Source organism: Oncorhynchus masou, chromosome 24 (assembly GCF_036934945.1).
Source record: "Oncorhynchus masou masou isolate Uvic2021 chromosome 24, UVic_Omas_1.1, whole genome shotgun sequence".
NCBI classification, from domain to species: Eukaryota; Metazoa; Chordata; class Actinopteri; order Salmoniformes; family Salmonidae; genus Oncorhynchus; species Oncorhynchus masou.
This window is the reverse complement of record NC_088235.1, coordinates 97,443,737-97,511,197: the sequence shown is the minus strand read 5'-3', so window position 1 is coordinate 97,511,197 and position 67,461 is coordinate 97,443,737. Positions and strand designations below refer to the sequence as shown.

Here is a 67,461-nt window from a genome sequence, read left to right as displayed (position 1 = left end):
CGGAACAGTAATGGTACAGGGTAACCCCAAACAGTTTCAGCTGGACTTCCACCAAATTAAAAAATTAGCCCAGCAGGAGAAGCTCTCCCTTGATAAAGATACCCCCACCCCGAGCAAGTCAGACCAGACCTCTTCATTATATAACCCCACATACGAGCAACCCCCAGCGGAAAGTCAACCTCCCAGCACAGAGTACTACTCCCTCATTGAAATGAAGGATAAATTCACCCAGCTGGAGGTAAGGCAGGTGGAGCTGGAACAGCAGGTGATTACACTTCAGTCAGCACAGACCCAGACAACAGTCCAGCACAACAACACCCCCTTAACCAGACCCCTGAGTGCGGAGAGGTGGAGAGAGACATATCTGCACTCAGGACAGTGGTGAGACAACTTCAACAGGATAAAGAGCAGGAGCAGGAGAAGAACAGAGCACACGAGGAGAGGATCAGACTGCTGGAGGAGAGGTTGAGGGGGATGATGTGTGACAGAGAACAACCCACTAGAGAGGTGGCCACCCCCACAGAGAAGCAAGCAGAACAGCCCACCTCAGCACCCGACAAAAGTCTCGACACCACAGCAGCACAGTCCACACCAGACGCTGACCATAGAGTCAACATCACAGCAGAACAGACAAATGAAGAACCTCAAGCCCAGAGGCTCTCACCGCCTCTGAGCATCCCTCCTGTCAGCCACCCTGATAGCCCTTCTGACAATCCCCCAAAACCCACTGAGGACAAACACAAACAGATTGTTCTCCTTATCGACTCAAATGGGAAATATATAGAAGAAAAAAAACTTTTTCCCAAACACAGTGTGTCTAAACTCTGGTGTCCAAACACCCAGCGCGCCCTAGACCTTCTGTCTGAGGACCAACTAGGCTAACCTAGCCACATAATAATACACACATGCACAAACGACCTAAGAGCACAGCAGGAAAGGGTGGCCACAGCACTGAAGGGAGTGATTGATAAGGCTTCTTCTACTTTCCCCAACGCACATGTGGTTATCTCCACCCTGCTAACATGAAATGACTTCCACCCTGCTACAATACATTATATATATATATTTCCCGTGACTGTGCCTCAAACCAAATGTTTTCCTGGCCCACCACTCCACCCTGGACTTGAACAGCCTCTATGACCAGGTCCACCTCTACAAGGCAGCAGTGCCCACCTTTGCCCGGACCCTAAAGGATATCGCTCTCAAACGTATCCCCAACACTTCACACAGGAGCAACAGATCAATAGACACCCAACCCAGACCAGCGAGACACCCTCCCAGACCTGCAGGACCCCCCCCTGGACCTACACATAGAGGAACCACGCCAAGAGGACTTACATCCAGACCACAGCACCCCCAGACACACCCCCACCCCAACCAATCAACACCCCCCCCCATGTCAACCATTCCCACACCCTATTTAGACACACTCAGATCATACTGATGCCCCTCTTGCCCACCCCATGCACCCCCCACCGCAAATAGGGCCTCAACATGGAAGTCACACATACGCCCAGGTAGTGAGCAGGCAAACAGGCCCAAACCCCACTTTTACACTCGCCCAAGCCAATGGCATGTACCAGATGCTCAGCAGGCTCTGCTCACACTTACTGGCCTGAGGCCAAACCACAACCAACGATATTGGACACTTTATGGAACAAAAAGCCTTCACTACATCATCCTGGAAAATACCAAGGTCTGAGGTCATCTGCCTTTGGCCTAAAGAGCAGGAACCCGGACTTCACCAAAGAAATCGGTAATACAGACATTGTCATCCTGCAAGAAAACTGGTATAGAGGAGACGGACCCACTGGTTGCCCTCTAGGTAACAGAGAGCTGGTAGTCCCATCCACCAAACTAGCAGGTGTGAAACAGGGAAGAGACTCAGGGGGTATGCTAATTTGGAATAGAGCAGACCTAACTCACTCCATTAAATTAATCAAAACAGGAACATTTTACATTTGGCTAGAAATTCAAAATGAAATGATCTTAACAGAGACAAATGTTCTCCTGTGTGCTACCTATATCCCCCCACTAGAATCCCCATACTTTAATGAAGACAGCTTCTCCATCCTGGAGGGGGAAATCAATAATTTTCAGGCCCAGGGACATGTACTAGTCTGTGGCGACCTAAATGCCAGAACCGGACAAGAACCTGACACCCTCAGCACACAGGGGGACAAACACCTACCTGGAGGTGACAGCATTCCCTCCCACATATGCCCCTCTAGACACAACTATGACAACATAACCAACAAAAACGGGTCACAACTCCTGCAGCTCTGTCGCACGCTGGGCATGTACACAGTCAATGGTTTCGGGGGGACTCCTATGGTAGGTACACCTATAGCTCATCTCTTGGCAGGAGTACTGTAGACTAATTTATCACTGACCTCAACCCAGAGTCTCTCAGAGCGTTCACAGTCAGCCCACTGACACCCCTATCAGACCACAGTCTACTTGAACAGAGCAATACTCAATCATGAGGCATCAAAGCCAAAGGAACTGAGTAACATTAATAAATGCTATAGATGGAAGGAATGCAGTTTGGAAACCTACCAAAAAACAATTAGGCAACAACAAATCCAATCCCTTTTAGACAATTTCCTGGGTAAAACATTCCACTGTAATAGTGAAGGTATAAACTTGGCAGTAGAAAATCTTAACAGTATATTTGACCTCTCAGCTTCCCTATCAAATCTAAAAATCTCAAATAGAAAACCAAAGAAAATGAACAGCAATGACAAATGGTTTGATGAATAATGGACAGCGGAGGACAGCGGAGTCAATCACCACCTTCCGGAGACACCTGAAACCCCACCTCTTCAAGGAATACCTAGGATAGGATAAGTAATCCTTCTCACCCCCCCCCCCTCCCCCTTAATGATTTAGATGCACTATTGTAAAGTGGCTGTTCCACTGGATGTCAGAAGGTGAATTCACCAATTTGTAAGTCGCTCTGGATAAGAGCGTCTGCTAAATGACTTAAATGTAAATGTAAATGTAATGCAAAAATCTAAGAAAGAAATTGAGAAACCTTTCTAGACCCGGAAAACCTGAGTCTACGCCTTCACTATGGTGAATAACTAAAACAATTCAGAAATACACTACGGAAAAAGAAGGAACAGCACGTCAGAAATCAGCTAAATGTAATTGAAGAATCCATAGACTCTAACCACTTCTGGGAAAATTGGAAAACACTAAACAAACAACAACACAAAGAATTATCTATCCAAAATGGAGATGTATGGGTAAACCACTTCTCCAATCTTTTTGGCTCTATAACAAAGAATAAAGAGCAAAAACATATACATGATCAAATACAAATCTTAGAATCAACTATTAAAGACTACCAAAACCCACTGGATTCTCCAATTACCTTGAATGACTTACAGGACAAAATAAAACCCTCCAACCCAAAAAGGCCTGTAGTGTTGGTGGTATCCTTAATGAAATTATCAAATATACAGACAACAAGTTCCAATTGGCTATACTAAAATTCTTTAACATCATACTTAGCTCTGGCATCTTCCCCAATATTTGGAACCAAGGACTGATCACCCCAATCCACAAAAGTGGAGACAAATTTGACCCCAATAACTACCGTGGAATATGCGTCAACAGTAACCTTGGGAAAATCCTCTGCATTATCATTAACAGCAGACTCGTACATTTCCTCAATGAAAACAATGTACTGAGCAAATGTCAAATTAGCTTTTTACCAAATTACCATACAACAGACCATGTATTCACCCTGCACACCCTAATTGACAACCAAACAAACCAAAACAAAGGCAAAGTCTTCTCATGCTTTGTTGATTTCAAAAAAGCCTTCAACTCAATTTGGCAAGAGGGTCTGCAATACAAATTGATGGAAAGTGGTGTTGGGGGTAAAACATACGACATTATAAAATCCATGTACACAAACAACAAGTGTGCGGTTAAAATTGGCAAAAAACACACACATTTCTTCACGCAGGCTCGTGGGGTGAGACAGGGATGCAGTTTAAGCCCCACCCTCTTCAACATATATATCAACGAATTGGCGCGGGCACTAGAAAGGTCTGCAGCACCCGGCCTCACCCTACTAGAATCCGAAGTCAAATGTCTACTGTTTGCTGATGATCTGGTGCTTCTGTCACCAACCAAGGAGGGCCTACAGCAGCAACTAGGTCTTCTGCACAGATTCTGTCAGACCTGGGCCCTGACAGTAAATCTCAGTAAGACAAAACAATGGTGTTCCAAAAAAGGTCCAGTCGCCAGGACCACAAATACAAATTCCGTCTAGACACTGTTGCCCTAGAGCACAACAAAAATCTATACATACCTTGGCCTAAACATCAGTGCCACAGGTAACTTCCACAAAGCTGTGAACAATTTGAGAGACAAGACAAGAAGGGCCTTCTATGCCATCAAAAGGAACATAAAATTCAACATACCAATTAGGATCTGGCTAAAAATACTTGAATCAGTCATAGAGCCCATTACCCTTTATGGTTGTGAGGTCTGGGGTCCGCTCACCAACCAAGACTTCACAAAATGGGACAAACACCAAATTGAGACTCTGCATGCAGAATTCTGCAAAAATATCCTCTGTGTACAACGTAGAACACCAAATAATGCATGCAGAGCAGAATTAGGCCGATACCCACTAATTATCAAAATCCAGAAAAGAGCCGTTAAATTCTACAACCACCTAAAAGGAAGCGATTCCCAAACCTTCCATAACAGAGCCATCGCCTACAGAGAGATGAACCTGGAGAAGAATCCCCTAAGCAATCTGGTCCTGGGGCTCTGTTCACAAACACAAACACACCCCACAGAACCCCAGGACAGCAGCACAATTAGACCCAACCAAATCATGAGAAAACAAAAAGATAATTACTTGACACATTGGAAAGAATTAACAAAAAAACTGAGCAAACTAGAATGCTATTTGGCCCTAAACAGAGAGTACACAGTGGCAGAATACCTGACCACTGTGACTGACCCAAACTTTTAAAAAAAAGCTTTGACTATGTACAGACTCAGTGAGCATAGCCTTGCTATTGAGAAAGGCCGCCGTAGGCAGACATGGCTCTCAAGAGAAGACAGGCTATGTGCACACTGCCCACAAAATGAGGTGGAAACTGAGCTGCACTTCCTAACCTCCTGCCCAATGTATGACCATATTAGAGAGACATGTTTCCCTCAGATTATACAGATCCACAAAGAATTTGAAAACAAATCCAATTTTGATAAACTCTCATATCTACTGGGTGAAATTCCACAGTGTGCCATCACAGCAGCAATATTTGTGACCTGTTGCCACGAGAAAAGGGCACCCAGTGAAGAACAAACAGCATTGTAAATACAACCCATATTTATGCTTATTTATTTTCCCTTGTGTACTTTAACCATTTGCACATTGTTACAACACTGTATATATATAATATGACATTTGTAATGTCTTTATTTTTTCGAAACTTCTGTATGTGTAATGTTTACTCTTTTTTTATTTAACTTTTGTATATAATCTACCTCACTTGCTTTGGCAATGTTAACACATGTTTCACATGCCAATAAAGCCCCTTGAATTGAATTGAATTGAATTGAGAGAGAGAGAGAGAGAGAGAGAGAGAGAGAGAGAGAGAGAGAGAGAGAGAGAGAGGGAGAGAGAGAGCTAGACACCATGTCCTTAGAGATATGCTGCCACTGGCTCAATACATGGGCTGAATATATGAATATCTGCTCATCACACAAACACACTCTTTCTCTCAAATGTTGTTGCACTTTATACCAAAATGTCTATACTTTTGCGATACCAGTACATGAAAAAAAGGTTTGGTAGTAGAATTCTTTGAACTTTCGTTACTACTGTCAAATTAGTCTATCAGCGCAGCCGATGTCCCCTCATAGCAGGAGAGCCCCGTGCCTGCTCCACTCTGCTCTGGTCTGCCATGAGGAACCACTCTACTCACTGAGAGTCTGGGCTGCATCACCACATGCTGCACATAAGTTAACACACCTGAATAATGCAACATGACATGTAGAAATGTTGAAATTGTTCATTACTGTTCGCAAAACAATGTCCATACAGGCTAGAATAACTTTACAATGCAATGAGATACCGGTAGCTTCCAGCTATGTAGGCTAACTTTCCTACAGCTGAATCTAACATCAATTCACTACAGCAACCCAAAACGCAATGCTGATTACCACCAAAAACATTAGTCATTCACTTAATCAATTTCCCTCACGTCTCTCCCTCAGCGAACTGAGGGCTCCAACATGCCACACCCCTCAGCGAACTGAGGGCTCCAACATGCCACACCCCTCAGCGAACTGAGGGTTCCAACATGCCACACCCCTTAGCGAACTGAGGGCTCCAACATGCCACACCCCTCAGGGAACTGAGGGCTCCAACATGCCACACCCCTCAGTGAACAGAGGGCTCCAACATGCCACACCCCTCAGGGAACTGAGGGCTCCAACATGCCACACCCCTCAGTGAACAGAGGGCTCCAACATGCCACACCCCTCAGCGAACTGAGGGCTCCAACATGCCACACCCCTCAGCGAACTGAGGGCTCCAACATGCCACACCCCTCAGCGAACTGAGGGCTCCAACATGCCACACCCCTCAGCGAACTGAGGGCTCCAACATGCCACACCCCTCAGCGAACTGAGGGCTCCAACATGCCACACCCCTCAGCGAACTGAGGGCTCCAACATGCCACACCCCTCAGCGAACTGAGGGCTCCAACATGGCACACCCCTCAGTGAACTGAGGGCTCCAACATGCCACACCCCTCTTGGCTCGTGAATGTCATTACTGGTTAAAGAGGCAGCGCACACTTTTATAAAAGAAGTTATTCAAATAAATTATTACCATTATGTTGTTATGTGGGGCGGCAGGGTAGCCTAGTGGTTAGAGCGTTGGACTTGTAACCGGAAGGTTGCAAGTTCAAACCCCCGAGCTGACAAGGTACAAATCTGTCGTTCTGCCCCTGAACAGGCAGTTAACCCACTGTTCCTAGGCCGTTGTAAATAGGCCATTGTAAATAAGAATAAGAGTTCTTAACTGACTTGCCTAGTAAAATAAAGGAAAAATATAAAAAATAAAAATAAAATGTAGTTAGATTGGTAAAAACTAAATCAAATTGATTATAGGATTGTATAATTGGTTAATTAATGCATACATAGCTGTTTGAAAAATTCTGAAAAACAATTCAAATGTAATGATATGGAACTCAAAAGATGTCCAACGATTGAACAAAGCAGTAGTTGAGTTTCAGTTTGGATCAAGTGCCATTCTGTGACTTTGTTTCGGTATTGAGTATCATGATGGCATCGAGTATTGTGATGCTAAACCTGGTATCGTGATGCTAAATCTGGTATCGTGATGCTAAATCTGGTATCGTGATAATAAACCTAGTATCGTGATGCTAAACCTGGTATCGAAGTCAAAATACTGGTGTGGTGACAGCACTACTCTCTAACTCAGATCCAGTTCTCTGACCCTAGCCCTCTCCTCTCCATAAATGCATCATCAGCCATTCTGAAGCAGAACGAGAGAAAAAGAGGGGGAAGATGGAAAAGGAGGAGGGAGAGGAAAGCGATGAAGCAGGCTGATGATTGACAGATGGTGTCACCAAGGTGTCACGACCAACATTTCACTTCCTGTCTCTCCCATCCCATAGCACTGCCCCCGATGTGACCCCCCCACCCCCACACACATAGACATGCATACACACACACACACACACACACACACTGTGAACCCAGTCGCCCCTGTTCTTGTTCTATAACCCTGTCCCCCGTCACTTTCTATGTTCCTCTCTGTCTTTCTCATTCCCTCAGTTTCCTCTGTCTACGCTCATCAGTCCGTTGTTCTTTCTTTCCCCCGCTCTCCTTCCCTCCATTCCTCCCTCTGTCACTCCTTCCCTCCATTCCTCCCTCTGTCTCTCCTTCCCTCCATTCCTCCCTCTGTGTCTCCTTCCCTCCATTCCTCCCTCTGTCACTCCTTCCCTCCATTCCTCCCTCTATCTCATCTTCCCTCCATTCCTCCCTCTGTCACTCCTTCCCTCCATTCCTCCCTCTGTCACGCCTTCCCTCCATTCCTCCCTCTGTCTCTCCTTCCCTCCATTCCTCCCTCTGTCACTCCTTCCCTCAATTCCTCCCTCTGTCACTCCTTCCCTCCATTCCTCCCTCTGTCACTCCTTCCCTCCATTCCTCCCTCTGTCACTCCTTCCCTCCATTCCTCCCTCTCTCACTCCTTCCCTCCATTCCTCCCTCTGTCACTCCTTCCCTCCATTCCTCCCTCTGTCTCTCTCTCCCTCCCTCCATGTCTCCCTCCCTCCCTTGATTGGCAGGTGAAAGTGAGAGGTGAAAGGCATCAGGATGGGTGTAGGATGGGGCAAGTGTTAAAGGAGAGGTGAAAATGGGAGCTGGTTAATTCTGAACAAATGAAAGTACACCCCTGCCCCATTCCTCAGACCTGCTCCACTGCCCCCGAGCCCCCCTAATGGGGAATGTCTCATTTCCACAGACTGACAGTTTCTCTATCTCTGTGTGTGTGTCACGTTAGACTGATTGGTTCTTAATGGCAGTGTGGCTAATTTAAGAAGCCTTTAGACTCAACCCCCCCACTGTTCACGCCTTCCCCTGTCTTTTTTCTTCCTCTCCCCATCCCTCTCTCTCTCTCCCTGTCTCTCTCTTTAAATGAAACCTGTCACACTCACCTATCAAATAAATGTACATTTTATTTGTGAACATGCAGCTGTTAAAGCAAGTGTAGCAAAATGCTTGTGCTTCTAGTTGCATTAATATCAAACAAGTAATCTAAAAAATCCACAACGACTACCTTATACACACAATGTAAGGAGACGGAATAAGAATATGTACCTATAAATATATGGATGTGCGTTGGCCGTGCGGAATAGGAAAGATGCAATAGATGGTATAAAATATAGTATATACATATGAGATGAGTAATGTAGGATATGTAAACATTATTAAAGTGGAATTATTTAAAGTGACTAGTGAAACCATTACTAAATCCATTTATTAAAGTGGCCAGTGATTTGAGTCTGTATGTTGGCGGCAGCCTCTCTATGTTAGTGATGGCTGTTTATCAGTCTGATGGCCTTGAGATAGAAGCTGTAGCTGGTTCCGACTTTGATGCACCAATACTGACCTCGCCTTTTGGATGATAGTGGGGTGAACAGGCAGTGGCTCGGTTGGTTGTTGTCCTTGATGATCTTTTTGGCCTTCCTGTGACATTGGGTGCTGTGGGGCGGTAGCCTAGTGGTTAGAGCATTGGACTAGTAACCGGAAGGTTGCAAGTTCAAACTCCCGAGCTGACAAGGTACAAATCTGTCGTTCTGCCCCTGAACAGGCAGTTAACCCACTGTTCCTAGGCCGTCATTGAAAATAAGAATTTGTTCTTAACTGACTTGCCTAGTTAAATAAAATTAAAATAAATTTTAAAAAGGTGTACTGGAGGGCAGGTAGTTTGCCCCCGGTGATGCGTTGTGCAGACCTCACTACCCTCTGGAGAGCCTTACGGTAGTGGGTGGAGCAGTTGCCGTACCAGGCGGTGATATAGCCCGACAGGATGCTCTCGATTGTGCATCTGTAGAAGTCTTTGAGGGTTTTAGGTGACAAGCCAAATTTCTTCAGCCTCCCGAGGTTGAAGATGCGCTGTTGCACAGAGAATGTTACAATCTCTGATGTCTCTCTGGAAGGCAACGCGTGCCCAAATTTCATCCATCTTGTTGTCTACAGACTGGACATTGGCAAGTAATATGCTCGGAAGCGGTGGAAGGGGTGCTAGCCTTCTAAGTCTGACTAGGAGGCCACTCCGTCTGCATCTCCTGCGGCGAGGACGTTGTTTGGGGTAGGCCTCTGGGACTAGATCTAATGTCCTGGGTGAAGGTCCGAACTAAGGATCATATTCGGGAAAGTCGTATTCCTGGTTGTAATGTTGGTGAATTGATGTCGCTCTTCGAGTGGGGAGAACAAGTATTTTTATAAAATGCTAATTAATTACTTAAAAAATCATACAATGTGATTTTCTGGATTTTTGTTTTAGATTCCGTCTCTCACAGTTGAAGTGTACCTATGATAAAAATTACAGACCTCTACATGCTTTGTAAGTAGGACAGTAGCTTCACATGCAAGGATATTGCTGCCAGGAAGATTGCACCTAAATCAACCATTTATCGGATCATCAAGAACTTCAAGTAGAGCAGTTCAATTGTTGTGAAGAAGGCTTCAGGGCGCCCAAGAAAGTACAGCAACCCCCGGGACCGTCTCCTAAACTTGATTCAGCTGCAGGATCGGGGCACCACCAGTACAGAGCTTGTTCAGGAATGACGGCAGGCAGGTGTGAGTGCATCTGCATGCACAGTGAGGCAAAGACTTTTGGAGGATGGCCTGGTGTCAAGAAGGGCAGCAAAAAAAACACTTCTCTCAAGGAAAAACATCAGGGACAGACTGCATCCGGAAAAAAGCTTGTCCGGAGAAGACAAGGTGAGCGCTACCATCAGTCCTGTGTCATGCCAACAGTAAAGCATCCTGAGAGCATTCATGTGTGGGGTTGCTTCTCAGCCAAGGGAGTGGCCTCACTCACAATTTGGCTCAAAAACAGAGCCATGAATAAAGAATGGTACCAACACATCCTCCGAGAGCAACTTCGCTCAATCATCCAGGAACAATTTGGCGACAAACAATGCCTTTTCCAGCATGATGGAGCACCTCACCATAAGGTAAAAGTGATAACTAAGTGGCTCAGGGAACAAAACATAGATATTTTGGGTCCATGGCCAGGAAACACCCCAGACCTTAATCCCATTGAGAACTTGTGGTCAATCCTCAAGAGGCGGGTGGACAAACAAAAACTCACAAATTCTGACAAACTCCAAGCATTGATTATGCAAGAATGAGCTGCCATCAGAATGTGGCCCAGAAGTTAATTGACAGCATGCCAGCATGCCAGGGAGAATCATTATAAGACTAAAACAATAGAATGGCATATTTTGAGTTTAATTATGTTACTTCCAAAATTATTAAATCAATAGTTTATTATTATGTTTATTAAACAGACAAGACACACCTACCACCGATCACAGTCAACACACATTAACATTTTTAGCCACTTGTCCTTTGGACAAGCATTACTGATTGGTTTACTTGTCCGAAAGCGCAAGTCACCAAATAAATGCTCTGTAACACCATGGGCCAAAAGGGTGACTGAAAATGTTGTTGTGTGATACAAGGAACCACCACAAAATAACCTTAATTATTATCACTGGTATTGACAATGGAAGGCTGTTGGTCTCTGATCCCATGTATTATATTTCCAGCCTGTGTGGCAAGGCACTTAACCCCCCACAAAGTAAAATATTGCACTGACAGGCTACTGTATAATAATGGAATTCTTTTATAAAGACATAAATAATATTTGGCTGTAATTGTAATGTTGCAGGGAGGCCAACCCTCCTCCTGGAGAGTCCATGAAATTTACTGGGTGTGCAGGCTTTTTATCCAACCCTCCTCCTGGAGAGTCCATGAGAGCTACTGGGTGTGCAGGCTTTTTATCCAACCCTCCTCCTGGAGAGTCCATGAGAGCTACTGGGTGTGCAGGCTTTTTGTCCAACCCTCCTCCTGGAGAGTCCATGAGAGCTATGGTGGAAAGTTATTTTATGACATTGGACATAATGAAATTAATGCATTCTAATAGCTAAATAGTGAACTAGCGAGATAGCCAATTCAAAATATATTGTGTAGTTTGGCTGGTTATCTAGTTAGTATGTTGTGTCATTATTTTACCTGCTGCACAAATGTCTTTCTCTCTCTCTCTCTCTCTCTCTCTCTCTCTCTCTCTCTCTCTCTCTCTCTCTCTCTCTCTCTTCTCCTCTGGTAATGGCCCACTGACACACAAGCAGTGATACACACGCCATGAATTCTCCAGGATTTTCATTGCTAACCAAAAGTGTGCTATAACTGGGGCTAGACAAAGAAGCGCTGTCCAGTAGGTGTACCAAAATATTCCAGGGCCATTTTCTCAAGAGTGGGGTTATAAATTTATCAACTTTCAAAGCAGAATTTTTGTATTTTTTATTTATTTTATTTCACCTTTATTTAACCAGGTAGGCTAGTTGAGAACAAGTTCTCATTTGCAACTGCGACCTGGCCAAGATAAAGCATAGCAGTGTGAACAGAATCACTTGCTTTCCCCCATTGTTCCTCAACCGTAGTGTCCCTACTTTGATCCAATGTAAAAAACACAATTTAAAATGTTGCTACTTAAGACCGAATCGAGCCGGTCGGTCACAAATAGCCTACACAGATGGAGATTCAGTGAAACAAAATCACATTGACTGAGACAGTCAGTGAAGTCACCGGCTTCTGGTCGGGAGTCGTCCCCGGGGCCTCGCTGCGGTGGCGGTCAGCACTTGCCTTCTGCCGCTCCTCAGCCCGTTTAAGGTACCCGTGGGTGGCCTGGTCTCCCTTGAGCACCTCACCCAATTGTCCACCACAGGAGCCTCTGTCTGGCTCTGATGCCATGGTACCAGAACCGGCTGATAGCCCAACACGCACTGGAAGGGCGATAGGTGGCGGAGTGAGTTCTGGCCCATCTCTGCCCAGGGGATATACTTCGCCCACTCCCCTGGCCGGTCCTGGCAATACGACAGCAGAAACCTATCCACATCCTGGTTCACTCTCTCCACCTGCCCATTACTCTCGGGGTGAAAACCTAAGGTAAGGCTGACCGAGACCCCCAAATGTTCCATGAACGCCTTCCACACCCTGGACGTGAACTGGGGACCCCGATCAGAAACAATGTCCTCAGGCACCCCGTAGTGCCGGAAGACGTGTGTAAACATGGTCTCTGCAGTCTGTAGGGCCATAGAGAGACCAGGCAAAGGGAGGAGACGACAGGTCTTAGAAAACCGATCCACAACGACCAGGATCATGGTGTTGCCCTGTGACGGAGGCAGATCGGTCAGGAAGTCAACCGACAGGTGCGACCAAGGCCGCTGTGGAACGGGAAGGGGTTGTAACTTCCCTCTGGGCAGGTGCTTAGGAGCCTTGCACTGATCGCACACCAAGCAGGAGGACACATAAACCCTCACGTCCTTGGCTAAAGTGGACCACCAGTACCTCCCACTAAGAAATCGCACCGTCCTACCGATCCCCGGATGACCAGAGGAAGGTGTGAGCCCACCAAATCAGCCTGTCTTGAACCTCCAGCGGAACGTACACCCATCCAGCTGGACACTGTGGTGGAGTAGGCTCTACACGCGATGCAGTGCGCTCTCTACGACCACAGCTGCTACAGGAAAGGCCCCCTCCTCCGGTCGCCCTCGCTGCAGCACCTCCTAGCTCCATGGGCGTTGGAGTGGAGGAGCTGGTGGATGAAATTGACAGAACTCGATCTGGACGTCCACGGGTCGCCAGCAAGTTGTCCAAACGAATGGACATGTCTATCAGCTCGTCCAAGGAGAGGGTGGTGTCTCTACAGGCTAGCTCCCTACGGACGTCCTCGCGCAAACTGAACCTATAGTAATCGATCAGGGCCCTGTTGTACCATCCCACGCCAGCGGCCAAGGTCCGGAACTCTAGGGCAAAGTCCTGAGCACTCCTCTTCTCCTGCCTCAGATGGAACAGCCGTTCACCCGCCGCTCGGCCCTCAGGTGGGTGATCGAACGCGGCCCAAAAGCGACAGGTGAACTCTGGGTAGTGGTCCCTCGCCGAGTCAGGACCGTTCCATACCGTTCCATACCGCGTTGGCCCACTCCAGGGCTTTACGGTTGCCAGGTATAATAAAACCTATATAAAACACTCCTGAATCTGGAGTAAGATCCCCTGACACTCGGCCGCCGTCCCATCATACTCCCTCGGGAGTACTGGTTGGTGTGTGGCTGATGGAGGTGTGGGAAGGCCACTTCTCTCCCATCTTTCCATCGTCGCCATCACTTGATCCATCACGGTCCCCAGCCGGTGTAACACTGCCGTGTGGTGTTGAACGCGCTCCTCCATAGACACTGGGAGCGCGTCTGCTCCTGCTAACTCCATTGAACTGGTGCGTGATTCTGTGATAAGGTACGTCTAGGTGGTAGGTGTGGAGTCAGGCGCAGGAGAGCAGGGATGTCTGAGAAGAGTGTTTTAATAAGACAGTCCACCAACACAGGAATGGTACAATCGAAAAGTTACAACGCCCTCGACAACAGAGAACCCGTGCAAGCGTACGGAAGAACAAACAAAGTTCCGACACTCATACACTTACGTAACCGTGAAAATAAATAACGGTAATATCCAACCGAGCATATCACAATAAAAGACTAATCCCACACAAACTTAGGCAGGCAACAGGTTACAATTATACACACAGAAATTAACGCAAATGAAACCAGGTGTGAAAAAGAACCAAAGACAAAACAAACAGAAAAGAAAAAGGGATCGGTGATGGCTAGTAGACCGGCGACACCGACCGCTGAGCGCCGCCCGAACAGGGAGAGGAGCCATCTTCGATAGAAGTCGTGACAGTCGTTTCCCAATCCAAAAGGTGCTGAAGTGATCATCTCGTGGAACACACGCGGGTAGGCTATTGCTTTAATTTTATTACAACGCTTGGAAGACTTAGGGACTTTCAGTAAGCAACAATTTGATACACGCCTTCAATTGCATCAGCCTACTTTATTCCAATATTTTCCTTACTCAGTTAAATTTATTCCCACAGTAATTCTTTATGAATCCACCCAGTTGTGGTTAACAAAACAGTGCATGCTTAGTGGTGAGCTATGTGAAGAGACGGGAGAAGTGACATGCCTTGCAAAGTTTAGAACTGACAGGAGAATGGTTAACTGGCGCTGCCTAGCAACCATCAAGACTTGAAGAGTATAGTGCGTACCAATGTCACCTCAGCATTATGGCTACGTCTCTCCTCTCTCTCTCTCTTTCTCAAGACGGCAAGAGTGAGCTCAGGGGGAGCAGGAGGGAGACTGACGGAGACTGAGGGAAGGGAGGGAACAACAAAAAGAGAGCATGAGACAGAGAGAGATGAAAATAATACCAGAAGGTGGTGGAATCAGGGGGGGTCATATTAGCTTTCAGAAATCTGCATTGTCAGACCATTAAAAAAAATCGGTGTTTTAAACCTTTTCACCTGCGTTTTTATTTTGAAAGTCAACGGTAAGGCTTTTGCTTCAAAAGACTATAGTTCTCCTGGAATTAGAGAATGTGGCTAGCAAGCTTCGTTCCCAAATGAACTACCGGTAAAACATCAGTCAGAGCACTGTCTTAAGCGCTGTTCGTGAATGCTAGAATCTTATTGGTCAAGACGACAGCAACGATTTCTCATTCGAGTGCACAAGTGCAATTACGTTCATGATCTGTAGCAAACCGTGAGTGAACCCAAGCAGCAAATAAAATAACAACCATTTTAGATCTGCGTTTACAAAATTTCCTTTAATGTGTGAAAAACAGAATTCTGTGTGATTGCAACCTCTTTAGTATTGATTCTAGTTTAGCTGAGAGAACATTTTAAATTCTAGAGTAACTCCCTCTACTATCATGCAAAGTGGGAAGAATCTTCCTCATCTCAACATGCTGGGCTGCCGCAGAGACCAGAGAATGGGTCTATTATCCTTCTCCCTGTGGTCCCTTTAGTTTCTCTGTCTTTATGGGCCGTTCTGAAGCAGTGGGTGGAGTGGACACTCAGCGGCATCAGGCTGCCTCAATCACCATGCCAGAGCCATAGTAAATCATTCTGTAGTTGACTGGCTGCTCAAGAAGGGGCAGGACTCGGAGAAGGAAGAGGGCTGGTAGAAACTAGTCAGTGGATATATTTTCCCTCACACAGAAAACAACTGGTCGCTACTTACAAAATAAACCTGTATGAAATGACAGGCAAAAATGTTAACTTAACAAACATATTTTATATAAAATAGACTATTTTGGCCTTGGCTCTATGATCATGTATAGCCAACTGTATGGCAAATTCAATATATAGGCCTAGAGTGTACTAGTAAATAGACGGTACACCAATAAAAACCTATATAAAACACTCCTGAAGTGCTACAAATATAACGGATTTGCCCCCCTAATCCTCATTAATTTCAAAAGACACCAACCACAATGTGACAATGGCACACGCACAATGACACAGACCACAGAAACAGGACACAGAGAGAGCAGGAGGAGAAAAACGGGGGTTGGGAGGAGGGAGAGAAGGAGTGAAGTTGGGAAAATGATAAACACAGGGATAAAAAAACAACAGACAAGGGAGAACAAGTAAAGAAAATTATTGAGGGAGATAAAGAGAGAGTGGAAACTAGAGGTCGACCGATAAATCGGAATGGCCAATTAATTAGGATCGATTTCAAGTTTTCATAACAATCGGAAATCGGTATTTTTGGGGCGCTGATTTAAAAATGAAAAATGATACCTTTATTTAACTAGGCAAGTCAGTTTAAGAACAAATTCTTACTTTCAATGACGGCCTAGGAACAGTGGGTTAACTGCCTTGTTCAGGGGCAGAATGACAGATTTTCACCTTTTCAGCTCGGGGGAACCAATCTTGCAACCTTACAGGTAACTAGTCCAATGCTCTAACCACCTGCACTCCACAAGGAGCCTGCCTGTTACACAAATGCAGTAGAAGCCAAGGTAAGTGGCTAGCTAGCATTAAACTTATCTTATAAAAAACAATCAATCATAATCACTAGTTATAACTACACATGGTTGATGATATTACTAGTTTATTACTAGTTTATAATGGATGTAATGCTGGGGGATGATAACAAAAGAGCATGTTTATGTGAAAAAAGCACAATCGTTGGACGACTGTCCCCAACCATAAACACCGAAGCCTTTCTTAAGATCAATACACAGAAGTAGATATTTTTTAACCTGCATATTTAGCTAAAATAAATCCAGGTTAGCAGGCAATATTAACCAGGTGAAATTGTGTCATTTTTCTTGCGTTCATTGCACGCAGAGTCAGGGTATATGCAACATTTTGGGCCGCCTGGCTCATTGCGAACTCATTTGCCAGAATTTTACGTAATTATGACATAACATTGAAGGTTGTGCAATGTTTCAAGAATATTTAGACTTAGGGATGCCACCCGTTAGTTAAATACCGAATTTCCGTATTTCACTGAAATAATAAACGTTTTGTTTTCTAAATTATAGTTTCCGGATTCGACCATATTAATGACCAAAGGCTCGTATTTCTGTGTGTTATTATGTTATAATTAAGTCTATGATTTGATAGAGCAGTCTGATTGAGCGATGGTAGGCAGCAGCAGGCTTGTAAGCATTCATTCAAACAGCACTTTTGTGCGTTTTGCCAGCAGCTTTCGTGCGTTTTGCCAGCAGCTCTTCACAAGCACAGCGCTGTTTGTGACTTCAAGCCTATCAGCCTGATGGCTGGTGTAACCGATGTGAAATGGCTGGCTAGTTAGCGGGGTGAGCGCTAATAGCGATCCAAACGTCACTCGCTCTGAGACTTGGAGTAGTTGTTCCCCTTGCGCTGCAAGGGCCACGGCTTTTGTGGAGCGATGGGTAACGATGCTTCGAGTGTGGCTGTTGTCGATGTGTTCCTGGTTTGAGCCCAGGTAGGGGCGAGGAGAGGGATAGAAGCTTTACTGTTACACTGGCAATACTATAGTGCCTATAAGAACATCCAATAGTCAAAGGTATATGAAATACAAATGGTATAGAGAGAAATAGTCCTATAAATACTATATTAACTACAACCTAAAACCTCTTACCTTGGAATATTGAAGTCTCATGTTAAAAGTAACCACCAACTTTCATATGTTCTCATGTTCTGAGCAAGGACCTTAAACGTTAGCTTTTTTACATGGCACATATTGCACTTTTACTTCTCCAACACTTTCGTTTTGCATTATTTAAACCAAATTGAACATGTTTCATTATTTATTTTAGGCTAAATGGATGTTTATTGATGTATTATATTAAGTTAAAATAAGTGTTCTTTCAGTATTGTTGTAATTGTCATTATTACAAATACATTTTTAAAAATCATCAGATTAATCGATATCGGCTTTTTTTGGTCCTCCAATTATCGGTATCAGTATCGGCGTTGAAAAAGCATTAATCGGTCGACCTCTAGTGGAAACTGAGCTGTACTTCCTAACCTCCTACCAAGTGCATGACCATATTAGAGACACATATTTCCCTCAGAAAACAAATCCAACTATTGGGTGAAATACCACAGTGTGCCATCACAGCACCAACATTTGTGACCTGTTGGCACAAGAAAAGGTCAACTAGTGAAGAACAAACACCATTGTAAATACAACCTGTATTTCTGTTTATTTTTCCCTTTTGTACTTTAACTATTTGCACATCTTTACAACACTGCACATAACCATAATATGACATTTGAAAGTCTCTATTCCCTTGAAACCTTTGTGAGTGTAGTGTTTACTGATCATTTTTGATTGTTTAATTCACTTTTGTTTATTATCCATTTCACTTGCTTTGGCAATGAAAATATATTTTATTTTATTTGAACATGTGTTTCCCATGCCAATAAAGCCCTTTGAATTGAATTGAGAGGGAGAAATTGAAGGAGAGATATTGAGGAGGCTGAAACGGGAGGAGCTGTTGGACCTACTCTGGCTACATATGGAGGGAGGTATGGACGGAGAGAGTGAGGAGAGGAGCGGCAGAAGACACAAGAGCCACAAGCAGATTCCAGTTTCCGGAGCTTTCTGCTTTCCGGAGCTTATTTCCGGAGCAATATATCCCTCAATCTCCCTCCATCCCTCAATAGAGGCAGGGGGAGAGAGGGAGGAGACAGGGAGAGAGAGAGAAGGCAGGGGGAGAGAGGGAGGATGCAGGGTAAGGGGGAGGAGAGGGAGGAGGCAGGGGGAGGAGGCAAGAGGAGGAGGGAGAGGGAGGAGGCAAGGGGAGGCGATGGGAGAGGGAGGAGGCAGGAGGAGGAGGCAGGTAGAGTGGGGAGAAGGCAGGTAAGGGGGAGGAGAGGGAGGAGGCAGGGGGAGGGGAGGAGAGGGAGGAGGCAGGGGGAGGGGAGGAGAGGGAGGAGGTCGGGGGAGGAGAGGGAGGAGGCAGGGGAGGGGAGGAGAGGGAGGAGGCAGAGGGATGAGAGATAGGAAGCAGAGGGACAGGTTGGAGGGAATAAAATTCTGCTGCAGTTTTAAAATGGGACATGGTGTGAGAAGGGGATAGGGAGGAGGGAAGAGGAAGCGGAGAGGAGGAAGTGGGGGGATATTAAATAGGAGAGGGACCAGGGAGGGAGAGGGATCAGGGAGGGTAAGGAGAGGGAGGAGGTAGGGGGAGAGAGGGAGAAGGCAGGGAGGAGGCAGGGGGAGTGGGGAGAAGGCAGGGTAAAGGAGAGGAGAGCGAGGAGGCAGGGGGAGAGGGAGGAGGCAAGACAAGGGGGAGGAGAGGGAAGAGGCAGAGGGAGGGAGGAGGCAGGGGGAGAGGGAGGAGGCAGGGTAAGGGGGAGGAGGCAAGACAAGGGGGAGGAGAGGGGGGAGGAGAGGGAAGAGGCAGAGGGAGGGAGGGAGGAGGCAGGGGGGAGAGGGAGGAGGCAGGTGGAGTGGGGAGAAGGCAGGGTAAGGGGGAGGAGAGCGAAGAGGCAGGGGGAGAGGGAGGAGAGGGAAGAGGCAGGGAGAGGAGAGGGAAGAGGCAGGGGGAGGAGAGGGAGGAGGAAGGAGGAGAGGGAGGAGGCAGGGGGAGGAGAGGGAAGAGGCAGGGGGAGGAGAGGGAAGAGGCAGGGGGAGGAGAGGGAGGAGGAAGGAGGAGAGGGAGGAGGCAGGGGTAGGAGAGGGAAGAGGCAGGGGGAGGAGAGGGAGGAGGAAGGTGGAGTGGGGAGAAGGCAGGGTAAGGGGGAGGAGAGCGAAGAGGCAGGGGGAGGAGGCAGGGGGAGGCAGGGGGACAGATTGGAGGGAATAAAATTCTGCTGCAGTTTTAAAAGGGGACACATGGTGTGAGAATGGGATAGGGAGGAGGGAAGAGGAAGGGGCGAGGGGGAGGGAGGGGGATATTCAATAGGAAAGGGTAAGGGGAGGGTAAGGGGAGGAAAGGGAGGAGGCAGGTGGAGAGGGAGGTGGCAGGGGGAGAGGGAGAAGGCAGGGTAAGGGTGAGGAGAGGGAAGAGGCAGGGGGAGGAGAGAGAGGAGGCAGGGGGAGGAGAGGGAGGAGGCAGGGGGAGGAGAGGGGAGGAGAGGGAGGAGGCAGGGGGAGGAGAGGGAGGAGGCAGGAGGACAGATTGGAGGGAATAAAATTCTGCTGCAGTTTTAAAAGGGGACACATGGTGTGAGAATGGGATAGGAGGAGGTAAGAAGAAGGGGAGAGGGGGAGGGAGGGGGATATTCAATAGGAGATGAGCAACACGGGGGGGGGGTCAATGATGTGCCCTCCCTCTTTTCTCTCCTCCCCCAATCCTTCAGACAACCATCTCCTCTCTCTTCTTCTGACACCAAGAGACACCATAATCACACACACACACACACACACACACACACACACACACACACACACACACACACACACACACACACACACACACACACACACACACACACACACACACACACACACACACACACACGCGCCCGCACACACTAGACGAGTGCCAGTGAACCAGTCCCAAGTGCTTTGGGCACAGTGTGTCTGCTGATAGTGCTGCCAGTAGCAAAGGAGGTACCACTCGACAGCCAGATATCCTCAGTGCTGACACCGTGGGACCATTCATTCACGCCCTCAATTCCATATTGCTCTGTCTTTCAATCTTCCCTTCCACTTCTCAGGCCTGCAACACACACACCCCTCTGTACTGCAGGTCTCCCGTTCCACTGTCTCCCCCCGTCCCTACAATAACACACACACCCCTCTGTACTGCAGGTCTCCCGTTCCACCCCGCGTCTCCCGTCAATAACACACAGATTAAAGGATCTCCAAAGACAGCTTTTCATACGAACACATTTACACACTAATCCTATTACACTGAGACAAGTCTTTCTCTTCTCTCACACCCTTTCTCCCTCATCCCTCAATCTCCCTCCATCCCTCAATCTCCCTCCATCCCTCAATCTCCCTCCATCCCTCAATCTCCCTCCATCCCTCAATCTCCCTCCATCCCTCAATCTCCATCCATCCCCCAATCTCCATCCATCCCTCAATCTCCATCCGCTGACAGTCAATGCCAGTCAATATTACAGTTCAGCTCTCCATCCATCACTCTATCAATCAATACTCCTCCATCCCTCTATCTCCCTCCATCCACTCTAGCCGTCAATGTCAGTCGATAGCCCATCTCCGCTCATGAGACTCAAATTCAAACCTGTTTTAATGCCACCATGACTGTTCAAGGTACAACAACAGACCCTGAAGCCAATTCATTATTTAACAATTACAGGATGTCAGATTTAATTTGGCCTAAAATTAAAAGGATAACATACATTATTCCCTTGCTTTTCTATCCCTTTTCTCTCCATCCTACTCTAACTCTCTCCATCCTACTCTACTCTCTCAATCCTACTCTAACTCTCTCCATCCTACTCTAACTCTCTCCATCCTACTCTAATTCTCTCCACCCTACTCAAACTCTCTCCATCCTACTCGAACTCTCTCCATCCTACTCTAACTCTCTCCATCCTACTCTACTCTCTCAATCCTACTCTAACTCTCTCCATCCTACTCTAACTCTCTCCATCCTACTCTAATTCTCTCCATCCTACTTTAACTCTCTCCATCCTACTCCACTCTCTCCATCCTACTCTAACTCTCTCCATCCTACTCTAACTCTCTCCATCCTACTCTAACTTTCTCCATCCTACTCTAACTCTCTCCATCCTACTCTTAACTCTCTCCATCCTACTCTAACTCTCTCCATCCTACTCTAACTCTCTCCATCCTACTCTAACTCTCTCCATCCTACTCTAACTCTCTCCATCCTACTCTAACTCTCTCCATCCTACTCTAACTCTCTCCATCCTACTCTAACTCTCTCCATCCTACTCTAACTCTCTCCATCCTTCTCTAACTCTCTCCATCCTACTCTAACTCTCTCCATCCTACTCTAACTCTCTCCATCCTACTCTAACTCTCTCCATCCTACTCTAACTCTCTCCATCCAACTCTAACTCTCTCCATCCTACTCTAACTCTCTCCATCCTACTCTAACTCTCTCCATCCTACTCTAACTCTCTCCATCCAACTCTAACTCTCTCCATCCTACTCTAACTCTCTCCATCCTACTCTAACTCTCTCCATCCTACTCTAACTCTCTCCATCCTACTCTAACTTTCTCCATCCTACTCTAACTCTCTCCATCCTACTCTTAACTCTCTCCATCCTTCTCTAACTCTCTCCATCCTACTCTAACTCTCTCCATCCTACTCTAACTCTCTCCATCCTACTCTAACTCTCTCCATCCTACTCTAACTCTCTCCATCCTACTCTAACTCTCTCCATCCTACCCTAACTCTCTCCATCCAACTCTAACTCTCTCCATCTACTCTCTAACTCTCTCCATCCTACTCTAACTCTCTCCATCCTACTCTTAACTCTCTCCATCCTTCTCTAACTCTCTCCATCCTTCTCTAACTCTCTCCATCCTACTCTAACTCTCTCCATCCTACTCTAACTCTCTCCATCCTACTCTAACTCTCTCCATCCTACTCTAACTCTCTCCATCCTACTCTAACTCTCTCCATCCAACTCTAACTCTCTCCAGCCTACTCTAACTCTCTCCATCCTACTCTAACTCTCTCCATCCTACTCTAACTCTCTCCATCCTACTCTAACTCTCTCCATCCTACTCTAACTCTCTCCATCCTACTCTTAACTCTCTCCATCCTTCTCTAACTCTCTCCATCCTACTCTAACTCTCTCCATCCTACTCTAACTCTCTCCATCCTACTCTAACTCTCTCCATCCTACTCTAACTCTCTCCATCCTACTCTAACTCTCTCCATCCAACTCTAACTCTCTCCATCCTACTCTTAACTCTCTCCATCCTTCTCTAACTCTCTCCATCCTACTCTAACTCTCTCCATCCTACTCTAACTCTCTCCATCCTACTCTAACTCTCTCCATCCTACTCTAACTCTCTCCATCCTACTCTAACTCTCTCCATCCAACTCTAACTCTCTCCATCCAACTCTAACTCTCTCCATCCTTCTCTAACTCTCTCCATCCTACTCTAACTCTCTCCATCCTACTCTAACTCTCTCCATCCTACTCTAACTCTCTCCATCCTACTCTAACTCTCTCCATCCTACTCTAACTCTCTCCATCCTACTCTAACTCTCTCCATCCAACTCTAACTCTCTCCAGCCTACTCTAACTCTCTCACACATCTCAAGCTCATATCCTCCTCTCCTTTCCCCCTTTTTCTATCCATTCTTCCATCCTCCACCCCAACCCCCGGTGTTCAGGCCGTCGACCCATGACTGTGTGTGTGTGTGTGTGTGTGTGTGTGTGTGTGTGTGTGTGTGTGTGTGTGTGTGTGTGTGTGTGTGTGTGTGTGTGTGTGTGTGTGTGTGTGTGTGTGCAAGCACACAGAGGAGAAGGTTATAGCCTTAGATCAGGATAATAAGAGAGAAGGAGGAAAACAGTAGGAAGAGAGGAGAAAGAGAGGAAGTAAAAAATACTAAATCACAGAGCAACACAGAAACACTGAGCTGAAGCCTCATATCTTACTCCAATGTCCTTGAGATGCGACAGTACCACTGCTGCCCACACACACATACACACTGTCATTGTTACAAATAGGTCTACACTTGAGTTGTTCAGCAGACAAGGGTTGTCGGCCTAATGAGAGAAAGACTCAAGTGTTGCCAATGGGCAGGGAGAGTGCATATCACACGGCCAATAGAGGCAACTTATTTAGCATAACCATAAACATATGACCCAACAAGACAATATTAATTGACTCATTAACAAGGAATAACTTGGCAGATGCCTAATATAATCATAATATAGGCTGCGTCACAAATAGCTACACTACAGTATTAGGGTATCCTGCAATGTCCATGGTACAATTCACTAAAGTGGATACTGTCTAATTTGGGCATATTATATTGTGGCATAAATGCATGAATTTATGCTGCACTCCCCTGCAAAGACAAATAATAGGCTGTCTTAACATAAGTGATAGGACTACACTCCATTCCTGACTGAGGCATTTCATTATCAGAGTGACACATTTGCTGCTCTGCGTTGTAATCAGTTGGCTGTGCCCTGTGATGCCGGTGTGTGGGAGTGGTTCAGCATTAGAGGCATACTTTTATCAATTTGATCATCAGAATGAATGGGGGCACACACCCGCACACGCACACACATACGCACACACATACGCACACACATACACACACACATACACACACACACACACACACACACACACACACACACACACACACAGACACAGTTAAAAAGAAAGAGTTCAAGGCCAAATAAGCCCTGTATGATTCAGACCACTGCTCCAAGGCACAGGATCACCAGACTCACATCACGCTACAGAGCAATTCAGGACAAGTAGGTCAACACACCAACACACACACACACACACACACACACACACACACACACACACACACACACACACACACACACACACACACACACACACACACACACACACACACACACACACACACAAACACAAACACAAACAAACACACACACAGACGAACAGCCACAAATGGACAGACACACATACACACACAAACAAACACAAACAGATACACCAACACACACACACACACTCACACACACACAAACACAAACAGACACACACACAAACGAACAGCCACAAACGGACAGACACACACACACACACAAACAAACACAAACAGACACACAAACAGACACACACAAACGAACAGACACAAACGGACAGACACACACACATACACACACACAAACATTGACACTCCCCTGCACTGTGAGAAAGAGGCTACACACTGTGATACTGTACTGTCTGTGTCTGCCATGGTAATGTCGTGCTCCCTTCCCTAGCAGCCCTGCTAGCCTGGAATCCAAACGGAATTATTTTGTTTCACGTCACAGTAATGGAGCATTTCAGTTTAGATCCATGCTAAAGCGCTGCAGCATCTCCACTACAATACTGCTGCTCCAAAGATTTCCCCCAGTAGCTTCAACACCACCACTCTACTTTATGAATCCTTCCTTTATCCATCCATGTGAGTCCCATTGAAATGATAGGAATCTCTTTTTAAAAAGGAGACATGTGGTGTAGCCAATACTCATACTGCTTCTAAAACTGTACCTTATGTAACAATATGGTTGAAAATAAATAAATGCCCTATGTACCATCCCTACCCCGCCACTGAGAAAACCCCAATCTAGAACTGTGACAGACAGACAGACAGACAGACAGACAGACAGACAGACAGACAGACAGACAGACAGACAGACAGACAGACAAGCAGATAGGCAGACAGACAGACAAGCAGACAGACAGACAAACAGGCAGACAAGCAGATAGGCAGACAGACAGACAGGCAGATAGGCAGACAGGCATTGTGGTCCAAGAGCCCTGACTGAACGGGGAGATATAAATATTTTACCCACTGCATGTTTTGGTGAAACACACGAGCCCTGGCCTATCGCCGCCCCACCCCGACCCTCTCCGTCTTTCTCTGCTTCACTCACTGGATCGAATTGTTGGACTTCCAGGGCTGGGGTGGTGCAGAAACATAGCCTCTTGGCATATATATGATTGTGAATGGCTCAATTGGCTACTAACTGCTCGATGAATATGGTTAAATACCATGAAATATAGTGAAACCACCCAAAAAGGCCATCCATGAGTAAACGGTGCCTGGGGAGATGACTATGTAAAATGGCAGCATGCTGCATAACTACATCTTAAGAGAGACTTGTCTCGAGTCGGGTTTCATGTGGTGAATGGAGGCCGGGGTAGGAGAAGGAATGACAGGTGCATAGCAACCAGCGGGTTGGGATATAAAGAAGGAAGGGCAGCGACAAGAGGGAGGCATGGGGAATAGCGAGGGGCGAGGAGAGAGGAAGGAAGAATTCAGCAGCTGTGCGTGTGCCGGTATCGATGCCAGTACACTGATGCTGCTTGCCTACTCACTCAGTCCAAAGCCAAGCCCTACCACTCCCCCACAAAAATGTACTGGCTTTCTCTTGGAAAAGGAATGTTGACAGTGACATACTGAAAACATCACAACGTGTCTTTATCTGACGGCTAAATTCAACTCCATGGCGGATGACTGTCCTCTGAAATTCCAAATGCACAATAGACTACAGCAGAATAGCCATCTGCAGCAATGACCCTATCCTGCCTCTGTAAGAACTAACAGCAATTTAAAATTCACCATGAGCCTATATAGGCTCCACGACATGCCAGAATAGATTCCCCTGCATGATCCGCTATGTAAGCTTACTATTCCGATGCTGCTGCAGAGAGAGAGAAAATACCTTGATCAACCCCATGCCGGAATAGCCTACCGCAGCAAAATTGCAAGGGACAGCCAATTCAGCTGCTCACCAATACGAAATTACATAATCCACTCGCGATCTCCATTCGCACACACCACTGGGCGCACACACTTTCCGACAATCCCACAATGTAACACTTTTCTGTAATTTCAACAGTAAAATACCATAAAAGTGTTTCCCAGCACTAATGCTGTATTTTGCACTGCATTTTGGGTAAAATGCTGAAATCAATGCTATTTAATAACTGTTAATGGATGCTTCCTGTAAAAAATGCCACTACTTTGGAAGTATGTTGGGGTCATTGTCCATTTGGAAGACCCATTTGGACCAAGCTTTAACTTCCTGACTGATGTCTTGAGATGTTGCTACAATATATCCACATCATTTTCTTTCCTCATGATGCCATCTAGTCGCCTAGAATGCATTTCAATTAACAGGGGTGCTTTGTTAAAAGCAAAATTTGTGGAATTTCTTTCCTTCTTAATGCGTTTGAGCCAATCAGTGTTGTGTTGTGGTATATAGAAGATAGCCCTATTTGGTAAAAGACCAAGTCCATATTGTGTCAAGAACAGCTCAAATAAGCAAAGAGAAACAACAGTCTATCAATACTTTAAGACATGAAGGTCAGTCAATGCGGAAAACTTCAAGAACTTTGAAAGTTTCTTCAAGTGCTGTCGCAGAAATCATCAGGCACTATGATGAAACGGCTCTTATGAGGACCGCTACAGGAATGGAAGACCCAGAGTTACCTCTGCTGCAGAGGATAAGTTCATTAGTTACCAGCATTAGAAATTGCAGCCAAAAAAATCTTAAGAGTTCATGTAACATCTGTGTGAATCAGGCCTATGGTCTGGAGTCCAAACTGGAGATTTTTGGTTCCAACCGCCATGTCTTTGTGAGACGCGGTGTGGGTGAACGGATGATCTCTGCATGTGTATTTCCCACCGTAAAGCATGGAGAAGGAGGTGTTGCTGTGGGAGTGCTTTGCTGGTGACACTGTCTGTGATTTATTTAGAATTCAAGGCACACTTAACCAGCATGGCTACCACAGCAATCTGTAGCAATTTGCCAGCCCATCTGGTTTGGGCTTAGTGGGACTATCAATTGTTTTCAACAGGACAATGACCCAACACACCTCCAGGCTGTTTAACACTTTTTTGGTTTCTACATGACTCCATATGTGTTATTTCATAGTTTTGATGTCTTCACTATTATTCTACAATGTAGAATATAGTAAAAATAAATCCTTAAATTAGTGTGTTCCCTTGAATGAGTGTGTTCGCTTGAATGAGTGTGTTCCCTTGAATGAGTGTGTTCCCTTGAATGAGTGTGCAATCATGGGTCCTCCTTATTTCCATGGTGGTGGGTTAACATCCCAAGCCCTTTTTGGAGAGACCCATAGTATTTGTTTTTGGACTGATTTTTGCAAGTCGTTGAATGGACCTGGCTGGTGTGATCTCCAAGAAGCAGACTGCGGTGGATGTGTTGTAGGATTATCTGAGGAGTTTAGGGCAGCCTGAGCCCAATGGCAGGAGCAGAGGGTAGACTTCCAGTTGCTGATGTGAGCCGTGGAGGAGCTGCTGTCGTGGCCTCATTAGTGGTGTCGTCCTGGGAAGGTGTAGGTTTCCCCAGTAGTCCAGAGGTGCCCATGTCCCAACCTAGGCTACAGCTCATAAAAGCCCAGGATCTGCTTGTATTGCAGAGGCTGAGTGTATGTGTGTGGGACCTAAAAGTGGAAGGAGTTCCACAGTGGGACCATATTTTGTGGTATTCAGCAGTTGTACATGAAGGATCAGTCTTGTGAGTGGGAGAGTCAGCAGCCATTTGTGTCAAGTTGGAACTTTGAACATTCTAAACATTTGGGTTTTCAGTGACTGACTGATTCTCTGCAGCGCTCGCCACTGCGTTTGCAAGCTGGTGAAGGGGAGAGTAAATTGAAGATTGCAATAAAATGCCATCACTTATACCTTTTTTTAATGTGTGATTGTGTTAATTGGGACCAAAACTATTAAATTATTTAAACCATTCCCTATACATGTACCATCAACTTCATTCACATTTACCATCAACTTAATTCTCAACAGTCAGTCGATTTGAGTGTTTTCAGGTGTGTTGAACCTTATTGAACCTTTATTTAACTCTGCAAGTCAGTTAAGAACAAATTCTTATTAACGGCCTACCAGGGAACAGTGGGCAGAACGACAGATCTGTACCTTTTACCTGGCCAGCCTTTCGGTTACTGGCCCAACGCTCTAACCACTAGGCTACCTGCTGCCCCAAAAAACCTTTATTGATTTGTGTCTTGAAATGTGGTCTGTTTGAACAGTGGGAGAAGAAAATGCTTGGAAGAGTTAGTAGACATGCTATATGCTCTGCAGGAATGTTCTTTGTTGTTTAAACCTCTTTAAAATCATACGTTTTATAGCCTAATAAATATTTATTGAATTCTGTCCAATTTTATCAGTCCAGTTACAGTACTCTTGTTGTATTACTCAATTGAGTTCATAAACTATATTGAATATATAGTTCATAAAAGATACTGTACAGATTCCTGGTTCAAATCAACCCTGCTGTAATATAATGTTTTACAGTAAGGAAAATTACTGTGAAATATATTACACCATCTATGCTGTAAAACAAAATTACAGTATTAAGCTGGCAACTTTAGTACCGGGATAATTATGTACATTTCGAGGTAAAAGTTGTACAGTGCATGCATACACCTCATTAACCGTGACATTAAGCTAAATTCTGCAAGCCATGGAGCAGGTCTACCTCCAGTTCACGCTGTCGGTTGCAGATGTGGAAGCAGGATTCGGAGCCAGTGAGGTATTTTTCTGTTTGATAAACATGCTCGAATTTGCATTAAGTTCTATGTACTCACGATACAAATGACTTGTAATTTACATACGGGTGAATGACCCCTGCATCACATTTAATAGGTATAAATTATTAACTCTTGCTGACGGAGAGAATAGGTTGGTTCGGAGCATATAACCTCACTAAAAAGGCATGTGTAGTCTAGGCTATTCTCATTTGAACTCCCATGTAAACAGGTGTTTTCACCTTTTTGGAATAGCCCATAGCTGGCTGAGCGTGGGGGCAAATAGGAGTGTTCTATGGTTCTAGATGTGGCATCCTCGGCTCGCTGGTTCCTTCTCCCTCGCAGATGGTTAGCAAGCCATCGAAATGCTGAGAGTTGGATTGCTAGCCCTGCCCAACTACCCATCATATCGGTGTAATAACCCCAGAAATGCGTAATAACACAAGTTTCACTAGCTATGGTTTCCGGTAAAGCATATCAACTACAAAACAGTGTAGGTGTTTGTGTTGCCAGGTGAGATTCAAGGCTGAGGGAAAAAACAGGTGCATTCACAGTGCTGCAAACACCCTCACAGAAACAGATGCTGCTCGTGCCGCTGGATCTTGAGTTTCACACACTGAAGGGCTGGATAGGACAAGTCCTCCAGCTACCCGGTAAAGATGGCCAACGGGAGTAAAATGACCACATAAACGAATAAACTGACCGAGAGGCAGGATAGCTCAATGCCCGGTAACATTAGCTAAGAAAAAACAGCAGATATCCTTTTGCCTCAGCTCAGTCCTGGCTAGGTCGCCAACGAACAACGAAGAAGCATCGCTACAGAATACATTTCATTGGACACATCAGCGACGTAAGAATATAAATCGTTTCAGCCTTACTTACCGCTCTGCCATTTTACCGGTAGTTCCCGATTAAAATCCGTTAGTAATAATAATCCCCACAACGTCATCCATGTTGCCAAAATCGCTGTCTCCGCAGTCACCGAACTACTACTGTAGCTCTTTCCTCGATGGAATATGGTGCACGAACTCTCTCCTAGCACGCAATGCCCGCTTCTCCGTCACTGAGCTGACGTCACCCAGTTTCAACCAAGAGCGCACGAACTGCGTTTCCATAGCAGCACAGAAATGCCAGGATTCCGACTCCCGAGTCTAGAAATAAGTATTAATCGTCTGATAGAATGAACCGACAACAACCCGCAACAAAATATGTGACAATAAGGTCGAGACCTCTTGTCAAAGTCCGTAATTCTCAAGGAAAACCCGTCCAAACACCAAACAGAAGTAATTCAGCCATTAATTTATGAATTCATTCAACTTTCATCCATAGGCCTGTTGCAATGACTGACTATACTGTGTCGACTTTCCCACCGAATTTCATTTTTTAAAATACCTTATTTGGTAGTTTCTCACAAGTTATGCAATGTATCTTCAAACATATGAATCCGCGATCGCTTTTTGCTATAGTGGGGTACATCAATCTGGTATATCAATCTGGTATTAACGCATTTGTTCTCAGCTCGGGGAGGAAGACACCGAGCGCTCTGAGTGGGGCTAGATTGCTGCTAATGATGGGCATCTGCTGCTGTGTCTGGAGCCTGAAGAGTGTGAAAGCAGCGCCCCCTAGTGTTCATGTGGGTTACAGACAACTCCACAGCCCTGATTGCAAAATGGCAATTTGCTTCAAACCTAGTGCTCTGGCTGCATTTACACAGGCAGCTCAATTCTGATCTTTATTCGACGAATTGGAATAAGCTGATCTGATTGGTCAAAAGGACAATTAGTGGAAAAAATATCTGAATTGGGCTGCCTGTGAAAACATACTTCATGACTTCTGCAGAGTCATCAAATGAGCAAAAGGATAATATAGGAATAAGGTGGAATCATATTACACAGGCTCCGAAGCCATCGTATGTGGCACCGACCCAGAAGATTGGGTGAATTCACTCACAGAGGCCGACGAGAGTAAGGTCTTTAATCAGGTCGACACCCGCAAGGCCACGGGGCCCGACGGTATTCCAGGGCGCATCCTCAGAAAATATGCAGAACAGCTGCCAGGCATATCCACTGTAATTTTCAACCTATCTTTGTCCCAGTCTATAATTGTCACGACTTACGCCGAAGTCCGTCCCTCTCCTTGTTCAGGCGACGTTCGGAGTCACCGGCTTTCTAGCCATCGCCGCTCCATTTTTCTATTATCCATTTGTTTTGTCTTGTTCCATTCACACCTGGTTTGCATTCCCCAATCACACTACATGTATTTATTCCTCTGTTCCCCGTCATGTCTTTGTGTGAAATTATGTCTTATGTCTTGTACGCACTAGGCTAAGCGTTTGTTATTTTCCATGTGTTTTCACAAAGCTTATTTGTATTGTTATACATTTATGTTGTGTGACTATTGTGTGAGCTATACACTTTGCCTTGTTGGCTGGAGGAGTTTTTTTTCGTAGTCTGTATATCTCTCCTGCCGTAATAAAGTGTGAGCCTGTTCACGACTCTCTGCTCTCCTGCACCTGACTTCACCTCAAGTGCGCACATGCCTGACAGTAATCCGCACATTTTAAAATGACCACAATCATTCCTGTTCACAAGAATTCTAAGGCTTCCTGCCACATCTGTAATCATGAAGTGCTTTGAAAGGCTGGTTATGGCACACATCAACTCCATCATCCCAGATACCTCTTGACTCACTCCAATTTTCATACCAACCCAACAGATCCATAGATGACGAGATCTTAACTGCTCTCCCCACTGCCCTCACCCACCTAGTTAAAAGGAATACCTACAGTTGAAGTCGGAAGTTTACATACACTTAGGTTGGAGTCATTAAAACTTGTTTTTCAACCACTCCACAAAATTCTTGTTAACAAACTATAGTTTTGGCAAGTCGGTTAGGACATCTATTTTGTGCATGACACAAGTCATTTTTCCAAAAATTGTTTACAGGCAGATTATTTCACTGTATGACAAAGTGTAATTCACTGTATCACAATTCCAGTGGGTCAGAAGTTTACATACACTATGTTGACTGTGCCTTTAAACAGCTTGGAAAATTCCAGGAAATTATGTCATGGCTTTAGAATCTTTTGATAGGCTAATTGACATAATTTGAGTGTACCTGTGGATGTATTTCAAGGCCTACCTACAAACTCAGTGCCTCTTTGCTTGACATCATGGGAAAATAAAAAGAAATCAGCCAAGACCTCAGAAAGGAAATTGTAGACCTCCACAAGTCTGGTTCATCCTTGTAAGCAATTTTCAAATGCCTGAAGGTACCACGTTCATCTGTACAAACAATAGTATGCAAGTATAAATACCATGAGACCATGCAGCAGTCATACCACTGAGGAAGGCGATGCATTCTGTCTCCGAGAGATGAACGTACTTTGGTGCAAAAAGTGCAAATCAATCCCAGAAGAACAGCAAAGGACCTTGTGAAGATGCTGGAGGAAACGGGTACAAATGTATCTATATCCACAGTAAAACGAGTCCAATATCGATATAACTTGAAAGGCCGCTCAGCAAAGAAGGGCTTCTTCTTTGCTGAGCTCCAAAACTGCTCCAAAACTGCCATAAAAAAAGCCAGACCACGGTTTGCAACTGCACATGGGGACAAAGATTGTACTTTTTGGGGAAATGTCCTCTGGTCTGATGAAACAAAAATAGAACTGTTTGGTCATAATGACCATCGTTATGTTTGGAGGGAAAATGAGGAGGATTGCAAGCTGAAGAACAACAACCCAAACGTGAAGCACGGGGGTGGCAGCATCATGTTGTGGGGGTGCATTGCTACAGGAGGGACTGGTGCACTTCACTTCAAATAGATGACATCATGAGGGGAAAAAATTATGTAGATATATTGAAGCAACATCTCAAGATATCTGTCAGGAAGTTAAAGCTTGGTCGCAAATGGGTCTTCCAAATGGACATTTGTACTGACTCTACACACACGCACACCCACTCACATACAATCATCATATGTGCTACTGCTACTCTGTTTATCATATACTATACATATCTACCTCTATCACTCCTGTTACATTCCCCAGTTTCTGTGTTGTCATTTGTGTATTTGAGTGTGTTTCAGGAGATGGCTTCCTGAAATCCCCTGGCAGCTGATTGGTCGACTCCACAATTAATTGGAGAACTGACCCCGCCCTCTCGTCAGGACGCAGCTGTCTCCAATTTCCAATGCCTTCAGAAGCTATAAAAGCCAGTGTTCTGTTGTTCAGGGGAGAGATGGATTGTGATATAGATCATGGCTGAGAGAGGAGGTTCATGGCTGAGAGAGGAGGTTCATGGCTGAGAGAGGAGGTTCATGGCTGAGAGAGGAGGTTCATGGCTGAGAGAGGAGGTTCATGGCTGAGAGAGGAGGTTCATGGCTGAGAGAGGAGGTTCATGACTGTAGTGGATTGTTTAATATTTTGTTTAATTTGTTCCCAGGGGGGAAGGGGAAGGCACCTAGGGAGTGCTTAGGCAAGAGGCCCGCGGGCATACATATACCCGTAGTATATTCACTGTCTAGGCACACTAGGTAAGACCTGGGCAGACCACCCCCTGTATTTTGGTTAGGCCACCTGGTGGTGGTAAATAGTGGGTAGGCAGGTAAGTTAGGAGTGGGGGCTTAGATGTACTTTCTTTGCTTTGGTTCTGTCCAGCCCCTTTTCCCCATATTACCGTGTGACGGAATAAATTCCTAGTAAGCAGTGAATTCTGCTTTTTGTCATCCTTACTCGCACCTACAGTCCATACCTCTTTCGCTTCATGTTGAGTTGTAGCAGGGTGTTGCGTTCCCTCTTCACAGAGGCGTGCGTAACACTCCAGTATCCCTGCACATTGTAAATATGGTATTGACCCTGTATATAGTATGCTTTCTCGTGTTCTTTCTATTTTTTTGTGTTTGTTCTACCTTATGCAATACTGAACAAAAATACAAACGCAACATCTAAAGTGTTATTTTCATGAGCCAAGTGAAAAGATCCCAGAAATGTTCCATATGCACAAAAAGCTTGTTTCTCTCAAATTTTGTGCACAAATTTGTTTACATCCCTGTTAGTAAGCATTTCTCCTTTGCCAAGATAAACCATTTACATGACAAGCGTGGCATATCAAGAAGCTGATTAAACAGCATGATCATTACACAGGTGCACCTTGTGCTGGGGACAATAAAAGGCCACTAAAATGTGCAGTTTTGTCACAACACAATGCCACAGATGTTGGAGTGTGCAATTGGCGTGCTCACTGCAGGAATATCCACCAGAGCTGTTGCCAGAGAATTGAATGTTAATTTCTCTACCGTAAACTGCCTCCAACGTCATATTAGAGAATTTGGCAGTACGTCCAGCCAGCCTCACAAGCATAGACCACGTGTCACCACGACAGCCCAGGTGTTCCACATCTGGCCCCTTCACCTGTGGGATTGTCTGAGACCAGCCACCCAGACAGATGAAACAGGAGTATTTCTGTATTTCAAAAAGCCCTTTTTTGGGGAAAAACCATCTCTGATTGGCTGGGCCTGGTTCCCAAGTGGGTGGGCCTATGCCCTCCTAGGCAAACCAATGGCTGCGCACCTGCCCAGTCATGTGAAATGCATAGATTAGGGCCTTATTTATTTAAATTGACTTATTTCCTTATATAAACAGTAATTCAGTAAAATCGTTGAAATTGTTGCATGTTGTGTTTAAATTTTGTTCAGAATATTTTCAGTACAACATTGTTATTGATTACTGCATTGTGTTTACAGCTAGCAAGAAAGGCATTTCACGGTACTTGTGCATGTGACATTAAAACTTGAATATTTGGGGTGTATGATACTTTTGGTAAATAAACTCCATTCCATTAATTTAACATAAAATGTGCCAAATCTGTGTGCATTTCAATTAAGTGGATCCCTCTCTCATCCTCTGCTTCCCTTCATCTGTATTGATCGGAAATAACTGGACAGTTGAATGCAAATCCCTTGTAAAGATCCACCACATTGCTTTCACCTTTCCTGATCTGTTCTTCTAATTAGTGCAAATGAGGGATGAAGGCCCAACTACTGAGATGCACCAAACATTATCTATTATATTGACAAGCGTGGGGTGGCAACTCTAACGACGGAAATACGTGTCCTCAACAAGGGGGATCGATTCATCTCGCCCGGGCACACGTGTAGGCGTGTTTCACACCGGCATAAACCAGGCGCGGTGCCCCACTCTGTCCGAGGGCGAAGTCGGCTCAAAACATTAACTCATTAGTTAACTAGTCATGAGTAGGATACTGTGTTTTCACACGCAAAAGTGATCGCTTTTGATAGAAACGCTTTATATGCCTTCCCAGTGAAAACTATTTTGAAAATTAAAACATTGATTTTATGGAAAAGATACATATGTTTGTGGATGATGCACCAGGCTGTCTTGTTGCCAAATATGACAGTGGCTCAGATTACTGTTCGATTCGATTCGCCCCAGGCCCAGACCATTCTAGCCAATGAGAGGGAAGATACGCGTCGTTATACTCAACATTGCCAGAATGCCACGTACATCCATTTATATCAGTATATGTTTAACAGTTTAAACATTACGAAACTTATATTTAATCAAAAAAATCTCACGTAATTCTACTCTCATATACTTCCTTACAAAAAAGGGTTTATCTCACGTAGACAGATGTTGGCAGAATAAATCCTATCGATTCGCCTGTTCCTTTCTGCATGCACTCACCCTGATTAGAAGTGTAAAACAACACCTGTAGATTTCTCAGTCCATCACACCTGCACATTTAATTATCCCAACCTGAATCTGGCCACAGGCTTTTTGCCAGACTATAGTTTACCTGGAGGAGAAGACGGACAGTTGTATTTGCCCTGGGAAGGTGTTGAGATGGAAGATCTGGAACTGAGAGAGGCACAGAGAGAATACTTGGACTTTCTGGATGACAATGTAAGTACAGAGGATAGTAGAATGTGTTACGTAAAAATCAATCAAAAGTGCGGCTATTAATGTGAGGCAATGTAAGATGTGTTGCTTATTTATTTTGTAGCAAGATCAAGGAGTTTATCATGAGAGGGTCAGAAGTATGGTGTCAGAAAACCGGTGCCGCCTCATCGTGAACATCAACGACCTGAGAAGGAGGAACGAGAAGCGGGCCAAAGCGTGAGTATAGACCCTGACAAACAAACAACCCAGTTATTACTTGTGTTTTCCCACGTTGGACATTGAGTGACGAGGAAATTCCCCCATCTTTTGGAGGGCAGTGTAAGTATTTAACTTATTTTTTGACACAACTAAATGTTTTTCAGCCCTTAGCCTTGATTAGGGTTTTAACCTCTCATTTTACATATCGAATCACGGTTATACCTTTACACATTGTCAGTGCTATCCGAGATCCTTACAACGTCCATAATCTTGATATTAAATGTAAATTTCAATTAGGCAGAGAGATTAAATGTAAAGTCAAATGGGGGGGGACTTCCCAAGGATACCTAATAGCACGTATCATTTCAAAATGCCTCCCCTATAGGTTCAGAGATCAATCACAATGTGATTAGTAGAAAACGTGCAACAACCGGTTTTTCCGTTTTCAGGGGAAATGGAAGAGCCAGTGACACAACTTCTGCGTTTGACCACTAAACCCACAGGTGCAACATTGAGACTTCCTGGAAGGCTTGAGTAACAGACCAGGTTTTGAGAAGTGAAAAATTCCTCCTTAGTAGTTCAGTTTTGCCAAATCTGAAGGCATAACCTAGATTCAAGCCAATTTCATAAGTAGTTGAACATGTTATTACTCCAAACTTGTGAAAGTGACAAACTGACATGTTTTAATTTTAGGCAAAAACGACTTTTATATCAAAGGAGTGCTTTGATTTGATGGCCTGCACGTGTAGTTTGGCTCAAGATGATTGTTAGACCCGACAGACAACGTGTTTCTACCATGAGCTTTGCTAGCCAACTCAATGATTACAAGTGAGATCAGGGATTTCTATTGGAAAATCTGTTTTATGCCACCATACTGTACAGCCTTTGTTAACAAGGCAACATGCCTTTACTCCACATTTACTGGATTGGTTGAACAGTGCAGGAAAAAAAGTGGCCCTAAACCCCGTTTTTTGAAAATTGAAAATTATCCCACCCCAACCATGTGAAAAAAATTGTAACAGTATTTCTGATTGTCTTAACTCTCTGTATACTTTTAATGTGGGGCTGTGACAGTTAGTTGCAAAAGAGAGACATAATGTCTTAATTCACCACTACTAATGAAATGGGTGTGCTTGATGCATGTTAAGGTTGCGCTTTTAAGTCAGGGGACGTGGTTGTTTAATCTCTGCGTTCACATCCAATCTGGATCGATATTTGGTTTTAATGCAGATGATGCTTTCAACAATACAATGTAGAATCATGTCAATTTTCTTCAGGTCGGAGCTCTAGCAAAGGGGCCCGAGTTCCTGAGTTGGAATGCCCAGTTGAATGACAGTTCAAAATGATTTTTCCCAGTTGGACCCCCTCAGAGTTCCCAGTTAGTGACCCATGAATGTGTTGTCTGCAGCATTCGGTCACATGACAGCTCGCTCAGCTGTTCAATTTAATTTACCAGTATGTCAACTGAACCAGGGCTCACAGTCAAATGGAATAGAAAGTAGGTCCCAAAATGGTCTTTCCTAGCATTGGAGGTGAGCAGCCATCACTCATATGGGACGCTTACTGATGCTGTTTTCTGTTAGAAACATGCACATCTGAGGGAAGGGGGCATGGTTCGCATTTGAAATAATCTCTTCAATAAGATTCTTTCCTCTGAATCCACTGACTTGGTCGGTCGTCTGTAGAATGTTTTTGTATTTCCCCTGCATGCTTGCGTTCAGTTCGTTCGGTTTATCAAATACACTGCCGTAAAAAAGTACACTGAACAAAAATATAAACTCAAATGAAATTAAAGATCCCAGAAATGTTCTTTATGCACAAAAAGCTTGGTTCTATAAAATTGTGTGCACCAATGTGTTTACGTCTCTGTTAGAGTATTTCTTATTTGCCAAGGTAATCCATCCACCTGACAGGTATGGCATATCAAGAAGCTAAATAAACAGCATGAACATTACAGGTTCACTTTGTGCTGGGGAGAATAAAAGGCCACTCTAAAATATGCAGTTTTGTGACGCAAGTCATCCAAAAAGTTAGACTTTTGAATCATCTGTCCACAGAACAGTCTTCCAAGATTCTTGATGATCATCCAGGTGCTTCCAGGAGCTGTTTGGTGAACTTGAGTCAACTTTTTGGATGACATGGGTCTTGTTATGCCTGGCAAAAAACAAACACTGCATTCAACAGTAAGAACCTCATACCAACAGTGAAGCTTGGTATTGTGATGGTTTGGGGATGCTTTGCTGCCTCAGGACCTGGAAGACTTGCCTTAATAGAAGGAACCATGAATTCTGCTCTGTATCAGAGAATTCTACAGGACAATGTCAGGCCATCCGTCTGATCTGAAGCGCAGCTGGGTCATGCAGCAAGACAATTATTCTAAACACACAATCAAGTCTACATGAAAATGGCTAAAATGCAACAAATTTGAAGTTCTGGAATGGCGTAGTCAAAGTCCAGACCTTATCCCAATTTGAGATGTTGTGCAGGACTTGAAACGAGCGGTTCATGCTTGAAAACACGCAAATGTTGCTGAGTTACAGCAGTTCTGCATGAAAGAGTGGGCCAAAATTCCTCCACAGCGACATGACTCAACTACTACATTAAGCGTTTGGTTGAAGGTGGCACAACCAGTTGAGGGTAAGGGAGCAATTACTTTTCCCACACAGAGCAATTGGGTGTTGCATTACTTTTGTTTATGTAATTGTTATTTGTTCCCGATCGAATATTAGGTTTTAGTTGGAGATCTGATAACATTCAGTATCAAAAATATGCGGAAGTTAGAAAGGGGGCAAATACTTTTTCATGGCACTGTATCTCTGTTACTTAGGCAAGGATACATTTTGTCATGAGTCAACCAAGTCTCTTTTTTTACCTCCGTTGTGAATGACAACAGATCCCATCTCAATGTGAAAAATCTGTCCAGCACTCGATAACCACCATGTGTGAAATATATTTATCTAAAATATAAATACAACCATTTGGATGACTGGATGTCAGACTATCCCGCAGGTGAAGAAGCCGGATGTGGAGGTCCTGGGCTGGCATGGTTACACGTGGTCTGTGGTTCATTCCTGCAGTGAGCATGCCAATTGCACACTCCCTCAAAATGTGAGACTGTGGCATTTTGTGTGACAAAACTGCACATTGTAGTGGCCTTGTATTGTGCCCAGCACAATGTGCACCTGTGTAATGATCATGCTGTTTAATCAGCTTTTTGATATGCCACACCTGTCAGATGGATGTATTATCTTGGCAAAGGAAATAAACATGTGTGCGCAAAATTTGAGAGAAATAAGCTTTTTCTGCATATGGAACATTTCTGAGAACTTATTTCAGCTCATGAAACATGGGACCAACGCTACATGTTGTGTTCATATTTTGTTCAGTAAAGAACTGTGGTGGAGGATTGTCATGTTCTGCTAACATCGACACATAGTTTTGCCAACAGGCATGCGCAGTGGATGTGGTTTGATGTAGTTCTAATGCAGCAGGTAACTTCGATTGTTATCTGAGTTCTGTGCTAAGCTCTTTTGCTGCTAGTTCCTCTCGGTGTATCATACAATGCTTCCATATGGCAGAGGGAGACGCAACTAGAGTGTAGCGGTCTGCCCGCCATAGATGGATCCCTATCTATGCAAAAGCCTACCATTCGATTCCATGGAATCTGTTTTTCGTCAATATAGCCTCGCAGCACTCTGAACATCCAATCTCCTGTGCGGTTCCATGCTTGGAAATTGTGAGAGAACGATGTGTCCTCGTGAATAGCATCCTCGGACATGTATAGCGATTTTGGGGGGGACCTATACATGGGCATCTCAGCCCTCAAAGCTATCGTCCATTTGGACAGCATATCCCGGGGAGTTTCTGATTGACAGCAAAAGCATACATTCTTGCAAAGGTGTTGCTGTGAGTTTGTGCATCTGCCTCCCCACACATGGTGAAAACAATATCATTAGTGGCCGGTTATCAGTCTCTGCAATAGGGTCATCGTGTCGTGTGAATGATGATACAAGTGCAACGGTCAAGTGTGGCCTTTTCCCATGATCTAAGGGCTCTCTCTGGTTGAATTTTACATTTGATTCATTTTCATTCAGATTAAGGTTAACCAGAATATGTATTTTATTTATTTTTCAGGATTTTGGAAATTCTCACGTGACACCATTATCATATCGGGCGAACCCACATGGGGTCGCAACCCCTAGCTTGGGTCAATTTGTAAGTCGCTCTGGATAAGAGCGTCTGCTAAATGACTTAAATGTAACTGCTGAGTAACTGAATTTCTTGTTCACTTAATTTTTCTCATCAATTCATGCACCTTGTTGGAGAGCGAGGTAGCGGCAGTGTTCATTCCCTTTATTGATCCTTGAGTGACAAATGCCAAGTGGTGGATACAATTTTGTAATTGGTTTGAAGCCTGTATTCCTTATTTTGTTTAATATAAATGAGAATTTGTTTATAAAATATACTTTTAAATACTCTTTTCAGATTGCTGAAAGACTCCTTCAATGAACTCGTTGCTTTCCAAGGAGCTCTGAAGGACTTTGTTGCGTCCATCGACGCAACCTATGCCAAGCAGTTTGAGGAGTTCCATGTGGGGTTCGAGGGTAGCTTTGGAACCAAGCACGTGACCCCTCGAACCCTCGTGGCACGATATCTCGGGAACCTGGTTTGCGTGGAAGGAATCGTTACCAAGTGTAAGTATATAATGAATTTGAATTGCTCATTATCCAGTTGTATTCAGATTGATCATTCTTTACCACGCAACCTTTCTTGGTTCCTCCTTATTAGAATTACACTACTGTAATCCCATTCAACGGATAGGCTACTCAAAATGACTAGCAGCCTGCATGTGTTTCTGTCATTGTGGTAGGTTCTCTGGTGAGGCCTAAGATCACCCGTAGTGTCCACTACTGTCCAGCCACTAAGAAATCCTTGGAAAGGAAGTACACTGACCTGACCTCCCTGGACGCTTTTCCTTCCAGCTCCATATACCCTACTAAGGTGTGTAACTGTGCAATTTTGAATGGTGCTCTATCCCTCCCCATGCTCGCCTATCTACAACATTCCTGCTACAGATATCACACACACAAACTCCTTTGCCACCTCTCTCCTTGGTCTATAGGATGAGGAGAACAACCCCTTAGAGACAGAGTTTGGGCTATGTGTCTATAAGGACCACCAGACCCTGACCATCCAGGAGATGCCTGAGAAGGCCCCTGCCGGACAGCTCCCCCGCTCTGTGGACATAATTGCTAACGATGACCTGGTCGACAAGGTCAAACCGGGCGACCGTGTTCAGATGGTTGGGATCTACCGCTGTCTGCCGGCCAAACAAGGAGGCTTCACCTCTGGCACCTTCAGGTGGGTGGGTGTGGGAACAGGTCTATATGTGTTTGGCTTCCAAATAGTTTTGATGAAGGGTTGGGGTAAATTTCAATTCAGGAAGTTAATAAAAAATCCTGTTGCTTTTCAATTATCATTTTTATTTTAGTGATTTTTATTTCTGTTTAATGCAGGACGATTCTGCTGGCCAATCACGTGAAGCAGATGAGTAAAGAAATCGTGCCAACCTTTTCTGCTGAAGATATTAATAAAATCAAGAAGTTCTGTAAAGCCCATTCTAAAGTAAGTCACTGACTCTAAAGCGTCTTGCATTGAACTCTGATGGCTGCTGTCCCTGTACAGGGAACAACATCGGGGGAAATTTCAGAGTGACAAGTAATAGTACTTGATAAAACTAGAACTTTCATTAAAACACACATGCAGGGTACTCAATTAAAGCTACACTCGTTGTGAATCTAGCCAACATGTCACATTTTTAAAATGCTTTTCGGCGAAAGCATGAGAAGCTATTATCTGATAGCATGCAACCCCCCGAAATACACGAAGGGGATGTAAACAAAATAATTTGTGTAGCCGGCGCTACACAACTCAGAAATAAAATATAAAACATTCATTACCTTTGACGAGCTTCTTTGTTGGCACTCCTATATGTCCCATAAACATCACAATTGGGTCTTTTTTTTCGATTAAATCGGTCCATGTATACCCAAAATGTCCATTTATGAAGACCGTCTGATCCAGGAAAACTGTTTCAAAACGCAACGTCTTTTTTTTTAAATGAAAAAAGTTGCCTATAAACTTTGACAACACTTCAAACTACTTTTGTAATCCAACTTTAGGTATTAGTAAACGTTAATAATCGATCAAATTGATCACGGAGCGATCTGTATTCAATAGCAGCAAGTCAACAAATCATGGATGATTTTCTCTCTTCCATAACTTTCTCCTGTGTACTCGATGACAGGAAGTGCCTATTTCTCATTTCACCAAGGATTAACATCAACCCAATTCGCAACACTGGCGACATCGTGCGGAAGCTGTCTCTTGCCATAGATGATACAGAGACTGGCGGAGTGATTTTTTTTTTTTTTGTGAACAGATTTCCTTGGAGTTTTGCCTGCTACAGACGTTCTCTTACAGTCAGACATGATTTAACCCGTTTTCGAAACTTCAGAGTTTTCTATCCACACATACTAATCATATGCATATACTATATTCCTGGCATGAGTAGCAGGACGTTGAAATTTTGCGCGATTTTTAACAAAAAGCTGAAAAAATTCTCACGCTCTTTAAGAGGAGCATTTTAAATTACGACAAAGGTGTTGTATATGATCGGATCACTTCTTGGCATGCAAACTGTTACATCACATTTGGTATACAGTGCATTCGGAAAGTATTCAGATCCCTTGACTTTTTCCACATTGTTACATTAGACTTAATCTAAAATTGATTAAATGTTTTTCCTCAATCTACACACAACTCCATATTGACAAAGCAAAAACAGTTTTTTAGACATTTTTGCAAATGTATTACAAATAAACTGAAATATCACATTTACGTAAGTATTCATACCCTTTACTTAGTACTTTGTTGATGCACTTTTGGCAGTGATTACAGCCTTGAGTCTTCTGGGTATGATGCTACAAGCTTAGCACACCTGCATTTGGGTTGTTTCTCCCATTCTCTGCAGATCCTCTCAAGCTCTCTCAGGTTGGATGGGGTGCGTTGGTGCTATTTTCAGGTCTCTCCAGAGATGTTAGCTCGGGTTCCAGTCCGGGCTCTGGCTGGGCCACTCAAGGACATTCAGAGACTAGTCCTGAAGCAACTCCTGCATTGTCTTGGCTGTGTGCTTAGGGTTGTTGTCCTGTTGGGAAGTGAACCTTCGTCCCAGTTTAAGGTCCTGAGTGCTCTGGAACAGATTTTCATCAAGGATGGCTCTGTTCATCTTTCCCTCGATCCTGACTAGTCCCTGCCGCTGAAAAATATCCCCACTGCATGATGCTGCCACCACCATTCTTCACCGTAGGGATGGTGCCAGGTTTCTTCCAGACGTGACACTTTGTATTCAGGCCAAAGAGTTCAGTCTTGCTTCCATCAGACCAGAGAATCTTGTTTCTCCTAGTCTTAGTCCTTTAGGTGCCTTTTGGCAAATTCCAAGCGGGCTCTCATATGCCTTTTACTGAGGTGTAGCTTCCATCTGGCCACTACCATAAAAGCCTGATTGGTGGAATGCTGCAGAGATGGTTGCCTTTCTGGAAGGTTCTCCCATCGCCACAGAGGAACTCTAGAGCTCTGTCAGTGACCATCAGGTTTTGGTCACCTCCCTGACAATGGCCCTTCTCCCGCGATATCTAAGTTTAGCCAGGCAGCCAGTTCTAGGAAGAGTCTGTTATTGGGTACCTTCAATGACATTTTTTGGTACCCTTTCCCAGATTTGTACCTCGACACAATCCTGTCTCGAAGCTCTACTGACAATTGCTTTAACCTCATGGCTTGGTTTTTGCTCTGACTTGTACTGTCAACTGTGGGACCTTATGTAGACAAGTGTGTGCCTTTCCAAATCATGTCCAATCAATTGAATTTACCGCAGGTGTACTCCAAGTTGTAGAAACATCTCCAGGATGATTAATGGAAACAGGATGCACCTGAGCTCAATTTCGAGTCGCATAGCAAAGGGGCTGAAAACTTATGTAAATTAATTAGCAAAAATGACCAACCTGCTGTTGCTTGTCATTATGGTGTATGTCTAGATTGAGGATTTTTATTTAATACATTTTTGAACAAGGCTGAAAAGTAACAAAATGTGGAAAAACTCAAAGGGTCTGAATGCACTGTGTACCAGTTGGCTCATTTGATACCAATGCTCTTCAGTCATACACATGTCAGTTTTCTGTGTCATGATTGTTTTCCAGGATGTGTTTGAGCATCTGAGCTGCTCACTGGCTCCCAGTATACATGGCCATGAGTACATAAAGAAGGCCATTCTGTGTCTCCTGCTGGGGGGCAATGAGACCAACCTGGAGAATGGGACACGTATCCGTGGAGACATCAACATACTGCTGATAGGTTAGTCGTATAGTCAACCACTACTATTGATGGGTTGGAGTCATTTCTAAGACTTTTTTTGTGGTCTCACTCTATGGTTGTCCTGATTCTTCTCTGCAAGTGTACACCTGCGCACTTCACGTGTCTAACCATGGTGGGAACTCCCTCTGGCTGGTGGGAACTCCCTCTAGCTGATGCTAACACCAATCCAATGCTTTCAAATCCATGACAGGAAGTGTGCAAGTGCACACTTTACACATTGCACATCGGGATGTAGCTTAACATTGAACTTAATGCATGGCCTATTCTGTTTGTTGTCTCTAACCTGGTTGGTCTCTCTCTGGTCAGGTGACCCGTCGACGGCGAAGTCCCAGCTGCTGCGCTACGTCCTGCACACTGCTCCACGGGCCATACCAACTACAGGACGTGGATCAACTGGCGTGGGGTTGACCGCCGCTGTCACCACAGACCAGGAGACTGGTATGGAGAACTATTTGGGGATGTCATTTTTAATGATTGTGCTCTTGTTATTTGTCTGCATCCTGTTATTCCCACTCCATCCACCTTCATACAAATGGAGTTCCCGCAGAGAGAAATATCTTTCTTGAAGCTGATACTCCTTCCTCTTCCACCTATTTACCATAATTATTATCCCACTCTGCATACCACTCACGCGATGCACACACTTCTGTTCATACCCTTTCTCGCTATGTCTCCATCCCTCTCACTTCCTCTCCAGGTGAGCGGCGGCTGGAGGCCGGGGCTATGGTGCTGGCAGACAGAGGAGTGGTGTGCATCGACGAGTTTGACAAGATGTCTGACATGGACCGCACAGCCATCCACGAGGTGATGGAGCAGGGCCGTGTCACCATCGCCAAGGCTGGCATAATGGCCAGGCTCAACGCCCGCTGCAGTGTGCTAGCCGCCGCTAACCCAGTCTACGGCAGGGTGAGGCGAGCTAATGCTAACCCAGTCTGTCTATATAATCTAAGACCATGTATAGTGCTGTGAAAAAGTATGAACAACAAACAAAAAACATAACAATTACATATTCCATAAACAAATTTCTGCAACACCCATTGGCCCCTTACACTCGGAACTATTGTGCCACCTTTAGCTGCAATAACTGCAATCAAACGCTTCCTCACGTCGCCGTGGAGGAATTTTGGCCCACTCTTTCATGTAGAACTGCTGTAACTGGGCAACATTTGTGGGTTTTCAAGCATGAACTGCTCGTTTCAAGTCCTGCCTCAGCATCTCAATTGGGATAAGGTCTGGACTTTAACTAGGCCATTCCAAAACTTCAAATTTGTTGCCTTTTAGCCATTTTCATGTAGACTTGATTGTGTGTTTAGAATAATTGTCTTTGCTGCATGACCCAGCTGCGCTTCAGATCAGACGGATGGCCTGACATTGTCCTGTAGAATTCTCTGATACAGAGCAGAATTCATGGTTCCTTCTATTAAGGCAAGTCTTCCAGGTCCTGAGGTAGCAAAGCATCCCCACACACGTTGCTGTTTTAAAGCAGTTATGCATGGAAGAGTGGGACATTCCTCCACAGCGACGTGAGAGACTGATTAACTACAGGAAGCATTTGGTTGCAGTCATTGCAGCTAAAGGTGGCAAAACCAGTTTGAGTTTAAGGGGGCAATTACTACTTCACACAAGAAAATTAGGTTTTGCGTAACTTTAATTAGATAAATAAACAATGACTTATTCTAATATTAGGATTTGGTTGAAGATCTGATTTTAACATTCGGTATCAAAAATAAAGAAAATCATAAAGGGGGCAAATACTTTTTCACGGCACTGTATAACAGGATGTCACAGCTACTTGCCAATAATCCTCCATCTCAATAACTGGAATACATAGACTTTCCTCACAGCCTTAATGCACCGTCATTGGGCTCAACCTGGACAAGGCTTTGCATAGATTTGCCAATCTTGATCACATAAGTTGTTTTTTGGGATGCAAGTTAATTTGTAGGTTAGTAATTCTTTGTGCGGGTCAATCCATTTTGTACACACTGTTCATGTCTCTGACAACCTATGTATGTTTTCTCTTACCTTTCCTTACAGTACGACCAGTATAAGACTCCCATGGAGAACATCGGTCTGCAGGACTCTCTGTTGTCTCGGTTCGACCTTCTCTTCATTGTTCTGGACCAGATGGATGCAGACAGTGACAGGAAGGTCTCGGAGCATGTTCTACGCATGCACCGCTACAGAGCACCAGGGGAGCAGGAGGGAACAGGTGGGGTACGCTACAGACTAAATACACATGCTAATGCACCGCTTCTCATTCAAAAGAACAAAGATTATTTTTATCAAACCAGTGGAAATGATTTCTGATTTAGTACCTGGTGTGTGGATTTTTGTTGCTCACTATCTGATCTGTTGATTGATGCCCCTGTACCCTGCAGCCATGCCCATGGGCAGCACTGTGGATGTGTTTGCCACGGAGGACCCCAACATCACAGAATCTGCCGAACAGGAACTCCAGATCTACGAGAAGAAGGACAATGTCCTGCACGGACACCGGAATAAAAAGTATCCAGTAAAAGCTCCATTATTACACTCGTAGTATATTACACATTATGTTCTTATAGAACCCCACCCCCTGCCTTTCTTATAGAACCCCTGCCTTTTTCTGAAAATACATGGCTTTGTGTGTTAACCCCTTTATGATGGTATCTGTCATCCTCCAGGGAGAAAGTAGTTACCATGGAGTTTATTAGGAAGTACATCCACGTGGCTAAGCTGGTGAAGCCTGTTCTAACCCAGGAGGCCTCAGACCACATAGCAGAGAAGTACTCCAGGCTCCGCAGCCATGACCAAGTGAACGCCGAATCAGCCAGGGTCTGTAGTACTTACATACACTATAATACCAAAAGTATGTGGTGGACACCTGCTCGTTAAACATCTCTACGACAAAATTGATTTCAAAACATTTACAAACATGACTAGAGAGAGACTGTTAACGAATACAGCAGAGCTGCTGTTATTGAGTGAGTTCATGTTTAATTTCTTACTCGGCACTGTCAACACCTTGTATTCAACACTTTTATAAACCATAAAATGCATGTTCTTCCTATTTCCACTCATCGCTACACCAAGCAGTGCAGCAGTAATGAAGGAGTAGGAAAGTGTATCTTGCTATAAGCGGCTTGGGTCTTTTTTTAATATCAAGGAATATTTAACTTTCTCTGTTAATTGAATTAACAACATGAATTTGTCCATGAGGCACCGCATTACTTCTGCGACTCGTTTCGCCATAAGCTGGATGACGGTGTACCTTTGGTCAGTGGAGGAAAAGGAGAGCAAGCGGAGGGATGTTGAGACGGTCCCTCAGTCTGCTGCTCTCTCCCTCCGCTGAGGCTGACCATCAGATGTAGGCACCATCAGCCCAGTAGAATAAGTAATACAACAATGGATCTATTACCAGTGTGATCATATAGCCTGCCTCAAACTTTGAAATATAATTTTAAATGTTCCAAACAATGCATTGGCAGATCAATTCAAGCAAAGCCAGTATGTGGTGATAATGTATAGGGCCTACAGCTTAGTGCACTAACCTCATTGCTACATAACTGTTTTTAATAGGTTATTGTTGCATAGGCTTACATTTAAGTCATGGTAATAAAAAATCAGAGCGGTAGCTCTCAGCATGCATTTTGACTCAAAGGTTAAGGTTGACCACTGCTCTAGAGAGTGTTTCCACTGCACCAGTCCAATGGCAGCGAACTTTACACCACTCCAGCCGATGCTTGACATTACACATGGTGATCTTAGACTTGTGTGCGGCTGCTCTGCCATAGAAACCCTTTTAATGAAGCTTCCGACCAACAGTTCTTGTGCTGACTTTGCTTCCAGAGGCAGTTTGAAACTCTGTAGTGAGTTGCAACCGAGGACGGACGACTTTTACGTGCTTCAGCACTTGGTGGTCCCGTTCTGTGAGCTTGTGTAACCTACCACTTCACTGCTGAGCTGCTGTTGCTCATTCAACTTCAAAATAACTGCACTTACAGTTGCCCGGGGCAGCTCTAGAAGGGCAGAAATTTGACGAACTGACTTCTTGGAAAGGTGGCATCTTATGATGGTGCCACCTTGAAAATCACTGAGCTCTTCAGTAAGGCCAATGTTTGTCTATGGAGATTGCATGGCTGTGCTTTTTATTTTTTTAATACCTGTCCGCAACTGGTGTGGCTGAAAGAGCTGAATCCACTCATTTGATGGTGTCCACATACTTGTGTATCTTATCCTGCACTTTACTAGAGTCTAAAAGCTGTTTAGGAATTCTGGAATACTTGTTATTATTGCATTGGGAATCCTTTCCTGATTGTTATGCCCAGTTTACAATCCTGTATGTAAAATAATTGATTGCCTGTATCATCAATCATGGAAACATGCACTATTGGTTTGGCAATGTCTGCTTCAAATAGACATTGTACTTTGTGTTGATGGGTTGTCTGCCATGTAGACAATGCCGGTGACAGCCCGAGCGCTAGAGACAATGATACGATTGTCCACTGCCCACGCCAAAGCACGTATGAGCAAGACCACAGACTTGGTTGATGCAGAGGCTGCCCTGGAGCTCATGCAGTTTGCCTACTTTAAAAAGGTAACGTTGGGATCAAACAGTTTGACACTGGATACATTCCTTCATTTAATTTGGAGACAAAATTATTAACTTTATGGATAGGTTTTAATTCATGTTGCTATGTATACTGTCCTGTCTACATGTAGATTCTGGAGAAGAGGAAGAAGGTTGTAGAGGATGACATGGGTGTGACTCAGAGCCAGGAAGTGGCCAGTCAGAGGACAAGCACCAGGTCTGAGCCCATATTCAAAAAGCAGCTCTGACTAAGAATGCTGGTTATAGGATCAGTTCAGCATTTTGGCTCATAATGAAAAATATACAATAGATTGTATATTGCTCTTTTCATTACGAGAATCTGAGGCTTCGATAAAAACAATCTAAATCAAATCTAGGGTTCTGGCAGGTCATGGACGATTTTCTTCTAGAGCGTCAGACGATGGGGTTGACCGTTCTAGTACAGTGGCTTGAGAAAGTATTCAACCCTCTTGGCGTTTTTCCTATTTTGTTGCCTTACAACCTGGAATTAAAATGTGTTTTTTTTGGGGGGGGTGTATCTATCATTTGATTTACACAACTTGCCTACCACTTTGAAGATGCAAATAAGACAAAATACTTGAACTAGTCACCCCCCCAAGTCAATACTTTGTAGAGCCACCTTTTTTTGCAGCAATTACAGCTGCAAGTATCTTGGGGTATGTCTCTATAAGCTTGGAACATCTAGCCACTAGGATTTTTGCCCATTCTTCAAGGCAAAACTGCTCCAGCTCCTTCAAGTTGGGTGGGTTCTGCTGGTGTACAGCAATCTTTAAGTCATACCACAGATTCTCAATTGGATTGAGGTCTGGGCTTTGACTAGGCCATTCCAGGACTTTTACATGTTTCCCCTTAAACCACTCGAGTGTTGCTTTAGCAGTATGCTTAGGGTCATTGTCCTGCTGGAAGGTGAACCTCTGTCCCAGTCTCAAATCTCTGGAAGACTGAAACAGGTTTCCCTCAAGAATTTCCCTGTATTTAGCACCATCCATCATTCTTTCAATTCTGACCAGTTTCCCAGTCCCTGCCGATGGAAAACATGGGTTTTCTCGGTGATGAGGTGTTTGGTTTGTGCCAGACAGTGTTTTCCTTGATGGCCAAAAAGCCCAATTTCAGTATCAACTGACCAGAGTACCCTCTTCCATATGTTTGGAGAGTCTCCCACATGCCTTTTGGTGAACACCAAATGTGTGTGCTTATTTTTTTCTGGCCACTCTTCCATAAAGCCCAGCTCTATGGAGTGTACGGCGTAAAGTGGTCCTATGGACAGATACTCCAATCTTCGCTGTGGAGCTTTGCAGCTCCTTCAAGGTTATCTTTGGTCTCTTTGTTGCCTCTCTGATTAATGCCCTCCTTGCCTTGCCTGGTCTGATAGTATTGGTGGGCGGCCCTCTCTTGGCAGGTTTGTGGTGCTATATTCTTCCATTTTTTTTAAATAATGGATTTAATGGTGCTCTGTGGGATGTTCAAAGTTTTCGATTTTTTTTTTTTTTTTGTAACCCAACCCCGATCTCTACTTCAAGTTTGTCCCTGACCTGTTTGGAGAGCTCCTTGGTCTTCATTGTGACTCTTGCTTAGTGGTGCCCCTTGCTTAGTGGTGTTGCAGACTCGGATCGTTTCAGAACAGGTGTGTGTATATACTGAGATCATGTGACACTTAGATTGCACACAGGTGGACTTTAACTAATTGTGACTTCTGACGGGTAATTGGTTGCACCAGATCTTATTTAGGGGCTTCATAGCAAAGGGGTGAATACATGTGCACTCAGCACTCTCTTATTTTTAAACAAGTACTTTTTTTTCACTTCACCAATTGACTATTTTGTGTGTCCATTACATGAAATCCAAATAAAAATCCATTTAAATCACAGGTTGAAAGGCAACAAAATAGAAAAAACGCCAAGAGGGATGAGTACTTTTGCAAGGCACTGTATAGACACGACCTGATCCCAGATGAGTGCTCTTACTGACATTTTTTGAATACAGGCTTATCTCAATGATGTAGGAACTGGAGAGACTGGTTGCGTCAAAGACTAGGTGTGAATAATCTTAAATGGCTGCCTCTGTCTCCTTTCCTTCATGACCAGGAAGCGTAAGAAAAACATGGACGTGACAGATGCTGGGGCAGAGTCTGACCCTTATGAGTTCGAGGATGAGGAACACGGTAAGGCGCGCGCGCACACACCCTGCACGTACAAGGTCTGTCTGTACCCCACCTGGTCACCAATAGAGCTCAGTTCTTAGGGTTATAAACCATTTCTCCATCTGCACCATTGTAAATACTTTATTTTGATGTCTAAGAATCATCATACATTTCTCATCCCTCTTTCTCCCTCCTAGCCCAGTCTACTCTGAAACACAAGAATACTACCTCTCAGAGCCTGAGGACAGGACAGGACATGAGACAGGACAGGTACATCTCCCCTCTACTCCTTTTTATTTCAGTAACCTTAACTCTACTGGACCTTACTGGTCCCAAAGTACTGCACCACTTAGCTACTCTACTGTCAGAACTGGTGATTTTAGAGGTAGGCTGCACCTTGTCAGGGATTGGTACTGCAGTAACACTAAACAAAATCAACCTCTAAGCCTGTTGCAGGAAGAATGGCATGAAGAATGTAAAAAATGATTAGCCCATTTATCCGCTCTTCAGAGACAGTCAAGGTGGGATGACGTTATTTTGTGTGTTCTCAAACCCCTCCTGCCCAGGCTGAAGCTGTTTAAGGCTGCTCTGATGAAGGCCTTTCAGACTACACGTTCCCAGTCTGTAGCGGTGACGGAGCTTCTGACCCTGGTCAATAAGACCACACACGGTCAGGACGACCATGAGTTTGACGAGCAGGAGGTAGAGAAGCTGCTGGGGCGCATGCAGGCCGACAACCAGGTCATGATGTCAGAGGGCGTGGTCTTTCTAATTTAGAGCTGGGGCAGCCAATCAAAAGAGCCAGTCCCAACCTGTCTGGTCTACTCATGGTCATCATGAACTGTCTCTAATAAATGGGTTGAGCATGAAATGTGGTCTGGAGTTTGTTCAAATGTAAATGTGGAGTTATTGAAAGGCCCTCTAAGTGTGGAGTTTATCCAGGAACCAGTGAATGGTAGTAGTTTTAACTGCAAACTGGAAGCAAGACTAGTTTGTTTTATCAGATAGTTGTTTTTTTACATACATTGTAAGTGAAATTGATCCATTTTATCTTCCATTGTTGGTCACCGTTTCTTATGAAGAGATGGAAGGTCATTGTCAGATTTTCCTGTTGAGATATTCCATAACAAATCTCACTTGTTTGTAAAAACAAATGTATTGCTAATTTATAGTTAACATTTTCCATCTATTTATTCTCCTCAGACAGTCAAGTGTTTGTTAGGCTATATTCTAGTTTCTGTCAAGTTTCTTCAGTAGCACTTTCAACAATCTGCCGATGGAAAAGTAAAGCCATTTTAGATTGGTTGTAACTCGCAGTACTAGATGTTATCCACAACGATCACGTCACTCTCCGGTCTCCTCACTCTCCTGGTGTACACTGCGCTTACCATGGTAACCACGAACATGACCGCTGCCAAGCTCATGGACACAGCCATCACCACTGTGGACGTGTTGGTCTCCCTGCTGGGTGATACTTCGGCGCTCTTCTCAGACTGATGAACAGCAGAATGAGGAAGCGGCTGGGTCTCCAGCAGTGCAGACACATCTGAAGAGGTTGGGGTTAAGAACACTGGTTTAGAACAGAGTGAGAGGGCAAGGTAGTCTGGTCTCAGATCTGTTTTTGTCTTGCCAACTGCTATAGTCATTGTTACGCTGTAAGATGGCACAAATGGACCTGGGACTAGAGCCAAGGAACGATTGGGAATGTATGGTTAAGAGCCTTCTCCAGCGACGGGAACGCAATGTCTTACCCTCTAGACCGAGGAGGAAGATGGCATTGTCTCCTTTGAAGTTCCAGCTCTTCAGCCTGCAGTGGGTGAGGTAGCTGCTGGTTCCGGTACCAGGCCCGCGGTAGAACTGGTTGCCATCAGAACCGTTTACCAGACTGCCCACCTTAAGGGGATTGTCCCAGTAGAAATCATTGCCTGGGGGAGAGAAGGGAAATCTTCAATATAAACAATTTGACTTCAGGTTCTCCCACACCTGTCTCCCTAACTGTTTCTAGTCTAATTTGAGTCTCCTCACGCTCGTCTCAGGTTGGAAGACCTTGCAGCTTCTATGAAGGACAGAGAGCCAATGGCATGCTATTATTTGGCATACTGTAAGCATTTTTTGTGTACGCATTCTCACCGTCTGAGGACAGCTTGTTGGGGTCGGTGGTGATCATGTGGTGGTTGGACATTCTCTGTCTGATGTCCGGGTTCTGGTCCATCAGGGCCATGGTGGTCTGATGCCATGGACAGGGCCAGGTGAGGGAGTCGTCTTTAGGGCCGGAGGTTAGGTGGAAGTAGATGGCCATGCTACCTGGGCTGCTACGGCCATTGATGTACACGCTCATCTAGGTAGTTCATTGTTACCAGGCCAGGACAACAATGATGTATTCAAATGCGGAAAGGGGATGCATTCAACTGAAATGTGTCTTCCGCATTTAACGTGTCACGCCCTGGTCTGTATTTATTATGTTTATCTTCATTTATTGGGTTAGGCCAGGGTGTGACATGGGTTTATTTGTGGTGTGTTTCGTCTTGGGGTTGTGTGGGGTGTATAGCATAGTCTATGGCTGCCTGAGGCGGTTCTCAATCAGTCAGGTGATTATCGTTGTCTCTGATTGGGAACCATATTTAGGTAGCCATATTCTTGGAGTGTTTTCGTGGGTGATTGTTCCTGTCTCTGTGTCTTCACCAGATAGGACTGTTTAGGTTTTCACGTTCCGTTTGTTGTTTTTGTTCATGTTCAGTTATTTCACATCTAGTCTACTTTCATTCAATAAACATGAGTAACCATCATGCTGCATTTTGGTCCGCTCCTCCTTCAACAGAAGAAAGCCGTTACATAACGACTCTCCAGGTTGGCCTGGTCACCATGGTTACCCTTAACCGTACTGAAGTGCATGAAATAACCTTTTCCTGGAAACAGAAATAAAACATTTGAGTGAGACAAACTGATCATGGATCAAAAAATATGCATATTCTGTAATGGGAGAATTTTTAATCTTTAAATGAAATCAATTAGGATATTAATGATATCGACCTCAAATAGATGTTATCATTATGGTGCTACAGGGTACCTCAATGTTGTGATCCTCTGAGAACTAATCAACCAAAGTCCCTCCACTGAATCTTAAGTGACAAAGAAACACGTTGGAGGGCATTGACCTTCCTGGCCATTCTCTATCTCTTTAGGAGAACAGCAGATAAGTAGATGTGCCGTTATAGTGGCATGATTATCAGGTTACACTAGGACTGTGGTCTCTGGGCCTTGCATCAGAGTAAAGTGTGTGCGCATGCATAAGCTTCTGTGTATGTATATCTTACCATCACACTGGCCCATGTTAGTGTAGTCTGTGTTGGGTCCCCCAGCCACACTGTGTCTGTGTTCCCACTGAGCTTTCCCAACAGGACCCTGGATCATCCCACAGATATTCTCCTTCTCAAAGCTGCATGAGTCCAGGAACGTTGAGGAAGTTGCTGTGGAGAGGGAGATAGGGTGACAGGGAGGGATGGTCAGCATTTGTCTATGAAAGTAAGAATCAAGAGACCAATAAAAACAGCTTTATGTAACTCTTCTGTAGATAATCTACTACCTGGCTGGACAATCCTTATGTATTCACCTTCATTAGCTAGATATTGATCAAGTTAAAGCATTAACTAAAGTTCAGTCTGAACTCCTGAGTTACAGTACATTATTGGCTGATTGATTGATTTTTTTATTGGACTTTTGATTGATATTGATTGACAGGTGAGGACTTACTGCAGTTGTAGAGCCTGTTGAGCTTCAGCATGTCACTGTGGTGGACAAAAGTTCCAAAAAAATAAAGACATTTCAAATATCATATTGTGTATATATACAGTGTTGTAACAATGTGCAAATAGTTAATGTACAAAAGGTAATATAAATAAACATATGTTATATTTACAATGGTGTTTGTTCTTCACTGGTTGACCTTTTCTTGTGGCAACACGTCACAAATATTGGGATTGCACACTGTGGTATTTCACCCAGTAGATATGAGAGTTTATTTGTTTTCAAATTTTTTGTGGGTCTCTCTCCTCTCTTTAGGTGCTACTACTCAGTAGATAACAGGCAGGTGGGGAAGCAGAGGTTGTCTATTGGTCGTAACTGTGACCGTCTGGCAACGGTTGAGCATGAGTTGCTGCATGCTCTGGGTTTCTGGCACGAGCAGTCCGGAGCTGACCGCGATGACTATGTCAACATCATGTGGGACCGCATCGAAGAAGGTAGCAATCAATCAATGGATCTGTATTAATAATATAAGAAAATCTACCAAGACCGGGCCGTCCCTCTAAACTTTCAGCTCATACAAGGAGAAGACTGATCAGAGATGCAGCCAAGAGGCCCATGATCACTCTGGATGAACTGCAGAGATCTACAGCTGAGGTGGGAGACTCTGTCCATAGGACAACAATCAGTCGTATATTGCACACATCTGGTCTTTATGGAAGAGTGGCAAGAAGAAAGCCATTTCTTAAAGATATCCATAAAAAGTGTCGTTTAAAGTTTGCCACAAGCCACAACTCCATGCGTTGACTAATCACGTCCATGAAGCTCGGTATCTTAGTAATGATGGAGGGCTCTGACCCGATGTTGAAGGCTGTTTTACTGTAGAGCATCACAGAGCCGTAGTCAGAGGGCACATTCAGAGCACTCGACACTGACTCACCGTGGATCAGGAAGTTATGGTCTCTTCCTAAAAAGTGAAATAATGCAATGTTCAGTCAATGAAATGCATATGTATAGAGTACATTTAGTTGGTGACACACCAGTAGATTGATAGACAACTACAGACAGTGCGGCTATATATACAGTGCCTTGCGAAAGTATTCAGCCCCCTTGAACTTTGCGACCTTTTGCAAAATTTCAGGCTTCAAACATAAAGATATAAAACTGTATTTTTTTGTGAAGAATCAACAACAAGTGGGACACAATCATGAAGTGGAACGACATTTATTGGATATTTCAAACTTTTTTTAACAAATCAAACAAATCACATTGCTGCGATTACAGCTGTAAGTCGCTTGGGGTATGTCTATCCGTTTTGCACATCGAGAGACTGAAATTTTTTCCCATTCCTCCTTGCAAAACAGCTCGCGCTCAGTGAGGTTGGATGGAGAGCATTTGTGAACAGCAGTTTTCAGTTCTTTCCACAGATTCTCGATTGGATTCAGGTCTGGACTTTGACTTGGCCATTCTAACACCTGGATATGTTTATTTTTGAACCATTCCATTGTAGATTTTGCTTTATGTTTTGGATCATTGTCTTGTTGGAAGACAAATCTCCGTCCCAGTCCCAGGTCATTTGCAGACTCCATCAGGTTTTCTTCCAGAATGGTCCTGTATTTGGCTCCATCCATCTTCCCTGTCCCTGCTGAAGAAAAGCAGGCCCAAACCATGATGCTGCCACCACCATGTTTGACAGTGGGGATGGTGTGTTCAGGGTGATGCGCTGTGTTGCTTTTACGCCAAACATAACGTTTTGCATTGTTACCAAAAAGTTCAATTTTGGTTTCATCTGACCAGAGCACCTTCTTCCACATGTTTGGTGTGTCTCCCAGGTGGCTTGTGGCAAACTTTAAACGACACTTTTTATGGATATCTTTAAGAAATGGCTTTCTTCTTGCCACTCTTCCATAAAGACCAGATGTGTGCAATATACGACTGATTGTTGTCCTATGGACAGAGTCTCCCACCTCAGCTGTAGATCTCTGCAGTTCATCCAGAGTGATCATGGGCCTCTTGGCTGCATCTCTGATCAGTCTTCTCCTTGTATGAGCTGAAAGTTTAGAGGGACGGCCCGGTCTTGGTAGATTTTCTTATATTATTAATACAGATCCATTGATTGATTGCTACCTTCTTCGATGCGGTCCCACATGATGTTGACATAGTCATCGCGGTCAGCTCCGGACTGCTCGTGCCAGAAACCCAGAGCATGCAGCAACTCATGCTCAACCGTTGCCAGACGGTCACAGTTACGACCAATAGACAACCTCTGCTTCCCCACCTGCCTGTTATCTACTGAGTAGTAGCACCTAAAGAGAGGAGAGAGACCCACAAAGAATTAGAAAACAAATAAACTCTCATATCTACTGGGTGAAATACCACAGTGTGCAATCCCAATATTTGTGACGTGTTGCCACAAGAAAAGGTCAACCAGTGAAGAACAAACACCATTGTAAATATAACATATGTTTATTTATATTACCTTTTGTACATTAACTATTTGCACATTGTTACAACACTGTATATATACAATATGATATTTGAAATGTCTTTATTTTTTTGGAACTTTTGTGACATTTTGCTTGTTAATTTATTGTTTATTTCACTTTTATTTCTTATCTATTTCACTTGCTTTGGCAATGTAAATATATGTTTCCCATGCCAATAAAGCCCTTACATTGACATTTTATTAGAGATAGAGAGAAAGGTATGGAAAATAGAGTGGAAGAATAGAATTATAATTTATAATTGTTCAAAAATTTATTGGCTACTGACATTGTGGTGTCCGTGTGTGTGTGTGTGTGTGCTCACCCGGTGCCTTTGAACACAGATATATAGTTATTATCTCCCTTCCATGGCACAAAGTTGATGCAGGTCTTCAGTCTGTACTGCTCGAAGGCCTTCAGAATCACCCCCTTAGCATTTATGTCTATGCACGCACGCACACACACACACAGAAATATATATTTCAAAATTGTATAGAATTTCTTTGCACTGTTTTAAATGTATTTTTGTGTTGAATTTTGACACACTGATTTAAATGTATTTTTGTATTGAAATTTGACACACTGATTTAAATGTATTTGTGTTGAATTTTGTCACACTGATTTAAATGTATTTTACCAAAGCTATGTTTGAAGTATTGCAGTGTACTATTTCTCATCCAGGCTGTCCTTCAGATAGTAGGGTACAGTCTGAGGCCAGAGATACTGCTCCCCAAGAATAGTGTTTCTGCTGTCAGTCTAAACAGAGAGAACCACACACTCTCAATCAGTGCAATCAGACACAACACCCTCATGGTGATCAGTGATGACCAGATATTATTGTCAGGCTATGAGAAATCCATATCATTATTCAAGTAAAAGAAAAGATGAGCTGTCAAACTCACCTCATCTATTACAATATCACCCTTCAGCAGGTCCCAATCCTGCCTCTGCAAATGAACACACTAGAGTTAGACAATCAGCACACAGAGATACTATCTATACACACATTCATGTTATGAAGTTATTTTCTTATATATCTTTATTGATGTCAAAGATGTCCCACTCGTGTCCGTGTCCCTCATCCACATCAGTCTCTGCAGGTAAGAGAATGTCTAAATCAACCATAGCACACAATTGCTTGACATTATTTCTACCACCACTATGAGTCATAGTTATGAACAACAACAATAAGAGGTTTCACTCACCTGTTTCACCTGTGAGCCGGGATGCTGCTGACTACAGCAGGCAATAAACAAACAAGAAAACAAATAAACAAGGAAAAGAAAACAGAGCAATGTAACAGGTCTGCACTAAAATGTAACAAGATTAGAAATGTGACCACACAAAACTGCGAAAAAAAGAAAGCAAAATTGTTACACAATTATGACAAATACAGTAACTGTATCAGGCACCACAAAAATACAGTTGGTTAGAGCAATGTAATGTAATTTAGGTAATATAGTGTTTTACATGAAATTACATTAGTGATGGAATAGGAAACGTACCAAGCACCAGAGCATACTGAAGACCAGAACAATCCATTTAGAAGCCATGGCTCTAAGACTGCCGCTAATCACAAGCACAAGAAGAGAGAAGGGGTCAAAGACCACCGATATGCAGCAGTTCGAGCCTTAGTCTGGGTGCAGTTTGTGACCACCGATATGCAGCAGTCCGAGCCTTAGTCTGGGTGCAGTTTGTGACCACCGATATGCAGCAGTCCGAGCCTTAGTCTGGGTGCAGTTTGTGACCACCGATATGCAGCAGTCCGAGCCTTAGTCTGGGTGCAGTTTGTGACCACCGATATGCAGCAGTCCGAGCCTTAGTCTGGGTGCAGTTTGTGACCACCGATATCCGAGCCTTAGTCTGGGTGCAGTTTGTGCGATATGCAGCAGTCCAAGCCTTAGTCTGGGTGGAGTTTGTGACCACCGATATGCTGCAGTCCAAGCCTTAGTCTGGGTGGAGTTTGTGACCACCGATATGCTGCAGTCCGAGCCTTAGTCTGGGTGCAGTTTGTGACCACCGATATGCAGCAGTCCGAGCCTTAGTCTGGGTGCAGTTTGTGACCACCGATATGCTGCAGTCCGAGCCTTAGTCTGGGTGGAGTTTGTGACCACCGATATGCTGCAGTCCAAGCCTTAGTCTGGGTGGAGTTTGTGACCACCGATATGCTGCAGTCCGAGCCTTAGTCTGGGTGCAGTTTGTGACCACTGATATGCAGCAGTCCGAGCCTTAGTCTGGGTGGAGTTTGTGACCACCGATATGCTGCAGTCCAAGCCTTAGTCTGGGTGGAGTTTGTGTTTGCTAGGTTTTATACAGAAGCTGAACAAATTGCAAGGCTTGCAGGATTGTGCAGATTGCGTAAAATGTATGGTTTAAGATAAAATATCTTCTATTGCTGTCAAATGCATAATTATTGATTGTTTAATTATCCCCCATTTGCTTATGTAAGTGTTACAGAAACACAAATGTACGTGCACGCATGCACACGTACAAACACAGACACACACACACACACACACGTACAAACACAGACACACACGTACATAATGTTGTTTTGTAGACTTCAAGGATCCGTGACTAATATAATCCTCCAGGACACACGATAGGTTTGATTTCAATTTTCTTTATTATAATTATTCTATGTCAAGAATATACAAGGATATTAAATATACAGTACCAGTCAAAAGTTTGGACACATCTACTAATTCAAGAGTTTCTTTATTTTAACTGTTTTCTACATTGTAGAATAATAGTGAAGACATCAAAACTATGAAATAACACATATGGAATCATGTAGTAACCAAAGTGTTAAACAAAGAAAAAATAGATTTGAGATTCTAAGAAGTAGCCACCCTTTGCCTTGTTGACAGCTTTGCACACTCTTGGCATTCTCTCAACCAGCTTCATGACGTGGTCATCTGGAATGAATTTCAATTAACAGGTGTGCCTTGTTAAAAGTTCATTTGTGGAATTTCTTTCCTTCTTAATGCGTTTGAGCCAATCAGTTGTGTTGTGACAAGGTAGGGGTGGAATACAGAAGATAGCGCTTTTAGGTAAAATACCAAGTCCATATTATGGCAAGAACAGCTCAAATAAGCAAAGAGAAATGCCAGTCCATCATTTCTTTAAGACATAAAGGTCAGTCCATCTGGAAAATTGTGCAGTTGGAAAAACCATCAAGCGCTATGATGAAACTGGCTATCATGAGGACCGCTACAGGAAAGTAAGACCCAGAGTTACCTCTGCTGCAGAGGACAAGTTCATCAGAATTAGCAGCCCAAGAAATTGCAGCCCAAATAAATGCTTCACAGAGCTCAAGTAACAGACAACTCTCTACATCAACTGTTCAGAGGAGACTGTGTGAATCAGGCCTTCGTGGTCGAATTGCTGCAATGAAACCACTACTAAAGGACACCAATAATAAGAAGAGGCTTGCTTGGGACAAGAAACACGAGCAATTAACATTAGAAGGTGGAAATCTATCCAAATTTGAGATTTCTGGTTCCAACCGCCATGGAGCATGGAGTAGGAGGTGTGATGGTGTGGGGGTGCTTTGCTGGTGACACTGTCAGTGATTTATTTAGAATTCAAGGCAAACTTAACCAGCATGGCTATCACAGAATTCTGCAGCGATACGCCATCCCATCTGGTTTGTGCTTAGTGGGACAATCATTTGTTTTCAACAGGACAATGACCCAACACACCTCCAGGTTGTATAAGGGCTATTTTGCCAAGAAGGAGAGTGATGGAGTGCTGCATCAGACAACCTGGCCTCCACAATCACCCAATCTCAACCCAATTGAGATGGTTTGGGATGAGTTGGACCGCAGAGTGAAGGAAAAGTAGCCAATAAGTGCTCAGCAGATGTGGGAAATACTTCAACACTGTTGGAAAAGCATTCCAAGTGAAGCTGGTTGAGAGAATGCCAAGAGTGTGCAAAGCTGTCATCAAGGCAAATGGTGGCTACTTTAACACTTTTTTGCTTACTACATGATTCCATATGTGTTATTTCATAGTTTTGATGTCTTCACTATTATTCTACAATGTAGAAAATAGTAAAAATAAAGAAAAACCCATGAATGAGGAAGTGTGTCCAAACTTTTGACTGGTACTGTACGAAAACGTATATCAAAACTGATATTGAAAATGTCCATTAAAGTTGATACATTTGATAGATGCAGTAAACAGGGCATGGTTTTATACATTCAAAAGAAAGAAAAGAACAGCTGCAACAATCAACGTTCGACAACATTGCCTTTCATCAAACGATTCTGTGAGCAGCTTTAGCATGAAAATATACAAATCATGATGAGTGTGTTATTGCTAAATTACTAGATTACTGATGTTGTGGCTGATATCGATAAAGATCATCTGGGATTCAGGTTGTTATCCTGGAGAGACTCAATAATGCCATCTTGCAAGTTCAACATGTCGGTTTGATGGGTGTTCTGTGGACCAAAGAAACATCTTATTAGTGTGTGTGTGTGTGTGTGTGTGTGTGTGTGTGTGTGTGTGTGTGTGTGTGTGTGTAGCCAACCGTGTATTTCTCGGCATAGTAGCAGTGTCTCAGGTTCAGATGCATGATGAAGTTCCTGCTAATTTGGTGTGGATTACCATGAGGCAGAGAGACACACACTGGACACACCTAGAGGATGTCAGAGAGCAACAATCACTCAGAGCAACAAAGTTTGATCCCAATTGGCCAACAACTTCCTAGGAATAGAGACTATGGACGAGGAATCCCTGGAGGCAGTGACAAGTGTTACGAAGTGGATTATCTTGGTTAAATAAAATTGAAATAACATGAAATAAACTCATATTTGAGACCCAGTGATTGAGAGCAACTGACGACGCAACTGACAGCTTTATAGTAATTCATAACAAATATATCACTGACCACGGGCCTGTTGTCATAGTAATGCTTGCCATTGCAGTGAATCCACAGATCCCTCGCATCCAGGCAACTCTCCTGGCAGAACGGACAGACAAACGTCATCCTCACCACAGAACTGAGAGAGAGAGAGGGAGAACCGACAGACAGAGAGAGAAAAACAGAGAGAGTGAGAACAGACAGACAGAGAGAGAATGAGTGAGTGAGTGAGTGAGTGAGTGAGTGAGTACAGACAGGGAGGGAGGGAGGGAGGGAGGGAGGGAGGACAGACAGACAGACAGACAGACAGACAGACAGACAGACAGACAGACAGAAAAGACAGACAGAGAAAGATAGAGACAGAGTGAGCGTTGGAGAGAAAAATATAAAACGTAATACTGTAGACAAGGGTAAATATTCACTCTTAACCAACACAGTCTTACCTCACTAACTGGCCTTGCAAGCCCAGCAAGTTTTCATACAAGTCACTGAAAAGAAACATATGATCAGGTTACATTTCTCATGATGAGTCTGCAGTAGTCAACAATGAGCAGCAAATATGCAGTACAACAATCAAAATAACTCTAAACACCACACAAGCACACTTATGCAAACATACAAACCAATGGTGACTTTGACTTACCCATCATCTGTGAAGGAGAGGGCTGGAGGAGCAGCCAGTACTGGGGGAGCAGGGTGAGAGGTAGAGGTGGGTCTTTGCGCTGTGGAAGGTGTGCGCTGAGGGATGGCCAAAGGCTGTCGTCCTGGGGCGGAGAAAGCCCTGGTGCGGGGTGTGGGGGTGGGTTTAGATGTGATGGTAGGTGTCAGGGTGATGGCAGGTATGGTAGTTGTGGTTGTAGGTGCTGGTGTAGTTGTGGCACCTGTTGGAGTGACTGTGGGGGCAGGTGTTTGAGCCATAGTCATGTATAAACCATTGGTTGTGGCAGGACGAGTAATTGTAGGTGGGGTGGCAGATCGGATGGTAGGTGGGGTGGCAAGTTGGCTGGTAGGTGCAGTAGTGCCAGCTGTTGGGGTGAGTTTTGGGGCGGGTCTACAAGTCATAGACATATATAGGTCTATATCATTGGTTGGGGCAGGAGGAGTGATGGAGGAAGAGAGTGGTCTGGGGAGGTGTCTTGGAGTGGGAAGGGGAGGGGCTGTGGTGACAGCTGGGGTCTGATTGGCCAGGCTCCTTCCTTCTGTCTGAGTGCCCATTTGCAGCAGTCTGATATAGCTAAAAAAGATACATTAAGTGTTCAATTGGTCAACCTTAAGGTCATTATTGGGACTGTCAGTGTATGAATTGTAAACCTCTGAATTTAATGCTAAAATACGTCATGCACACTCTGTGTTTGGCTGTGTGTGTTTGGCTGTATCTGGACCAGTCAGTCATTCACCTCTGGACGTCACCTGCCACAGATCTTGTTGCTGGGGTGGAAAGCCCCGACAAGCCAGGTAGAGGTTGACCCAACCTGACGACCATGGTCCCCGTCTTGACTCTGACAGGCCTGATGTCATCAACCTGCGCCTCAGCTCTGCACACAGGGCAGTGGGGTAACCACATTAGAGAACGGGTCAGACATGGGCGGCAGAACCTGGAACACACACACACACAAAACATAAGATTGAGTTTTACAGTGCATCATTCATTGAAATGCATAAGCAACATGCACAGCTGTGGTTATTGTCCATTGATAAAGTGGCACATTCTTCAGTCATGAAGTAAACACTTACAGGAAGAACCAAACCTGTTCTGTGAGAAGCTGCTATTGACTAACACTGCAGCTATGTAATAAATCCAGACTACACTAGTCGTAAGAATGGAAGGGAATAGTTAAAGAACTCTCATCCTCATTCTAATAGGCTACTTCTGATTGCCATTAAGAACAGAGTTTAACATAGTTGTGAGAGTGGTAAATTGAGCCAAAGAGGTAAATTGAGCCACCCTTGTTTCTGGCAAAATGAAAGACAATATAGCTGGGATATAAGGTAACAACAGAGCCTGGCCTATGTAAAAAGTGACTGTGATTGTGTTAACTTGTGTTTGGGAAATAAAGATAGACATGGTTTTAAAATGGTAGTGGTAATGTTTCATTCAGTACAGAAATTTGTAGGCGGCTTAACTTATCCTGTCCCGCGGCTCAATTTACCCCATACCCGAGGTAAGTTGTGCCAAGAGACCAGAAGCTATGTTTTTAAAACTGTAATGTTTATATGAATTCTGATTATTACCAGGGATACACAACATCCTGAAATATATGTAGATATCTTTGGTAGAAAGAATACTATATTTCCCTTGACGGAGTAATACTGAATGTAAAAAAAAAAATATATAATTACCCCACTCTCCCTTATAAGTAAAGTATTTGCTAGAGACAGGTATTTTTTGTGACGCGACGGGAAATTCCCCTGTGTTACTTCCCAGCATATGTGGTGGAAGTAAATCTATTTATCACTTAGAGTATGAAGGCATTGGACAAATCATAGCATATAATCTTTGACAATCTGACATGCCTAAACTAAACTTTAGTCTCTTTTAGAAATATTCTGAGCTCATTTCAGTAGTTTATAATTTTTCGCAAGTGATATTGAAAAGCACTGTGAAGGAGAAACATAAATGTTGAGTTTGTACACAGAGGCTTTTCTTTGCACTGTGCTGATGGTCTTTATTCATAGAAATGGAGAGAACTAATAGAACATGTATTTGAGGGAGTTCCTTACTCTGAAATCATTTCATTAGAATGATTGACCTATTTGGACCTATTTGGGGTTAGAGATATAAACCAACCATCATCTCTGGGAGTTCACAGCTACAGATTAGCTTCTGTGTGAAATTGAATCTACTTTACATTCACTAAATTTGAACAGAAAGACCTGGCTACAAATTAAGTTACAGATTAGGCTTCACACTGCAGTATAACACCAGAGAATATGACAATAAAAAGAGGCGACTCACACATGAGAACAGACAGCAGGGTGATGTGGGTCCGTTGGGGTGCTCCTACAGATGGGACATTCATCCTCAGATGGGGTCTGTATGCCTGCTGCAGAGTGGGCCATACTTGGGCTGGGACTGTTTTCTTTGTCAGACAGTCCGAGACAGAATGCATGAGTGTTTCTGAGGGAAACTCCGTTCACACAGCTGACTGTGTTTTTTACGATCAGGCCAGACTTTTTGGACTGGATTTACTTCCTTTACTGAATGGACTCAATTCCGGGAGTGGGTGGTGTGTGTGTGCGTGTGTGTGTGTGTGTGTGTGTGTGTGTGTGTGTGTGTGTGTGTGTGTGTGTGTGTGTGTGTGTGTGTGTGTGTGTGTGTGTGTGTGTGTGTGTGTGTGTGTGTGTGTGTGTGTGTGTGTGTGTCACACTCACAACCAGGTTCTAGGATAGGGCATGGGATGGAAGGCAGGCCACACAGTAGTCCAAAAATGTAACATATTTTATTAAACAATGAGTATAAAAATGTTACACAAGCTGACAGAACACAATAGTTATCTTGCTGTCTGTCTCCAAGTCCACACAGCCAAACATAAATTGTCTTCAGGATACATACACCTAACACAATAACACATACAGTGCCTTCGGAAAGTATTCAGACCCCTTGACTTTTTCCACATTTTGTTACTTTACAGTATCATGATGTGGCCCTTTCTGGATATAGATTGTGGCTTCCCCCTCTCTCACTCTCTCCTACACCCAGGTTCTGTTATCTCAGGTCGTAAATTCCTGGTGGAGACTCTCTCGCCCTGGTCATGCAGAGAGAAAGACACAGAGAGAACAAAGGATTTCATGTGGCCGAACTCCTAAAATTTTCCCACAATGGGAAAATGAAATGAAATGTCCACTTGTGAGGAGGTGGGAATGGTCCATCGACACATAAGGGACGTTTATGATGAGTGTGTTTCATTTGGTGACCTCAGAGTGGAAAAGAAACACACATAACTATATATCTGAATGTGTACATTTATCAATTATGGGGTTTGCATCTAATTCTTGTATAAAATTAATGAGTAAAGATGAAACTATTTGTGAAATTATGTAAATGTCATGTTAAACCTTTAATGTGAGAGAATTGTATTCCCTTTAAAGTTTAACTAAGTCATTAGCCCACCCCAGTGAGCACAGACATGATCAGGCCTTTTCTACTGTTACGAATAAAACCCCCTCCTGAGGAAATCCTCTTCAGACCACGCATACCTCGGTGTAAACTGAGGTGGCACACATTTGAGTACCAAGACTAAGCAAACCCACAGCGTGAGCTGTGATTGCGAATAGTTATTGATTTCCTAACCATACCAGGTGGAGCATTGGCTACACGGAGGGAAATGGTTAAACTCTGAGATTATCGATCCCTACAGTATAAGGGGAAATCTTAGATACTAATTACTAGTCCACAGCTAGAAATTATGGAAACCTGGGATCCGAATACCGACAACTGACAAAACTTCTATTCTATGAGAACATTTGTGAATGGTACTCTGAAGTATCCATTCTAACCACAAAATACTTTGATCTTCAGGGAAACAGAAAGAGAGAGAGGAACTCGGATGGACTCTCCAGCAGACGGACCGGATTCCAACAGAAAAGATCACGACACCTGGGCGTAAATACAGTTGAAGTCAGAAGTTAACATACACTTAGGTTGGAGTCATTAAAACTAGTTTTCAACCACTCCACAAATTTCTTGTGAACAAACTATAGTTTTGGCAAGTCGGTTAGGACATATACAGTGGGGCAAAAAGTATTTAGTCAGCCACCAATTGTGCAAGTTCTCCCACT

General features: G+C 44.1%; 3 protein-coding genes across 3 annotated transcripts; 1 reads left to right on the top strand and 2 right to left on the bottom strand.

Annotated features, from left to right (window-relative positions):
• The first annotated feature begins 36,150 nt into the window (after positions 1 to 36,150).
• Positions 36,151 to 52,517, top strand: mcm3l (MCM3 minichromosome maintenance deficient 3 (S. cerevisiae), like). The gene is made up of 17 exons (XM_064935803.1): positions 36,151 to 36,229; positions 36,330 to 36,442; positions 40,910 to 41,118; positions 41,295 to 41,425; positions 41,547 to 41,785; positions 41,941 to 42,049; positions 44,680 to 44,833; positions 45,161 to 45,292; positions 45,552 to 45,760; positions 46,892 to 47,066; positions 47,236 to 47,362; positions 47,521 to 47,671; positions 49,293 to 49,433; positions 49,559 to 49,644; positions 51,533 to 51,609; positions 51,786 to 51,858; positions 52,155 to 52,517. Exons 1-17 carry the CDS (start codon positions 36,170 to 36,172, stop codon positions 52,363 to 52,365), a joined length of 2,397 nt encoding a protein of 798 aa, XP_064791875.1. The 5' UTR covers positions 36,151 to 36,169; the 3' UTR covers positions 52,366 to 52,517.
• A 390-nt stretch (positions 52,518 to 52,907) lies between these two features.
• On the bottom strand, positions 52,908 to 59,365 carry LOC135511490 (meprin A subunit beta-like). Its single transcript, XM_064932982.1, has 14 exons — positions 59,318 to 59,365; positions 59,018 to 59,048; positions 58,849 to 58,906; positions 58,715 to 58,757; positions 58,493 to 58,568; positions 58,138 to 58,258; positions 57,457 to 57,635; positions 56,122 to 56,296; positions 55,339 to 55,373; positions 54,903 to 55,055; positions 54,421 to 54,494; positions 53,719 to 53,926; positions 53,340 to 53,513; positions 52,908 to 53,134 (listed from the first exon to the last, which is right to left on the bottom strand). The coding sequence occupies exons 1-14, from the start codon at positions 59,363 to 59,365 to the stop codon at positions 52,908 to 52,910; spliced, it is 1,602 nt and encodes a 533-aa protein (XP_064789054.1).
• Positions 59,366 to 60,430: 1,065 nt separating this feature from the next.
• LOC135513104 (mucin-2-like) lies at positions 60,431 to 65,795 on the bottom strand. The gene is made up of 7 exons (XM_064935816.1): positions 65,639 to 65,795; positions 64,080 to 64,277; positions 63,326 to 63,916; positions 63,126 to 63,170; positions 62,710 to 62,821; positions 62,350 to 62,457; positions 60,431 to 62,260 (listed from the first exon to the last, which is right to left on the bottom strand). The coding sequence occupies exons 1-7, from the start codon at positions 65,740 to 65,742 to the stop codon at positions 62,180 to 62,182; spliced, it is 1,239 nt and encodes a 412-aa protein (XP_064791888.1). The 5' UTR covers positions 65,743 to 65,795; the 3' UTR covers positions 60,431 to 62,179.
• Between the last annotated feature and the right edge of the window lie 1,666 nt (positions 65,796 to 67,461).

Bases quoted from the DNA above. Each gene is read 5' to 3' on its own strand.
- mcm3l (XM_064935803.1), top strand. From the start codon at position 36,170: ATGGAAGATCTGGAACTGAGAGAGGCACAGAGAGAATACTTGGACTTT. The intron at 45,761-46,891 runs GTGAGGCGAGCT...CTTTCCTTACAG, and splicing joins CTAACCCAGTCTACGGCAGG to TACGACCAGTATAAGACTCC. The intron at 51,859-52,154 runs GTACATCTCCCC...CCTCCTGCCCAG, and splicing joins CAGGACATGAGACAGGACAG to GCTGAAGCTGTTTAAGGCTG.
- LOC135511490 (XM_064932982.1), bottom strand. From the start codon at position 59,365: ATGGCTTCTAAATGGATTGTTCTGGTCTTCAGTATGCTCTGGTGCTTG. The intron at 57,636-58,137 runs GTGAGCACACAC...TCCTCTCTTTAG, and splicing joins TCTGTGTTCAAAGGCACCGG to GTGCTACTACTCAGTAGATA. The intron at 53,927-54,420 runs GTAACGGCTTTC...TGAACTACCTAG, and splicing joins CCAACCTGGAGAGTCGTTAT to ATGAGCGTGTACATCAATGG.
- LOC135513104 (XM_064935816.1), bottom strand. From the start codon at position 65,742: ATGGCCCACTCTGCAGCAGGCATACAGACCCCATCTGAGGATGAATGT. The intron at 63,171-63,325 runs GTAAGTCAAAGT...GTTTCTTTTCAG, and splicing joins CTCTCCTTCACAGATGATGG to TGACTTGTATGAAAACTTGC. The intron at 62,261-62,349 runs GTTGGCTACACA...TTTGGTCCACAG, and splicing joins ACTATGCCGAGAAATACACG to AACACCCATCAAACCGACAT.